General features: G+C 42.7%; 4 protein-coding genes across 5 annotated transcripts in view; all 4 read right to left on the reverse strand.

Annotated features, from left to right (window-relative positions):
• Nucleotides 1–3,699: 3,699 nt before the first annotated feature.
• Nucleotides 3,700–9,689, reverse strand: LOC145400374 (luciferin 4-monooxygenase-like). Its single transcript, XM_080272879.1, has 4 exons — nt 9,576–9,689; nt 8,200–8,427; nt 5,348–5,513; nt 3,700–3,830 (listed from the first exon to the last, which is right to left on the reverse strand). The coding sequence occupies exons 1-4, from the start codon at nt 9,672–9,674 to the stop codon at nt 3,700–3,702; spliced, it is 624 nt and encodes a 207-aa protein (XP_080129005.1). The 5' UTR covers nt 9,675–9,689.
• Nucleotides 9,690–12,833: 3,144 nt separating this feature from the next.
• Nucleotides 12,834–31,054, reverse strand: LOC145400438 (uncharacterized). The gene is made up of 8 exons (XM_080272952.1): nt 30,967–31,054; nt 25,935–26,092; nt 22,180–22,276; nt 20,444–20,554; nt 18,323–18,537; nt 17,872–17,996; nt 14,775–14,976; nt 12,834–12,986 (listed from the first exon to the last, which is right to left on the reverse strand). Exons 1-8 carry the CDS (start codon nt 31,052–31,054, stop codon nt 12,834–12,836), a joined length of 1,149 nt encoding a protein of 382 aa, XP_080129078.1.
• Nucleotides 31,055–34,002: 2,948 nt separating this feature from the next.
• On the reverse strand, nt 34,003–51,164 carry LOC145400375 (luciferin sulfotransferase-like). The gene is made up of 9 exons (XM_080272881.1): nt 51,089–51,164; nt 43,703–43,881; nt 42,795–42,891; nt 41,324–41,435; nt 40,146–40,217; nt 38,139–38,259; nt 37,069–37,163; nt 35,149–35,334; nt 34,003–34,186 (listed from the first exon to the last, which is right to left on the reverse strand). Exons 1-9 carry the CDS (start codon nt 51,112–51,114, stop codon nt 34,079–34,081), a joined length of 996 nt encoding a protein of 331 aa, XP_080129007.1. The 5' UTR covers nt 51,115–51,164; the 3' UTR covers nt 34,003–34,078.
• Nucleotides 51,165–63,392: 12,228 nt separating this feature from the next.
• The window catches only part of Ing5 (inhibitor of growth protein 5), a 13,033-nt gene continuing 4,336 nt past the window's right edge, over nt 63,393–72,089 (reverse strand). For both annotated transcript variants that reach the window (XM_080272883.1, XM_080272882.1), the window contains exons 4-6: nt 71,826–71,937; nt 68,851–69,110; nt 63,393–64,766 (exon numbers count right to left, since the gene is read on the reverse strand). In XM_080272883.1, the coding sequence (XP_080129009.1) occupies nt 64,665–64,766; nt 68,851–69,110; nt 71,826–71,937 (474 nt within the window). In that variant the 3' untranslated portion in view covers nt 63,393–64,664. The remainder of the gene's footprint in view (nt 64,767–68,850; nt 69,111–71,825; nt 71,938–72,089) is intronic.

The following is a 72,089-nucleotide window of genomic DNA, read 5'->3' on the forward strand; positions in this document are numbered from 1 at the left end:
TAAAGGGATTTTTGCTCTTTAATCTTAAGTTACAAGTTACTGCTTTAGTTTTCATGGGTTACCTTCTCTGAGATAGTTTGATGACGGGGAAGCGAATGTTCTTTGAGTTTATTTGCAATTTAACAGTCGTGTAATCTCATTTCAGATTTGCATTAAAATGGGTGAAACAAACTAGAACCTTCGTTTTTACTTTTTATTGCTTACTGTATTTGGTTTGATAGCCATGATCACAGACCAGATTTGGCGGTAATAAAGGTGATTTTCTGTAGGGACTGTTCTCGGCTACATCCTAGTGTCTTCTGTACCTTACACTCCCCTTTATATTACTCTGGCATTCCTGCGACCCATGCAGTAATTGTTCTGTTCTCCTTGACTTTACTCTCACCAGCTTAGGCTATGACGCTCTCTAGTACAGTCTCTAAAGTATCCAAACGCTGTAAACACCATGCATTTTGAAATATATGATCGAAAAATCTTAAAACAGCTCTCCTCGTGTATACCTCTGTCAGTAATAGTTACTACATCATACCCTAGTGCATCATACACCAGTGCAGTGGCTTCAGGGTAGGTCATTCCAAAATCAGGCATGTCAATAAAATCTTAAAACAGCTCTCCTCGTGTGTACCTCTCTCAGTAATAGTTACTACATCATACCCTAGTGCATTATACACCAGTGCAGTGGCTTCAGGGTAGGTCATTCCAAAATCAGGCATGTCAACCATTCAGAGATGACACGCTAAGTTCTGCTCATTTTCACATCCATCCGGCCCAGGTATTCGGACACATTTTGGTGAGACTGTACCTCTTCCATGACGATCTGATTTATCACTTTAACCTCAGTATTCTCTTGCCCATTTCTTATATATTTTTGTCAGTTGTGATTGTACTCATTACATGCGAGAAAATATTAACGTAGGTACCAGATACAGATATAAAAAGGTGCAGTCAGGAACGAAAGTTGGCCAATAATTCTCTAACAGAATAGTGTCCTCCTTTCTTATTTCTCATTCCTCCCCGAACGTCAGAGAGTTGTTCTTCCTTCTCATACTCTTCTGCCGCGCACTTCATATTGTTGTCACATATTATTTTACCTAAAACTTTTCATCGCCACAGCCGGTAGGGAAGTGTTAGCAAACTTTTAAAACGTGAATATATTTTGAAGTCCCCTTAAGCCCTTGAATGAGGTGATGCCCCTTTTAAGGTTTATTTTTGCCGTCTCAAGACGATTTTATACAGTTTAGGGAGAGACATCAGGATGTGAAGGGTTCTAACCCCGTCACTACAAATGGTCTCTCCATAACTTCACAGTATCGTCTGCAATCACCAACAGTATATATAGCCTACATAAATATATATATATATATATATATATATATATATATATATATATATATATTTATATATATATATACATATATATATATATATATAGAGAGAGAGAGAGAGAGAGAGAGAGAGAGAGAGAGAGAGAGAGCCTATGTCACTTGGGTCAAGGGGTTACGGTAACTGGCAAGAATACTGGCCAAGCTTATCTACCTGCCCTGTTCTCTTGTTCATCTACCTGCCCTGTTCCCTTGTTCATCTACCTGCCCTGTTCCCTTGTTCATCTACCTGCCAGGTTCTCTTGTTCATCCACCTGCCCTGTTCTCTTGTTCATCTACCTGCCCTGTTCTCTTGTTCATCTACATGCCATGTTCTCTTGTTCATCTACCTGCCAGGCTCTCTTGTTCATCCACCTGCCCGGTTCTCTTGTTTATCCACCTGCCCTGTTCTCATGTTCATCTACCTGCCCTGTTCTCCTGTTCATCTACCTGTCTTGTTCTCTTGTTCATCTGCCTGTCTTGTTCTGTTCTTCATCTACCTGTCTTGTTCTCTTCTTCATCTGCCTGTCTTGTTCTTTTGTTCATCTACCTGCCCTGTTCTCTTGTTCCAACTGCCCTGTTCTCTTGTTCTACCTGCCCTGTTTTCATGTCCATCTATCTGCCCTGTTCCCTTGTACTTCTTATTTCTAACTGTCCCGTTCTCTTGTCCTAACTGCCTTGTTCTCTTGTCCTAACTGCCTTGTTCTCTTGTCCTAACTGCCTTGTTCTCTTGTCCTAACTGCCTTGTTCTCTTGTCCTAACTGCCTTGTTCTCTTGTCCTAACTGCCTTGTTCTCTTGTCCTAACTGCCTTGTTCTCTTGTCCTAACTGCCTTGTTCTCTTGTCCTAACTGCCTTGTTCTCTTGTCCTAACTGCCTTGTTCCTTGTCCTAACTGCCTTGTTCTCTTGCCCTAACTGCCTTGTTCTCTTGTCCTAACTGCCTTGTTCTCTTGTCCTAACTGCCTTGTTCTATTGTCCTAACTGCCTTGTTCCTTGTCCTAACTGCCTTGTTCCTTGTCCTAACTGCCTTGTTCTCTTGTCCTAACTGCCTTGTTCTCTTGTCCTAACTGCCTTGTTCCTTGTCCTAACTGCCTTGTTCCTTGTCCTAACTGCCTTGTTCTCTTGTCCTAACTGCCTTGTTCTCTTGTCCTAACTGCCTTGTTCCTTGTCCTAACTGCCTTGTTCTCTTGTCCTAACTGCCTTGTTCTCTTGCCCTAACTGCCTTGTGCTGTTGTCCTAACTGCCTTGTTCTCTTGTCCTAACTGCCTTGTTCTCTTGTCCTAACTGCCTTGTTCTCTTGTCCTAACTGCCTTGTTCTCTTGTCCTAACTGCCTTGTTCCATGTCCTAACTGCCTTGTTCTCTTGCCCTAACTGCCTTGTTCTCTTGTCCTAACTGCCTTGTTCTATTGTCCTAACTGCCTTGTTCTCTTGTCCTAACTGCCTTGTTCTCTTGTCCTAACTGCCTTGTTCTCTTGTCCTAACTGCCTTGTTCTCTTGTCCTAACTGCCTTGTTCTCTTGTCCTAACTGCCTTGTGCTATTGTCCTAACTGCCTTGTTCTCTTGTCCTAACTGCCTTGTTCTCTTGCCCTAACTGCCTTGTTCTCTTGCCCTAACTGCCTTGTTCTCTTGCCCTAACTGCCTTGTTCTCTTGTCCTAACTGCCTTGTTCTCTTGCCCTAACTGCCTTGTTCTCTTGTCCTAACTGCCTTGTTCTCTTGTCCTAACTGCCTTGTTCTCTTGTCCTAACTGCCTTGTTCTCTTGTCCTAACTGCCTTGTTCTCTTGTCCTAACTGCCTTGTTCTCTTGCCCTAACTGCCTTGTTCTCTTGCCCTAACTGCCTTGTTCTCTTGCCCTAACTGCCTTGTTCTCTTGTCCTAACTGCCTTGTTCTCTTGTCCTAACTGCCTTGTTCTCTTGTCCTAACTGCCTTGTTCTCTTGCCCTAACTGCCTTGTTCTCTTGTCCTAACTGCCTTGTTCTCTTGTCCTAACTGCCTTGTTCTCTTGTCCTAACTGCCTTGTTCTCTTGTCCTAACTGCCTTGTTCTCTTGCCCTAACTGCCTTGTTCTCTTGTCCTAACTGCCTTGTTCTCTTGTCCTAACTGCCTTGTTCTCTTGCCCTAACTGCCTTGTTCTCTTGTCCTAACTGCCTTGTTCTATTGTCCTAACTGCCTTGTTCTCTTGTTCTAACTGCCTTGTTCTCTTGTTCTAACTGCCTTGTTCTCTTGTTCTAACTGCCTGATTCTCTCGTTATAACTGCCTTGTTCTCTTGTTTTCCTGTTCTACCTGCCCTATTCTCATGCTCATCTATCTGGCCTGTTCTCCTGTTCTGCCGCAGCAGTGTTCACAGCCTGGCCGCGGGTGTTGTGTGGTCGGTCAGCAGTTTCTTCCTCAGCACCTTGCCCGTCGCATTTCTCGGGATGGCCGCCACCACCACCACCCCGCCCGTCAGTCGCTTGAACTCCACCGTGCGATCTGCGGGGGATAGGAGGACAGCGTTAGTCAAATGATAACGCTTTTATTTTGGCAACGTAAAGGTTTAAATATTTTACTATGGACACATACCGATGACAGTGACCCCTTCAGTCCGGTGAGGTACTTTGTCGTTTTAATCGCTAACTAAGATTATTCTATTTACCTTGGACTTTTCGAGCTGGGGAGTCAGGTCTACTCGTATGGTCAGTGCCGATTCTTTCAAAGAGGGTTCTCCCAAACTGAATCAGATTATCTGGAGTCAGCGGAAGTAAAGATAACTAGAACACCAGAAAATTGTCGTGGACAATTTATATGAGGAAAAATTTCTCACAGCCACTGCCTACTGAAAGCCGAGTTATAAAGAGACCTCGAGGTCAAGGTCTCTGACCTTGTGCATGTCACTTTACGTTATCACAGTCTATAAGAGCACCAAGTTTGGTGGCTCTAGCTTTAATCTTTTATGAAAATTAGGTGGCATCCGGAATATCCGGAAAAGTCCCAAGTTTTTATCCCAGGCGGTCTCAGAGAACAATTAACTGGAATCATACTCCTTTGTGCAATGCCGCCGTCTTAAGGCTGTATTCCAGTCAGTTTCAGATGGCTGGCTTAAAGGGTTTCTGAGACTGTTCCGGAATCATTTTTTTTTTTTTTTTTTTTTTTTTTTTTTTTTTTAATACAATATAAATAATATCTGATGATCCAGTTGATGGATTGCCATCGTATTTGGCCAGAAGAAGTCACCAGTTGGCTAATCAGCCTCACAGTGTTTGAAGGCTCTATCTTTATTCGTTCATGGAAAATCAGGTGACGTCAAGAAAATCTGGGAGAGTCTCAATTTCTTACCCAGGGCGATCTCAGAGAACAATTAACCGATTAGAACCATACATTTTTCCTCATTGCGTCCGCCTTAAGGCTATATTGTTGTAAAATTTCAGTTTCCTAGCTTAAATGGTTCTTGAGATAGTGTGGCTGACCCATATTACTGTATTCCGTATAATATCCGAAGATGTGGGTGACGGATTGCCACCATTTTTGGCTAAAAGAAGCGAACAGCTGTCTAACTAAGTTGACCAAGTTTGTAGGCTCAAGGTCTAATATTCTTCAAAATATCGCAGTTTTAAAATAAGTCAGAAAAATAATATTGACAAGAATAATAAAATTCCCTACAGGGATGTGGGAAGTTATGTTCTCTGGTTAAGGCGTTCAGAAATCTACATGATGAGTCTGGGTTCACTTCCTCTAATTTTTTATGGGGACAGTCCCTAGAGCTAATGACGTGAAAACAGAGTGAAGCTAGGGAAGGAGGATTAGAGTTTTGCCTGTAGACTGTACGGGGTCATGAGGTTAGAGGAGGGATGGGCGTGAGAGGACCAGAGTGGGGGTGAAACTGAGGATTAGAGAGAGAGAGAGAGAGAGAGAGACGGATGGACGGAAGGGCGGGCGGACGGACGGACGGACAGACAGGCACACAGACACACAGAAGAGACACAGAGGGAGATTTTCAACTAAGGCCTCACCAGCAACAAATTCTTGCAGAGTTTGGGGGTTGATATTTACTCCTGGGCGAGGCACCACGTACGCTCTGGGGACCTCATTTGTCCTCTGGTGCGGCACCCCGATCACGGCCGCGTCTTCCACGTCGGGGTGTTGCTTCAGTATGTTCTCCAGTTCCGCTGGCGCCACCTGGAGGAGTTTAGAAGACAGGCAGTTCTCGTTTTTATATTCCTTTGACTCTGACTTGGCCTATCCTTGTTATTATATTCCCTTCACTTTACCTTTGCCTAGATTTTTATTCTTTTCCAGCTTATTTCTCGTAGCTTAATGGCAGAATAAGACAATACTATGGCTTTACATCCTTTCCATAGCACTTATTTGTGATTAGCACCGTTTTCCAGCATATATCTATTGTTACAACTCAGCATTCAAGATGGAGAGATGACAGTCCTTGGCCAAGTTAGAGTAAAGGGCGTTTAAACAGGGATGTGTGCCAGAATATCACCCAGCCTTCGTTATTAAGCCGAGATGTGTCCTGAAATATTACAGTCAGCCATTATGTGACCAAGGCCGACGCATGCAAGCCTGGTGGATCCTTTATAAACGATACGAACGATACGATACGATTATAGGCAGTGCTCGTTATTAGTCAGGGATGTCCTCTGAAATATTACAAGCAATACTCATTGGAAGTGACGATGTGTTGCAGAATATCACCAAGTTTTCGTTATCAATCAGAGATGGTTTCTAAAATATTGCAGGGTGTCTTTGTTATTAGTCAGAATTGTGCACCAAAAAAGGCACAACTATTTCCATATAATTGGTGATATAAATTGGGTTACCGGGAATTCATCTCTAGAACTTCTGCAGGCATAATAGTACTGTTCACAGACCAGAATTTAATCAAAATTCACCCCATGTAATTTTTCCTAATCCTAGCTTATGCAGACACCGATGTTAATGAAATCACAACCAAGTAGCAAAGATTGCCCTTTGCACCTCAACTTTGCCCTGATTTTCGTCCCTTTATGGCTTATTTCTCGTAGCTTTGCGATAGCATGGAATACCGTGGCTCTACGTCCTTTTCGTAGCACTTCTTCGTGACTGACACAATTTTCTCTTCTTGATTTATTGTTACAACGCAGCATTCAAGGTGGAGAGAGAGCAATTTTAGACCAGGTTAAAGTAAAAAATAATACAGGCGAATCGTTTCGGTGATCTTTGGGGCTTATGACAGGTGGAAAGACAGGTTATTCGTCCTTCTAGCTCCCCATTAATATGAGGACGTCACCTTTTATATTTTTTCTCGCTGCCACCAAAGGATGTTATTCATTTTACGAAACTACCCTTTTAGTGAACGGATTAATGGACGCTATATGTTATGCCACTTCAAAAAATCTGAATAAAACAGTCCGGAGACAACAGTAGATTATAAACAGGCTTTTATATCCGCCCTGTATTGCGTCAGTCGCAGATTTTTTGTGTGGATCCCTCTGTACATTAAGAGTCTGAATCTTCATCGGGCATCTCCCTGCCTATTCTTTCAGCCTCGAAATTGTAGACGAACAAATTTCCACATAATATTGATTTACTCTGGTGACAGGCCACACTGTTTAGTATGTCCTTAATAAGGGGATCAGTTGTGAACCGTTTGCTGAAGTTTGCGGGTCTCGCGTATTGAGGAGTTAACTACATATCCTTATACTACATACTGATCTTTTCTCTTACCGACAGATGGATGTCATACTATACAACATATTGTAAGCAATTGGATGAACTAAGGGAGATTGTGCTGAATGTACCCTATCCACCTGATGCTCCTTGACTTTGATGAGATTCTTCATCTTGTCTCTGAGGCTCTGAAGTAGCCTAATCCCAGTTCAGTACAATAACGTCTTTTTTTGTAATTCCATGTCCCCAGATGATGTGATTCATCTTAAGGGAGCCTTTACACACTGGATGGGTTAGCGAGAGCCTTCATTAACTTGTTGAAAATGAGATACTCTTTCTGAGCTGAAAAAAACAGCCTAAGAAGAGAAACAACAAACTATACCAAGAGGCCCCTCCCAAGGGTGAATCACACCAGCCGCGAGCCGATACATATCTAGCGCCGCTCGGAATATGACCTTGACCTAGGCTACTTTCACCAATTTCGAGCCCGTAGATTTTCATCCCTACTACATACTTGTAAAATTTTGTTATGATGTCTTGAGTAGTTGCGAGGTTATCGTGCAGACACACAGACAGACAAACAAACTGAAAACAATACTTGTAGGAGAATTCCATGCCTGCTACACACCTGTAAAATTTGATGATGATATCGTGAGGAGTTGCTAAGTTATCGTGGTAACAGACAGACAAACCTTGGCCTACTTTCACCCATTTCTAACTCGTGATCGCTTTTTTCTCCCTGCTACACATCTGTAAAATTTTGTGATGATATCTTGAGCGGTTGCGAAGTTATCGTCCTAACACACACACACACACACACACACACACACACACACACACACACACACACACACACACACACACACACACACACACACACACACACACACACACAAGAAAACTGAAAACAATACCAGCTTCGCCATCGAGGCTGCTAAAGACCTCACGATATTGAAGGGTGTCAGAGAGGGACGCCTTCATGTGGTGACACCGATATAGCTAAGTCGTTCCACTGCCTGGTTATACAATCGTCCGTCAACTGCTTCGCCATACCCCGTAAGGAGGATGGTGATTTGCAGATCATCTTAAACCAGCAGTCCACCGGGTTCACTTTTCAGATGAACCTGGACCACAGCAGCAGCAACGACTACCACTACTACTCCTACTAACGTAAAGAAGGATTTAAGTAGCCTGTCCCACGCACCTGATGCCCTTTGACTTTGATGATGTCCTTGATCCTGCCTGTGACGTAGAGGAGGCCCTGGCTGTCGTAGTAGCCGACGTCACCCGTGTGTAGCCACCCCTCGGAGTCGATAGTGGCGGCGGTGGCGGCGGGATCGTTAGCGTAACCCAGCATATTGGAGGGGCTCTTGACGCATATCTCACCCTCCCGTCCCTCTCCCAGTGTCACACCGCTCCCCACATCCACCACCTATACAAAGCAACTCCTGATTATTTCTAAAGTACCTATACGAGTACACACACCACCCTCCAATTCCTCTCCCAACATCACAACACACTCAGCATCCACCACCCACATAAAGTCACATCTGATTATTTACAAAGCAACCTTAATGCAGTTCCCACCCTCCCGTCAAGCTCCCAACATTACACAGCTCTCAGCATTGACCTCCGTCCGTACACACACCAACTTCTGATTATTTGTAATCTTGATAAGCACTGCACCCTCGCGTCCCTCACTCAATATCACACCATTCCACTTCCACCACCTACTGTACACATAATAACTGATTAATTATAAAGTACCCTTGATACCTCACCCTCGCGTCCATCTCTCAGCATTACACTACTGTCAGTGTCCACTGCCTGTACAATGCTGTTCCTAATTAACTGCCAAGTACACAACTCACCCTCATGTTCCTCTCCCACACAACACCATTCTCCACGTCCATCACCTACTGCCAACGCAAATTAAAATGACGCTTACACAACTGACTGCGATCCACACCTTTCCACATCTTCCCATGCTCTCTCACTCTACCTTTGTCATCTGTATCTATAATCTACTTCAAATATGAATTATACTTGGCAACGATTCGTCCTTCCACACCGTCCCACACTCCTCTACTCTATCCCCATCAGTCCAGTAAAGAATAACTCTCACCCACGCGCCACACCTTCCCATCGCTAAGAAGGAGGCGCCAGCGAGAATATGACTCAAAGATCGACATGTAGATGGAGTTGGTACTCGACAGGCTATCTGGATGAGCTCTGTTTATTCCCTACTAAAACTTCTCTTGGCCTTGATTTACGGCCTTCCATATTTGCTTATTCTTTTTCATTCAGGTTCCACCGGTTGTTAGTATGGTCTCTCTCTCTCTCTCTCTCTCTCTCTCTCTCTCTCTCTCTCTCTCTCACACACACACACACACACACACACACACACACACACACACACACACACACACACACACACACACACACACACACACACACACACACACACACACACACACACACACACACACACACACACACACACACACACACACACACACACACACACACACACACACACACACACACACACACACACACACACACACACACACTACTCACCTTGATCTTCATGTATGGTAAGATGTAGCCCACGGAGGTAGGGTGTTGCAGCTGAGACTCGAGGGTATGACTAGTGACCGCGGAAAATACTTCAGTCATACCATACCTGCTGACTACACTATGACGTGTCTGAAGAAGAAGGAAAAGAAAATGATGATGATGATAATGATGATGATGATGATGACGATGATGAAAGAGGAGGAGGGGGAGGACGAGGAGGAGGACATGGAGGAGGAAGAGGAGGAGGAGGAATAAAGGCAAGAACCAAGAAGAAAAAGAACAAGGACAAGAGCAAGAATTAACTTATACTTGTCTCATGGCATAATCAAGAGGACTTAGATTTTTACCTGTCTCTGCACGGCGGCCATTAATCACTTCACTGCGATGACTTCTTACGTATTCTGGACGCAAATGAAAAGTGTTGCAGGCTCCACAAACCCCTTCACTTTATGGTCATCCTTTAATCCATTTCTTGCAGGAAGGGAGATTTATCCAGCTTAGACACCCTGAATAGTGGAAGCGTCATAGTCGGTTTGTTTTCATCTGACGGAACTGAGTCTCATAATTTGGCTGCATGGAATTTATTGAGCTTTAGTTAAGATTTAGTGTCTGTGGGAAATATTTCCCCCCAGAGCGGTTGCGCTATTTACCTTTTAAAATCGTTGTCCTGTTAAAGGCAGAGGAAAACCTGGAGAGCGTTAGTAATTAATTCAAGCGGATTTATAACCCAGAGATTACGTTCTCTTTAATGATTCCTATTATTAATAAATTAAATGCTACTGCGTTTAACTCTTGTGGACAAGTATACTGTAAATATATGTAAATACTTAGGAATTTCCGATTGACCTGACGGAGCCTGCGTGATGAGTACGAAATGCCCTCACGTGAAAATTCTGATGAGGATTTGATACATATTTACTATGATACGGGGAATATTTGGCTTTAGTTTAATGAAAACCAATATTGAATTAAGTTAGATTTACGTTGTATATATCATGAAGTAATTTAACTGTATTTAGTCTTGTAATTAATTAATAGTTGGCACTTCTACAATCCTATAAGGAAGTAGGGATTCGCCATGTTCAGCACTCTGCTGCTAAAGCCGGTTCAAGATGCACGCTGTAAAATACGCACCTAAGGACGCTTGGATGCCCAGGCAACCGACTGAAACATCAGGCTCGTCGTCATCTGTTGTCCGACTCTTTCTAGCTAAGTAACCTTTATGATGTGGCCAAATCATAGGGAATTAGGCTAGCTAGGAGATAGGAGAATAATTAGCCTACTGGTGAGTTGAAATATCAGTTACACCTAACACCTCCTAAGAGACTTAAGTGAATTTATGTAAGATCTTGTTAGACTAACACTCGTCAGATAAAAGAGTGTATAAAAATTTCTGACAGTGTCCCTGGTTACTAGTCAAATCCACTCCCCAGTGTGACTGCACGATGTAAATGAGCTGTGAGGAATTGAGGATGACGGTATTTTAAATTTTTACTATAGCGTGTTTGTTCAGGACGGCAGCATTTTTTTTTCGTCATTGCCAAATTTATTTTATTCAGCTTAGAGTCCCATGGTAGTGAAGGGCTTACAATATGAAAGGCTGTATGAGGCTTGAGCAGTGAAAAGATGGCTGAGCAAGACAAGTATGAAACAGTCTGAGGTGACAGGAAGGCAGCGTAACCTGGGATGTACAGTAGAAGTGTGGCTTAATCACAAAGCCTCTTCAACGCCAAGCCTCCTCTGCGTCAAGTTACTTCATTGCCAAACTGCTTCATTGCCAAGCTGCTTCAGTGCCAAGCCTCTTCAACGCCAAGCCGCTTTAACGTCAAACTGTTTCATTGCCAAGCTGCTTCAGTGCCAAGCCTCTTCAACGCCAAACTGTTTCATTGTCAAGCTGCTTCAATGCCAAACCTCTTCAACGCCAAACTGCTTCAGCGCCAAGCCACTTCAACTCTCTTGCGTCAGCGCCAAGCCTCTTCAACGCCAAGCCACTTCAATGCCAAGCTGCTTCAGCGCCAAGCCACTTCAACGCCAAGCTGCTTCAGCGCCAAGCCACTTCAACGCCATGCCACTTCAATGCCAAGCCGCTCCAACACCAAGACCAGTTCAACGTCAGGACTGCTTCGTCACCAAGGCTACTTCCTCATCTTCCCTGTTTCTGCTGCATTGCTTATCAGATACCTTATATTACCTTATATACCTCTATATTAGTGTCATATGGTCTCTGATACCTGGCACGAGGGAACCACAATTCAGTTCAGATAGAAGTGGGAAATGCACAGGAAGGGTGGAGCATGACTGATGAGGACGGGCTGTTGTGGTGGTGGGTGGTGGATCAAGAGAGGAACAGTATACCCTTTGAAGTTGCCGCTGTGTGTGGGTGTTGTGAGTTGGCTTAATAAACAGTGTTGGTTTATACCGGAGATTTCACGAAGATCATTATCATCATCATCATCATCATCATCATCATCATCATCATCATCATCACAGCATGCACAGTAAAATGACACTCTATCAGTCACTCACCATTCAAGGTTTGGGGATCCGAGAGAGAGAGAGAGAGAGAGGTTGTCATAGTGAAGAGGTGACAGCGAAGTTTCATCCAAAAACAGTAGTTTGAATTTTAAAATAGTTAAGAGAAAAGCGACAATCTGATATTGCATTCTTGAACTGTGATGGTGATGGAATGGAGTTGACCCAGTTATAAGAATAAAAAGAAAGAAAGAAACGTCGTCGCGAGATGAAGAAGGAGAAGGAGGAGGAGGAGGAGGAGGAGGAGCAGAAGCAGGAGGATCAGAAGCAGGAGCAGGAGGATCAGAAGCAGGAGCAGGAGGATCAGAAGCAGGAGCAGGAGGATCAGAAGCAGGAGCAGGAGGAGCAGAAGCAGGAGCAGGGGGAGCAGAAGCAGGAGCAGGAGGAGCAGAAGCAGAAGCAGGAGCAGGAGGAGCAGAAGCAGGAGCAGGAGGAGCAGAAGCAGGAGGAGGAGGAGCAGGAGTAGCAGGAGAAGAAGAAGAAGAAAAAAAAAAGCTTAGATTTTTCTCTATTAACTCCACGAGGTCATTATGATAGTTTAAAGACAAGAATTTGAGACTTTTTTTTGTAGCTAATGGTTATGGCGGTGGTGGGAGAGAGTCATACTAAGAATAACTTTTAAAAATAAGGAAAGAAATATAATTAGATAACTCATCGTAGAGGTTAAGTCAGAGCATTCTTTACGAACAAGGATAAACCGATAAAATGAGAGGAAAGACAAGGATGTCAGACCTTCTTCTTGAAGCGCGTGGGTATGGCTGGTGGTAGGATATCGCCTCCTGAGCAAAAGACCATGAGGGAGGATGTGTCATACTGGTTCCATAGCGGCGTCTCACTCAAGAACTTGACCAGGTGCGGTACGAGGGCCGATAGTGTCACCTGCAGAAGGAGGACTTGTTTCACTTACAGGTAACAATTGGGGTGGAATTATAAACACTCACAGTTATAAGTTTTATTTGTAATATTGCTTGTTTATGCATTTGTCTTCACTCATGCAGTTATCTAACGCTTCACTACCAAACGATTGTGACTATCAACGTGAAAATTTATGTAAAACAAACTATGGACACTTGTTTATCCTTTAAATTGGTTAAAATCCTGTGTTAAAACCTCATCAAATTGTCTGGCCGTTTTTATAATTTGGTAAACTTAGTTTATGAAAGCTTCCAGCCCACTTATGGCAGTGCAGTCGTGAGTACTATATAGTAATCTGACAAATACAGGGCCTCCTAAAAAGCTCATACCTAATTCAGGAAACTAAAATACCTTATCTGCAGAAAGTATTGAAATAAATCAGTTTTTGTTAATACCGGTAGTGTTAACAGCGTCTGCGGTGACCCGTAAAAAGCGCTCCATTAGCAACTCGTGCAACTGCATCTTAATGTGTTGAGGGGATGGTTCAGTCGGTTAGTGTGGGCTCGGTCGTGGCCGTGGGGGGTAGGAGATGAATGAATGGTGCAGGGTAGATACAGATACCACTGACTGAGCTGTCGCTACAACAAACGGGAACTCGCCCAGCGGAGTGGAAATGGACGTTTATATATATATGGGCCACCCTGTATATATGTGCTCTGTGCATCAGGGGGCGAGTGCTTGGCTGACACTGATATACTGCCCCAGACGACACGGAGTCCGATGCCCGTGTGGGTTGACGTGCCAAAAGAATGAAGGAGCCACCGGTGAAAACGTTGTTCTGTGGCTTGCTGGGCTTGAGTCGTCTGTTGCTTAAATTTAACTCTTTCGAGAGCTGGGATTTCCCTTGACTGAACAGTTTCCTTTGATGCTAACCAGAATGCACTACCTGAATCTGGCCTCGTCCATTTTAGGGTTAACAGCGGATTTGCATGTGCAGTAATGGTAATACCTTTTACTTCATGTTCCACCTTTACTCAGAATATCCACTGAATTTTGCTTATTCAGCTCTGTCTGCTAAATCAGCCCAGGTTACACAGTTATAATTATATTACTACTACCATCTTTTCCAGTCCGCCTCGCCCAGTTACTCTCATCACCACCTTCATCACTTCATCCCTCAGTCTTCATTTTCACCTTCGAACATTTCTGCAATTGCCTTGTACCTTTTTTGCAACCCATATCTTATGAGCCTCAAGCTTAATACACAATATATCACTAAACTTACTGGAACAACAACAGTAACGTAATAGCTTGTAGACTATCAATATATAAACATTTTGGATAGTTTCTCTCTCTCTCTCTCTCTCTCTCTCTCTCTCTCTCTCTCTCTCTCTCTCTCTCTCTCTCTTTGTGTGTGTGTGTTTGTGTGTGTGTGTGTTAGCTAAATGCCTTTTCACAAGAATGAGTCAGGCTGCTAAAATCACGTCTTCTGTTGCTACTGCTTCCTTGAATTTATAAATATTGTTGGCACACATTTCATTGGGTACAGTCATCTGAAAAAAAAAACTCGCTATTGCACTCCATCTGCTGCAGAATTATGGCATATCCTCCCTGACACATCATATCAAAGTAAGTACTCCATGGGCAGGGAAACATGGCAGGCCTCTCTCAGCTTAAGAATCTTCGACATCGGAGGAAAGTGAAATGCAAAGGAGGTGAAATATTAGGCGAATTTTGTCCCCAGCCATCCTTAGTTCCATGCTTCAAGTGTCTGTCTGTCTCTCTGTCGCTCTGGATCTGTCTCTGTCTCACCTTGTACTTGTCTATGGCGTGGAAGTATGCCCTGGGCGAGAACTTAGCCAGGAAGTAGACGGTCCCTCCCCACATCAGCGCTGCAATGGTCATACCGTGTCCGAACAAATGGGCCACCGGTAGCACAAGCAGCTGGGAGCGGTTAATATCCTGGGCCCTGGCTCCTCCTTGCCCACTCTCCACACGCAGCTTCTCCATGTACCTGCCAAGACATTCACACCTCTAGACTCTGTTTCCTTGGCCTAGATTTTCGCCCTTCTTCATGCTTGTTTCACACAGCCTCACCATAAACCTGTCTTACTCTAAATTTAAATTTTTACACTTTTTTTTTTAATGTGGTTAATATTACTGTATCGTTTATAAGGATATGTATAAATTTAAATCAATGAGACACTGACTAGAAGAGTGTACGAGAGCGAGGTGAAAGGGAGAGGGGGAGGGGGAGACCAAGGATTAGATAGAATGATGGAGTGGATAAATATACGAGGGAGAGGGTGTGAGTTGGGGTAAAGGTAGCCAAATGGCAGAAGAAAGGGAGACATAGAGGCGATTTGTTTGTGGCCACCCTATGCTGAATTAAGGCATCTTATTATAGGTACATAGATAGATAGATTTAATAATAATTGTCGTCTTAGTTTCCGCTAGTAGTTGGAGTGGGTATGATTCAGTAATAGGAAAGGAAGCCATGAAACCAAGATATATCACGTCATACCTTGCACCTTTCATATACTGACCTTTCCGATCGTCAGTATGGGTTACGCTAGGGACGCTCCAATGGCGATCTCCTCACCTTCCTTTCAGACTCCTGGTCATGCACCTTTCGGGACTTTAGCGTAAGCTTTGCCATTTCACTTGATATGTCAAAGGCTTTCTATCGAGTCTGGCATAAATCCTTAATTTCCAAACTCCCGTCTTACTGTTTGTATCCCTCTGTATGTGCCTTCATCTCTAGCTTCTTTTCTGGTCGTTCTATAGCCGCTGTTGTAGACGGCCACTGTTCTTCTACCAGGGCTATCAATAGTAGTGTTCTTCTTGGCTCTGTTCTATCACCAGCTCTCTTCCTTCTATTCAGCAATGACCTTCTAAGCTGTACATCTAACCCTATTCACTCATACGCTGATGATTCCACTCTTCACTTTTCCATCTGCTTCCCACAGTGCCCATCACAGCAGTTACTTCAGACAAACAAGGGATGAGGCTATGGCACACTTAATGTCTGACTTCATTCCTATCTGTGATTGGAGTAAAAGTAATCATGTTGTTTTTAATGCATCAGAAGCTCAGTTCTTATATCTTTCGACCCATCAAATATCTACCAAAGGAGTATCCTCTAATTTTAAACAACATCCCACTCAGTCCTTCATCATCTTTGAACATGAGATTTCATTTTCTCGGGATTTATTTTGGAAAGATCATATTCTCTCTTGTAAATCCGCTTCCAAGAGATTAGGTGTGCTAAGCCTGCTCTGTGCCTCTTTTACCTCTGCACAGTTGTTGACTTTATACGCGGGTTTTATTCTCCCCAGTGTAGAGTTCAACTCGCATGTGTGGGGAGGCTTCCCACATACAGCTCATCTTAACAAGGTGGGGTCAAAGGCTTGTTGTATCATTATCTCTTTTCTGTCGCTACTGCAATGGTTACTGCTCTGAACTTTCTGCTTCATCCCTCCACCACTGCAGCGAGTGCGTAGCACCCGTCTAGCAACAACCCCACATCACTTTTCTGTCCAACTCTCTGATATAAGAGTTAATCATTGCTCAAAGTCCGTCATGTAGGCAACAGGTCAACTCTGGAGTTGTCTTCTGTCTGTATTTCCTACTGTCTGTGACCTCCAGTCTTTGAAACGCAGTGTGGCCAGGCATCTCGAAATGAACTGGTGTTGAATTTGTCTCTCTGTTATCTTGTTTTTATTTTTTCTCAGGGGAAACACATCAGGGGCTTCTAGCCATTGGTCTCTTCTTCCTTGCGTCTATACTTACTACTAAAAATCTCGGTCATTGTATGTTGTATAAGCTTTATAGCCAGCCATACTTGAACACCCAGGAGGTTAAAAGTCAGGGTACTGGGGTAACTCAGCATGGGGAAGAACATAGGCAAGATGACGTTGGCCTCCGGGGCCGTTTGAGGCGGTTACTTTAATGGGCTCGAGGCCGCGATGGCCAAAACTGCCCTTAGGATGCCAAGTTTGTGGATAACCACTGAGGCCATTTTCAGATTTATCTCTCGATCCTTCTATTTTCCATTTTTTTTTTTTTTCTGACGCAGTAGCTTGAGCAAGTGTTTCCGTGTTCACGTGGTGGCAACGATTCCCGCGATTGACCAATACCAGTTATTATGCACCCCAGTTATACACCCCCACACTGGCAATTATACACCCCCACACTAGCAATTAAACATCCCCGTACGAGCAGCTATACACCCAGTTATACACCCCAACAAGCAATTATACACCCCCACACTGGCAATTATACACCCCCACACTAGCAATTACACATCCTAATACTAGCATTTATACACCCCAACACTAGCATTTATACACCCCAACACTAGCAGTTATACACCCCAGCTTTACCGATTATACACCCCAACACTGTTAATTATACACCTCAGCACTGTCAGTTATACACCACAACACTGTCAGTTATACATCACAACACTACTAATTATACACACCAACACTACCAATTACACACACACACACACACACACACACACACACACACACACACACACACACACACACACACACACACCACTACACCCTGAAGCTGTGTAGTATTGTCTTATGGTAACGTGAGTAGGATCTGCATTGCCGTCATCACAGTAGAGAAATTTGGCTAGTGGGGCTATTTTTTTTTTTTTTTTCCCCAAGCTCCGTCGTTTCTAGATTTTTCCCCTCGGCTGAATTTTTTGGTCTGGAAATTCTGAAGGGGAAATAAAAAACTTAAAAGACGTCATCCTACAGAAAGGGTGTAAGTTTTATCAAAAGGAAAGTCAATTCTAGTTTCAGTTTTGATTTTGAAATATAACATCATCATCATCATCATCATCTTCACTACCTCTTTTGGATTCATGAAGAAACACACATGAACTCACAGCCTGTTTATGATCCCCAGCAGCAGGGCCTGATGGGGGATTAGTACGCCCTTGGGCAGCCCTGTGGTGCCGGAGGAGAACAGCATCATCCCCACCCAGCGACTCACGTGAGGGGCCCACTCTACCTGCGCGCACCCGAGGAAAGAAAAGTTCAGGGGGCATATTTATAAAGGATCTCGGCCAGTTCTTAGTAATTCTCCATACAGTGAATTAGGATGAGGAATAAATAGCTTTGTCATATTTTTCACGTTATTATTCACTCTATTTGGGGCTGATTGGTTGTAAATCTTATACTTAACATTACCTTAAGGAGAAGAAAGAAGAATAAGGGAGGAGGATAAGGAAGGAGAGGATGAAGATGAAGATGGAGAAAAGGAAGAGGAGGAGGGAAAAGGAGAGGAAACTGAATAATAACAAAAAAGGATGATGGTAAACACTTTAATATAGGAACCTTGGTGACGGGAGGGACAGGATGGTGAGAGGCGAGGGTGGCGAGGGAGGGCGTGGGTTGTGGGCGTGGGCGTGTGCTATCTGCCTCCACCACCCACACGCCCCTCACACCTCCTTCAGGTAGCTTGTCTCGTGCCCCTTCCAAGATATCGGTGGAGGCCTCATGCACCAGCGCCCACTTTGCTTCGCTCACCTTCAGGGCGTGGATCAGCTCATCTAGAGAGAGAGAGAGATGCATTCGTTATCGTGAACAGACAAGACGGGTTACGTATTTTAAGTTCTTGAATCCCACGTATTTTCTGATTTGTTCTTGATATATTCATACAAATTCATTCAGCTTAGGAGAAACTTTCCGAACTGGAGGGGGATTGGATATAACCCCGGTTAATCCCTTCAGTACGAGAGGCCTTTCTGGAATTCAATAAAATCGTCTAGATATAGCAAGAATTCAGTAGAAAATACTTCATCAGAACTCGCAGCCCAGCTCCCGTCCCGTCGACACCTCCACTCCAGTCCGTGGCGGGACCAGCCCCGCTAGCATCACCGAGGAGAGTTGGCTTGTCCTTTCCACCTGGAGGGCGACGGCTTAGGACCTGCCCGTCAGGAGGTCGAGAGCAGTTTCCTCCCTTCGCCCACCTGGACCAGGGCCTGCCCTCCTTGCGACCGTGTCCGGGCCTCCCTCCTTGGTCTCCATTTGCTGCTGGGCTTGGCGAGTCCTTACGGCCTTTTTCCACCAAGGGCAAGGGATTTGAGGGCAGCGGCGGTGCGTTTCCCACCTGCAGTTCTTCGTCGGCGCCTTCCACTCGGCGCCGCGCCTCTGCCTTCCTCTGCACGTCCCGCCCTGCCCTCCATGACCATCAGCTGTGCTTGCCTGCCCTTCTCACAGCCCTTCCCTGCCTTTGCTGCCTTTCCCTGCCTGCCATCGTCGGCCCAGCTATGCTCTCACTTGGAGGGCTTTTCCTGCCTTTTTCCCTGACGGTCTCTCTTGTTTGCCCGTTCCCCACCAGAGCTGTGGGGAAAATATTCCAACAACAACAACAACAACTTCATCAGCATAAAGAGGTTAAGGAACTTTAAGCGAGAACTGGCACAGTACCGTAACAAGCGCCACTGGTTATCATTATTACTACATAGGGGCTGTAAAAAAGTTAACGACAAACACAATGATTCAACGTTAACATTCAGTACTTATTAATATCCCAGGTTCAGGACAAACACTGTCAGCATGCATAGTTTTGTATTCCTCTCCTCTTCAAAAAATCCTTTACTTTAGCAAAAACGCAACGAATTTTTACCAAGATACCACAGCAGCTGTTCTGTTTTGGTCATCAGAAACAATACAGTCACCTTGATCTCATTAGCGTGATTCATCAGTAAGTCACTCATAATAACTGATGCCCTAAGCCCTTCGAGGAGTAAGCGAACCTTACAGTTGTGACTAACATTATGAGCCCTTGTATATGACCAAGTTGCTTCTTGGATTCTATGGACCTTTACGTGTGGCTGTGCCTTTTAGTGGATCATTTCGGCACCAAACCAGTCTGAGTCTAAACTTTGGGTGAGGCGTTTTATGACTGGAGAAGGACTGGAACGATCAAGAATTTTAGCCTTTGAAAACCGACTGCAAAATGACTGAAATATCAAGAACGTGAAAACTTTTGAACACAGACTGGATAAGGACTGGAGTGATCAAGAACTTTAGCCTTTGAAAACAGGCTGGAAAAGCACTGGAACGATCAAGGTAGGCTAGCATTTAATTATGATGCCTCTCTACGAATGATTATCCGTAGTAGGTGTTATCAGGCAAAATCTACCACCGGCAAAGACATGGATAAACCGGAGTGATTCCCTCGTCTATTACCTACCCATGTTTACCTGTTCAATTCGATGCTGTGTTTTTCCATTTTCCTCTCACTTTATTGAATATATCTGGTTGTTAAAGTGCTAATGAAGGCTACACCCAACCCCTCCTGTCTGAAACGCCTCTCCTATGCTGAATGAAATCGTCTGTTAGTAGCAAGGATACAGTAGAAAGAATGCGTCACCGGATTGAAGGGGGTTAGGTAATTGTCGCAAAAATAGGTCAGTGAGAATACGGGCGTGTGTGAGAGGCGTGGAGTACCTTGAGTTAGGGTCGGGTTGACGGGGACGCAGACGGCGCCGCAGTAGATGATGGACAGCATGAGGAGCGGGTAGTCCATGTGCGTTGGTAGCAAGAGAAGCACGTGGTCACCTGAAAAAACAATCCTGAAGCATAATAACCAGATTTATTTATTTAGTTAGCTACTTCTGTCAGCGGAGATAGAGGGGGTTATATATTCACCCCTATCTTCCTTTCTGTTTCTATTTTTGTCCACAGGATGTCTTAAAAAAAAAAAAAAGTTGCTGATAGTTTTCAATGACATTTTTTGGATATGTGGGTCATGGGCCAAGAAAGAGTAGATTAAATTTTGGTGATGATTTGAGCTCTAGTCCCGGTTCAGGACTTTTTTTTTTCTTCTTCACAATATATCTCAAAAAATTTATTGATGGATTTAAATGAAATTATGTACATATGTGGTTCATGGGCCAAAGAAGATTTGATTAAATTTTGGCGGTGATCTGAGTTTTATGATGTAGGCGTTGGCGGAGGTATGCGTTCTGTGAGTACTGGATTTTTTATTTTTATTATTTATTTTCAGATAACAATAGCAAGGAAATAAATCATTAGTTTTGTTCATCGGATTTTTTTTATAATAATATTCAGAAGGGAAGTATTATCAGTCTTATCGTATTTTCTTAGTCTAATATTCAGCCTGAAAATGCTGTCAGTTTTATTAATTGTATTTTTTTTCTAATAGTCAAAAGGAAAATATTGCCAGTGTTACTAATCGTATTCTTTTTATATTTTTATTCTATTATTAAGCAGGGTATACCTATCACTCATTAGTCGTAATTTTCCACTAATATCTAGCAGAGAATTATTAACAGTCCTATTCATCGTATTTTTTCCATTCTAATATTCAGCAGGGAATTACTCTTAGTATTATTGATGGTATTTTTCCAGTGTAATATTCATAAGAGCATAGAAAAGTGAAGATAATAGTGCTGGCTGTCCCATCTAAGCCTTTATATATGGCAAAGTCTGTATAATAATAATATAATATAGACTTTGGTATAAGGGCTCGTATCCCCAACACCTATTCCTAAGCGATTTATTCAGCTTATTACACCTTACTGTCCCCATGTAAATTATATAAATCCTTCTAACATCGTCTTACTCAGCATAAATAACGTACAAAAGGATATTAGCTAGCAATACTCAAAAGTAAATCGCTAAGGAAGACGTGCTAGGGAACTGGGTCGGCGTCACGATTTTTATGTAAAGTTACGGTTGCATGAAATTTGATGAGCCTTATTCGCGAGGCAGGGATGAGTCTCCTTGGTTACAAGTCAAATTTATCTTTCTAGTCTGACTACACCTGGCCATCAACTGACCTGAAAGGGGTTTGGAATCTTTGTCAAATTAAAGCAAACGGACTAGAGCGTTTGGTATCTGTTCCGTATGAGTATTATATGAGAGTGTTAGCAAGCAATCATATACACAAAATGAGCTTAGTAAAGTGATAACATAAGTACAGTAAAGTGACAACATAAGCTCAGTAAAGTGACAACATGAACCCAGTAAAGTCAAAATGTGAGCTCAGTAAAGTGACAACACAGGCTCAGTCAAGTCACAACATGAGCCCAGTAAAGTCAAAACGTGAGCTTAATAAAGTCACAACATGAGCTCAGCAAAGTCACAACATGAGCTCAGTAAAGTCACAACATGAGCTCAGTAAAGTCACAACATGAGCTCAGTAAAGACAGTAATGTTACCTGGCTTCACCCCACCGGCCACGAGACCCCCGGCCACCCTAGGCACCAGGTCACATATCTCTCTGTAGGTCCGACCCCTCCCGGTCTCAGCATCGGCCTGTGCACATACGAAAGAGAGGAGGAAGGGTTAGAATTGTGCCTATCGACAACACGTGTGCCATGAAGGTAGTCAGTCAGTATTTTCCAAGTCTCACTGAGCAAAAAAACACTGGCTGGATTAAAGGTAACGCGACTGTCTTTATATCCGCCCCGTCTCTCTCCCATCAACATGCCCGCGCACGGAACTATATTCCTTTTAATCTAACTTGGCCTAAAACTGCCGTCCCTCCGTCTTAATTGCCTAGTTGTAATGCCTGGTTAATACTAGAATATGATCCTGGTCATGAAGAAGTGCTGTGGAAAGAATGTAGATGCTTTAGCACTGTCTGTATCTGCCAGTTGCCTGCGTGATACGAGCTCCAAAGAGACGAAAATCCTGGCCAAGTTAATGTAAAAGACTTGTAGTAGATAACTGTTTGACTTCTGAGTTTCTTGATGGTGAATAAACTTATTTGACGTCAGCTGGAATAAAGGTGATACAGCTCCCTTTATGTCCGCCCCACCCCTTGTTTGGACGTCTCAACCTGCACACGTAATCAAGGGAAAAGATCAATGTTGGCGACTTTGCTGCAGCTATAGACAAACCCTTTAAGATGGTTATAGAGAATCGTATGCAAATCTTTTTTTTTTTTTAAATCCTAAAGGGCAGAGGCTCTATCATCAAGTGGCGTATCAAAAAACTAGAAAACTGGTGTCGGTGTCAAGATGGTCTCATGACTTTCAAAAGGTTAACTGGTCTTTTATGCAGGGTTTAAGAATAAAGAATTTTGGCTCTGTTATTTTCTTTTTCTTTGAACAATTTTTGCGCATTTCTAGGCATTGATTCCTTCTTCCTTACATAAAATAAAGTTACGTGACTGATTCCACTTACCGCTTTAAGGATGTAATAACGTGCAGCTATCTTATCACTAGTCATGATGAGTCTAAGCTGATTACAATATTACTGATAATCACAGTTGACTGCTGAGACGAAGGTAAAAATGTGCTTCGTTGCTACCAGAGAAAGTGAGGGGGGAGAGAAAGATAAAACCATGACAGGAATGTTTTAACTGAAGCAGAGAAAGTGAAAGGGATTCGTGTTTATGTCAGTCAGAGCATGTCTTGAACCTGAGCAGAATATATTATAACGTTCACAGTCAGCCCTGGCTCATTATACAACTTTCATTCCAAACCTCAGAACAGGAATTCGTGAAAATTATCAGGAATTTGTAACTCACTTCACGATGCTCATAACAGAAAATACACTTGATATCAGACACAGAAACAAGCGCCAGATGTTCATGAGACAGTAGTGTTCTTTGATATTTCACATCTAGTACAAAAAACATATTTCTAGTTTATGAGATTTTTAGTGGCCAGATACTCCCCACCCATTGATGCAAATAATAAAGTCTGTTCTCCAATCCTGTCAGTAGTATCGCTGGCTTCATAAAGCTTGAATGTAAAGCAGTGGATTGTGTGTTTACTATCATTTATCTGTAAGTGACAACATGCACCTTTGTCCTCTACCTACCTCTCAGTCATAGTGTGTGTGTGTGTGTGTGTGTGTGTGTGTGTGTGTGTGTGTGTGTGTGTGTGTGTGTGTGTTGGAAAAAACACTTAACCTCCTTCCACACAAACTATACGTAGGTACCTATCAACCAAGCAATTCAGTTTATCATATATCCCTTTGCTTCTGTTTCATCATTTCTGTTTGGTGACGGATTTTAATTATTTGCTACGTTCAGACGGTTTTATTCAGCCAAGGGGGAGAAATCAGCTATGAGGGGATTAATGGAGACAGTTCCTAAGGCAGTATCTGTCAAATATTTGTCAAAAGTTTAATAAAATCGTCCGTCTGTAACAAAACTAAAATGCAAAAGGTGCCATCGTACTGAAGGGCTTAAACTGTTGTGAATGGGGCGTATCGGAAGGTAGTAGTAGTAGTAGTAGTTCCTGTTGTTCTTGTTCTTGTAACCTGAGACTCATCTGGACGCGAACCCAGTGGACTGTAGGACTGAACTGCCTCTCTTTTGCACTCCACCATCCCCCTGTAAAGGGATGGGAAGTGGACTGTGGTATGTTTATATATCCCGGCAACTCCACTGCCTGGTTATAATTGTTCCACCACTTGAAGGCGGCCCTCTCTTGCACCGAATGGATGAGTATAAAGAAACAATGCGTCTTAGGGGTGGAGTGATTAGTACCATACAGTATTCTCAGGGACAGGTAGAGTATGGTTATGATGCTTTTACACACACACACACACACACACACACACACACACACACACACACACACACACACACACACACACACACACACACACACACACACACACACACACACACACACACACACAAACACACACACACACACACACACACACACACACACACACACACACACACACACACACACACACACACACACACACACACACACACACACACACACACACACACACACACACACACACACACACACACACACACACACACACACACACACACACACACACACACACACACACACACACACACACACACACACACACACACACACACACACACACACACACACACACACACACACACTCACACACACACACACACACACACACACACACACACACACACACACACACACACACACACACACACACACACACACACACACACACACACACACACACACACACACACACACACACCATGTACCCAATCCTCTACTTATTCTCAAACCAATAAAAACGATACGAGGAGATAAAACACGTATTAGAGGCGAGCGATTAGATTTTACTTTATCTCTGTGAGTTATCTCTCTCAGCAGTAAGATCTCCCAGTGTAAATAAAATCCTCAATGATATCCAGCTTGTTATGGGAAAAACTTTATCATACACACACTCCAAAAACCTAGCTTAAACGAGGTGGTCTATGAATGCATAATGAATGAGGTTGCTCTGCGTATATATATATATATTTTTTCTCTCCCTCTCTTAATATTAATATTTCTGATTGGATAGTTCATGTCATATGTTGCATAAAGTTCCTCCCAGTGATTTAATTAATAAAAAAATATGTAGGCTTAAAAATTCATTCATGTCATCTGTTTTAAAAGGTAGGGATGGAAAAGTTTCAGATAATTTTTGGAGGCAGTGTACGTATCAAAGCAAGGCCATCAGCCGCACTTCAGCCCCTACAAGGCTGGGACGTATTTTTGCATGTGTCACAATATGTTGGGTAATAATGGGTAACGAAGGTTTATCTTGTTCACGTTCGTGTTGTTGGAGAAAACTTTGAAATGTACCTTCACTACATTCGGCAATTAATTGTATAGCACCCATTTTCACACGGTATATTCTCACAGGCCTTCCTCACCCTCCACCGCCATTCCTCTTCATTCCACCCATTTCTCTTGTCCCCCACACCCATTTCTTTATCCCCTTCGACATTTTCATCTCAAAATGCTAATCCTGCAACACCCATAATCACAGGATATACTTTCTTGCCTCTGGTCCAGCGCCCACAAAATTCCCAGCCCGTCCCACCCTCTGCTTTGCTCATGGCGTGATGTCAGTAATGCACGTTGTTAATCGTACATATGGGACAAGGACATCTCCACACCTAGCTAGCCTGTTTTGGTCGGGAATGTCACTATGATGCACTACTACTCACCACAGCCAGGGTATCTCCATAGGGCTTCATCAGGTCCAGCATGTACAGGGCGTAGTTGATGTTGGGGATGGGAGGGAGTGGGCCGGGTCCTTTCCACTCCAGCACTTGGGTCTCTCCATCGTCCCCTCTTCCCTGCTTTCTCTCACTCATCCCCGCTGCTGAGGGAAAAAGAAGCCTTAGATAAATGCGTATCAATTACACGAGGATCATTAAGCAGACACTTTTTTTTTTTTTCTAAGTCGCACTCTTCCCTTAGTATTCCACCCACTACAACTGATGTTATGCCCAGGTCCCCGTTGGTGCTTTTAGGTGAACAAAGTCAGGGGGGAAACGAGCAGATTCAGAGTATGATCGGTCCGAAAATCGATCTCTGGTTCTTCTACTTGCGAACTGAACCTGCTAACCAATGCACCACCGGCAAGGGAAGATGGGATGGAGAGAGAAGGGAAAGTTTTAAAAAGGAGTGACCTCTTTCGAAAGCTGAGCGATATCGTCCAGAGTAAAATACAAGGTGGTCTGTAAATTGCACCTTCCTGTCTCGTGTGTTGCAGGGACGGCTCAGTCTGCTGGTGTGGGGAGTGCCAATATGTAAGCTGCTTCGTGAAATAGCTAATTAGCCATGCACTAGCTGAGGACGACGTAAGGAAGCGGAGACCATAAAGAAAGAAAGAGGTTGTGAGAAGCAGAAAATGATGCAAGGTAGACAGTGGTAACGCTAATAGTAGTGATGATGGTGATGGGAGTGATGATTGTCAGTAATGGTGACGGTGGTGGTTAACAACGTGATGATTTTGGCAGTGAAAGTAATGATGATGGTTGTTATGAGGGTGATAGTGGTAATGATGACAGTGATAATGGCGGTGATTATGGTGGTTGTGGTGGTGGAATTCATGATGGTGGTGGTTATGGTGGTGGTGGTGGTGGTGGTGGTTGTGAGTGTGGTGGTTGTGGTAGTGGCAGTCGTGATGTTGGTGGTTGTGGTGGTGGCAGTCGTGATGGTGGTAGCCATAATCGCAATAGTGATGACGATGGTTGTGATGATAGTGGCTAATGTGGTAATGAAAGTGATGAGCAATGATGACAGTGGCAGTGGTGAAAGTGGTCGTTGTGGTAGTGATAGTGATTACAGTGACTGTAATGATAGTGACAGTGGTGGACAGACAGATGTATTTTCGCTACATTAGATATCATAACTCGTCTTCCTTTGGCAACATTCTCTCTCTCTCTCTCTCTCTCTCTCTCTCTCTCTCTCTCTCTCTCTCTTGAAATTACACACATTCATATCATCTTCTGTGTTATATATACAACCTAATGTGATAATTAAAGACCGCCATCATTTCCAGGAGAATACAAGATGGTCTCCACACAGCTACGGCAAACTAGCATACTTCTGTGCAAATTGGCATGATGGGTAATGAACATACAAGAACACCTGATCCCAAAATTTGTATGGATTGACCTTTAACCCCATCAATCTCTTTAACCCTAGAATGCTTACGTCGGGTTAATTTCCCTGTTCGGCGATTTATTTATTTGCTATTTTGTTATGATAAGAGCTTTGGAGCTGTCCTTCCCTATACCTTCAATCCACCCTACCCCTTACCTACATAGGTAGTGGTGTGGTTTCATCTCGCATTTATCACCAGGATATTTGGGTTTAAAGTGTTTTTTTACCCGACATTGCCCCTTTTTTCGTTTCCCCCATTTCAGGCCAGGGTGATATGTGAGGGGAGCCACCTACCTAGTCTTAAGCTTCAACGTCCCAAGGAGGGGGCCACCAAGCCCAGTGGCAATTGAGCCCATACTTAGTGTTTTTCATTTTAATGTTCATGTTATAAAAAAAAAAAAAATTTTGTTTAGTACCTCCTAAATAAATTCAGGTAAAATTTATTTTCTTACCCTGATAGTTATTACTATGTAAGAAGGAAGTATATGAGTTACTTTTGATATCTGCATTGTCAAATTTTATAAAAATTTTGTCTAAGTATTTTTTATTAATTTTCCAAAATTGGGTAAAATTCTCCCGGCGAAAGCAGTGCTGTGAGGATAATAACGTAAGCATTCTAGGGTTAAAGGCCTAAGTAAACAAAAAATTAGAAGGTTATGTTCAGCTATTTACCCAATGAAATAATTGTATCAAGTCTGAAACGAATTGGTGTGAAGGGAATGAACGGCACAGTATTTAGATTGATTAGGAAGAAAGAAAGAAGACAGACAAGAGAGAAACTGGACGATTACGCTACGGTCTCCATCACAATAAGAAATCATCGCATGCAGGAGAACAGTAATGTGTAATATGTAGTGTAAATTGTAAAAGATCAGATACTTATCCCAACGAGAAAGAGACACAAGTATTTAATGAAAGATATAAACCTCTTTTGTTGTAGTTAATAAAGCTGTAAACCTATTTTTGCTGTATTTAATGTAAGTTTTAAACCAATTTTTCTATTTACCCGGCTACCCTGCGGTGTCGGTACCTCTGCTGATGTCGTTATGAAGTGAATAACCAGTGGGCGATAACAAACTTACTGTACAGGTTAGTTATTCTGTTTTAAGATGACCTACGAGCAGAGATGTTAATGTAGTCATAAAGTGATAAATGAATGAGCTATGACAAACTCGCTGTAAAAGGTCAGTTAGTTATGCTCTTCTAAGGTGAGTTTATGTAGCGGTTGAGATGATGTCTGGGTACCGCAATGAGCAGCTGTAAAAATAAATTCTTCCCTTTAACTTGGCCTAAAATCGCCATCTCCTCATCTTGAATGCCGAGTTCTAACAATAAATGAACAGTAAAATATAATGCTAGTCACGAAGAAGTGCTTTGTGTAGGATGCAGAGCCATAGCGTTGTTCTTTTCTGCCAATACTCCTTTTACACTAAACTGGTCCAGATTTTCGTCCACTTAGTTTATTTATTTATCCTACGATTTTGCGTTTTTTCCATAGCACTTCTTCGTGACTAGTGCCCTGTTCGAGTGTAAGTCTATGGCTGTAAGTCGGCATTCAAGACGGAATGAGGGTAATTTTAAGCCAAGTTAGAGTAAATGAGTGTAGTAGAATTTAATAAACTTACTGTGGAAAAGAAAAGGTTAATTGGTTTTCAGAGACGCTACGTAGAGGTGGAGAGGATATGTGGACTGCTTGGTGGAGCAGCGGTAATCTGTTCCACTCAGTCTTCCACGCTGATCTGAGGGGCTCAAGTGACAGGAACGTCTCACCTCCCCCCACTCTCTCTCTCTCTCTCTCTCTCTCTCTCTCTCTCATCAACACGGAAAGTTCTTAGGCGTTGAAAAAAAAAAAATAGTTAGAGCATTTTTCACATAGATAATAATTTCTTGGCTGTTTGTGCCCCTCTAGTGCACTCCTTGGGGTTTATTATATATTTGTTTGTAGGCTCTTGATTGGGGCTTACTCTTAAATGAAATAGTGATGGTAATAATAAAAACTGTGGTGTGAGAGGGTGGTGTGGTGTGGTGTGGTGTGAGCGGATGATGTGGTGTGGTGTGCGAGGGTGGTGTGGTGGTGTGTGAGAGGGTGGTGTGGTGATGTGGAAGGGCGGTGTGGTGGTGTGAGAGGGTGGTGTGGTGTGAGAGGGTGGTGTGGTGCGGTGTGGTGTGAGAGGGTGGTGTGGTGTGGTGTGGTATGAGAGGATGGTGTGGTGTGGTGTGAGAGAGTGGTGTGGTGTGATGTGAGAGGGTGGTGTGGTGTGGTATGAGAGGATGGTGTGGTGTGGTGTGAGAGAGTGGTGTGGTGTGGTGTGGTATAAGAGGATGGTGTGGTGTGGTGTGAGAGGGTGATGTGGTGTGGTAAGGACGGTGTGGTGTGGTGTGAGAGAGGGTGGTGTGTGAAGGGGCGGTGTGGTGGTGTGAGAGGATGGTGTGGTGTGGTGTGAGAGGGTGATGTGGTGTGATGTGAGAGGGTGGTGTGGTGTGAGAGGGCGGTGTGGTGTGATGTGAGAGGGTGGTGTGGTGTGAGAGAGTGGTGTGGTGTGGTGTGGTATGAGAGGATGGTGTGGTGTGGTGTGAGAGGGTGATGTGGTGTGGTAAGGACGGTGTGGTGTGGTGTGAGAGAGGGTGGTGTGTGAGGGGGTGCTGTGGTGGTGTGAGAGGGTGGTGTGGTGTGGTGTGAGAGGGTGATGTGGTGTGATGTGAGAGGGTGGTGTGGTGTGGTGTGAGAGGGTGGTGTGGTGGTGTAAGAGGATAGCCTAGTGTGGTGTGGTGTTATGTGACTTCACGGACGCTAAAATCACTGGTGAGAGACAGACGGACAAGGCCAGTCTTAGATGTGCTCCAGCATCTAAATATACGTCATTAGGTTAAAAGAACTGTCACTCTCACACTCGGGATAACTCTAGCATTTTGTTCCAGCCAGCGCCAGACGGTTTTATTCAGCTGAGAGTTGAGTATACGAGACTTAGGGTGTTAGTATACCGTATCCATTAACCCTCTCATGGTAGGGACAACTCTAGTACTCTGTACCAGCAAAGCCAGACGATTTTCTTGACCTGAGAGTGAGTCATGGGAGGCTGGGAGAGTTAAGCAGTTTGCGTAGATTTTTTTTTTTTTTTTATTCGGCGATTTCGGGTTAGATACAGCATTCATTGGCCCACTGAGAGAGAGAGAGAGAGAGAAAGAGAGCACTGTGGCAGTGACCATGGTGATTACTGCAGCATCTGACGGGAAGTTCACACACACACACACACACACACACACACACACACACACACACACACACACACACACACACACACACACACACACACACACACACACACACACACACACACACACACTGTTTTAACCCCTTCTGTACGATGACTCTTCGTTGTACAATAGTGTATTGTTGATGCTGCCAGATAAATTTATTCGGTGTAGGAAAGCTCTCTGGTAGGAGTTTTCGAAGGCCACCTTTAACACTTCCAGTTCGAAAATGTTCTAAGATGAGTCAAGCGGTCTAGTGTGACAACGGGATAATACAAATGGCCGCCTGAGACTGAAGGGGTTCCCACCTCAGAAACATTTTTTTTTTTTTACGTCCACTAACGAGGAGCCTATACGTGGTGGCGCTGTGCACCTTGGGTGTGGCAGCTGCAGTGTCCACCTGCGAGCCAAAACTCCGCATATTTCCCTGCGCTTCGCCGTGGGAAGGACCTTGGTCCGAACCTAATGAGGCGCTGTCCACCAAAAAGGGGCACCGGAATAGTACATGGGGTATATACTGTACAGTACTTACACTACAGCCCTACAGAAACAGTTGCCTACCTGTGTTTGATGGGTTTACACAGCCAAACAGACCGGAGTTAAGCAACAGCAACAGTAATAGTAACAGGTGTGACAATGACTACCTCATCACAGTCCTTCTTTATCACTCAGGCACAAACCAACATGAGGATTTCTGACTCTATCAAGTAAGCTTCCGTGACATTGTGAATCAGCTCTGATATACCAGAAAATTTCAGTCCACATTCGTCATTATTAATTGTACTGCTGGATAAGCGTATCATTACGTCTGCCCTGTCTTTGTTGTTGTTGTTGTTGTAGCAGTAGCTCAGTATATTCCTTGTATACAAGTTATTAATTATTTATGACGTGGCAGTAATATCAGATCTCGGACCTTATAACATTGCCATTATCAAAGCTAAGAAAACATATATATTCTCAGAACTGAACAAGTCTACCCAGCTCCCGTTCACTCTTAGCAAGCAACACAGCATCATCTCTGTACACCACATTAAGAATAATCCTTCTCTCAGCATTCAACATCAGCTGTATTTTATGTGTCTGCATATATCTGTTACCATATTGAATATCCAGCTGCTATATCAAAACATGTATTAGAGAGAGAGAGAGAGAGAGAGAGAGAGAGAGAGAGAAACATCTCACACTTTTTTTTTGTTTAGTTTATTCAACAAGTATTAGCATCCAGTTAAGTCATTTTGATTATTTTGGTCAGTGTCACAGTTTTGATATCAAGATATTTGCAGATTACTCCTGTCTAACTTGGCAACAGCTAAAGTAGTGGAAAGCTAATGATGGTGTAACAGTGAAGGACTTTGTCTGCTGCTCTTCACATGTACAGTATATTTTATTCATTTAAACTAGGCGGAGATCTTCGTCCTTCTGCAGCTTATTTCTCGTAGCTCGATTTCAGAATATGACAATGCCATGGCTCTAAATCCTTTCCATAGCACCATCTTCGTGAATAGCACCGTATTTTAGTGTTACTCTCTTATAACACTGTATTCTCGTGTTAATCTCTTGTTATAACTCCCGACTGAGGCTGGAGCAATGCAATGTTTACTCCTAGTTACAGGAAGTATTATGGGAGCGAACCATGAAACCTTTATGTGTGGTTGCCCCAGTTTGTTCGGACTTACAACTAAAATAAGGACCTAGATTTGTAAGGAGACTGTTGCATTTCAAAATCTGGGGGAATGTTTGTCAGGTGCTTTCCGTAACAGACGAACTTGTGGTTATGGAGCGGAGTGGGGGTAGGGGGAGGGAGAGGGTGGAAGGGGTGTATTTTGAAGCATAATCGGCCCGCAGCCAACCACGGAATTTTTTAGTAGAGTTTTATTTACCCAGGTCTGTTTGTGGCTGGAACTGAAATGGTGACGTGGCCTGTAAATCGATGGTTGTCATAGTTTCTGGTAATGTTTAGGTGTTATTCTTGGTCTTTCATTAACGCATGGCTCTCGCAGAACGAATGGATCAGAGACTGTATTGTTACCTATGACCATCCTACATACTTGAAGGGTCTCTTTCTCTTCTCCGCAGTGTTGCTTTGTCTTTCTTTTGTGTTGAAGTAATATCAGGTTTATTAGTGTCCCTCGGTGTATATCTCCTCATCTCACTGTATTTCTCCTCCCAGCACTGTTCATATCTCACTGTATTCTTCTTCATGTCACTGTTGTCTTGCTCAACTGACTGTGTCCCTCCTTTTGTTACTGTATTCCTTCTCTGTCAGTCTATCTATCTGTCTATAGCCAGACGCCATAATCCCGAAAGGAGTGGCCGTTTGACTCTGAGTTGGTTGTTTTACGGGGGGGGGGGAGAAGAAACCCTCCGCCAACCCACTTGCTGACACGTAGGGAACACGTATGGTTTGGTTATACGGTTACCACCCAGCGTTGTAAATGGTTTCCTGGCTAACAGGAAACCATTAGGCTTGTCAGTTCTATCTATCTATTGCCAGACGCCTCAATCCCGTTTGGGGTGGCCACAAACAAATCGCCTCCAAGTCGCCCTGTCCCCTGCCATTTCACTGCCCTGCTCCCAACTCACACACCCCTCTCTCATATACCTCTCCACCCCATCCCTCCATCTCATCCTCGGCCTCCCCCTCCCTCTTCCCCCCTCCACCTCCCTCACATATACTCTCTTCGTCAGTCTTTCACCCTCCATCCTCTCCACATGGCCAAACCACCTCAGTGTGTTCCTCATAACGCTTCCTATTACATCCACATCACTTAATGTAAAACCACTTGAAGAGGAAAGAGAGTAATAAAAGATGACAGGAAAGATGGGAGAAATAGGAAGAGAGAAGGGCAGACACAGAAAAAGAATAATAAACGTGAAGGAAGAGGTAGGCAGCACTACATCGAGTGAGTGGAAGATAGTCCCCACCACCTACCACACATCACTGTATTCCTTCTCAGCTTACTGTAGTCTTGACTGTAGGCGTCCTTGTGTTACTGTATTCCTCCTCATCTTACTCTAGTCCTTATTTCACAATACCCTTTCATTAAATTCCTCCTCATCTCACTGTTATCCTTCTCATTTCACCGTACCTCTTGCACTGTATCATTGATCTCAGTTTTACTCCTCCTCATCCCCTCTACTGTCGCTGTAACATTCCTCACGTCACTGTAGTCTTCCCACCCTCATCATAGCCTTCCTCATCTCACTGTATCCCTCCTCACCTCACCGTAGCCCCTCTGGTAGCCCCCAGATAGACCAAGTAGTCCTGGCAGATGACGATGTGTGAGCCTAGAGATGTTTGGCTATCCACTCCTCACCGCTGCACTTCCCCCTCATTGTAGTCTTCCTGGTAACTCTAGTAGCCCCCGATAGCCTAGTAGTGCCCCTGGTAGTCCTAGTAACCCCCGATAGCCCTAGTAGTGCCCCTGGTAGCCCCCTGGTAGTCCTAGTAGTCCTGGTAGTAGGGGAAGTCTGATCCCTTGAGGTTCTTGGCGGTCCACTCCTTAAAGGCCTTCAGGTGGGCTTCACTTAGGTGGTTCTTCCAGTCGCCGACCTGAGGAAGAGGAGATAGATAGATAGGCAAATAGATAGATAGATAGACAAATAGATAAATAGATGCAACAGATATAGATACAGTAGATATTCGATAGATAGATAGATAGATAGATAGATGGTAGAGAGACAAATACACACATAGAATGATTGATAGAGACGCAGTGAACAGACAGATACAGAGAGGGAGTTCTGCGTGTGTGTGTGTGTGTGTGTGTGTGTGTGTGTGTGTGTGTGTGTGTGTGTGTGTGTGTGTGTGTGTGTGTAGAAGGCTTTTATCTCATTCTAGGGCCTTTTTTCCTCATCATTTGTACCTGCCATGCCACACACCTGACGCTGTCTCTGGCAATATGTAAGTTAATATTCTAGCATAGATCTGTACTTCATTGATGACATAGTAGACTCTGGGAAGCACTAACAACCATTACAAGTCGACCTTAATATGTTTCTCTACCGACACCCATTCCGATTCGTACTTGGTCAACATGGGGAAGAATTAACTCTGGTGATCACTCTTCCTCGCTGGAGAGGGTCCGAGTCTGCAATGCACTATAATTGGAAAAAAAATATCAAAGACACTTTTTCAGGTATTTGTTTCGCTCTCATGTCATTTCCTTTCTCTCCCTCACCTGTCTCTTCCTGTCCCTCCCTCACCTCTCCCTTCCTGTCTCTCCTTCACCTGTCCCTTCCTGTCTCTCCCTCACCTGTCCCTTGCTGTCTCTCCATCACCTGTCCCTTCCTGTCTCTCCCTCACCTGTCCCTTCCTGTCTCTCCCTCACCTGTCTTTTCCTCACAACCACCTGTCTGCTACACCTGTCTCTTCCTTGTAACCATCTGTCTCTCCTTCACCCGCATCTTCTTCACAACCATCTCTCTCTCTCTCTCTCTCTCTCTCTCTCTCTCTCTCTCTCTCTCTCTCTCTCTCTCTCTCTCTCTCTCTCTCGCTCACCTGTCCCTACTCACCTCTCCCTTCCTCATGAACCTGATCTTGCTGTCCTCCGTGGGTGCCGTCAGGAAGGTCTCGTTGTTGGCAGCGGGGTTGGCACTCATCTGGCTGAAGGAGCAGTGGTGGACTATCTCCGACACCTTGGCATCGTCCACCTCCTTGCCTAAGAACTTGGCCACCTGTCGTACCGCACTCCCCAGGTCCTGTCGGTGATAGTAGAAGTAGTAGTAGTAGTAGCAGTAGTAGTAACAGTAGTAGTAGTAGTAGTAGTAGCAGTAGTAGTAACAGTAGTAGTGGTAGTAGTAACTGCAGCAGCAGCAGTATTAGTAGTAGTAGTAGTAGAAGTAGTAAATTTCCTTCGATGTTGTTCAATACGTTTAAGAGTAGATGACCAGGCTACTTCCCCTGGTGGCATTACGTGATCGAAATGCCCTCAGTCACCTCTTGGGGACCTAACCTAGGCAAAGCCAACACTCGCACTGGGACTTTTTAACCACTAGACCACCAGGAACTTAATGAGTGCTTATCATCCATTTATGTTATTCTTGCTACTCTAACATCTTGGTGTCATCTGCTGTTCATTAAACCTAGGCAGGAATGGAGAAATTATTGTCTGTCAAATATTATTATGGAGAGCTGAATGTAGTAGCTGTACAGGTCAGAATGAAGGCAATATTGCCAAGAAAAATTAATTAAGCTAGTGATGGAAAAAATTGAGATTCCCTTTTTACCAGGCATCAGGACTCCTACTCTTCAGCATATTCCGTTCCTGCCGTTTTTTATTTATTCAGAAACATACACTAGAGAAGTCTAACATACTTTCCTAACCACTGTACTCCTTACTCTCTGCACCAAACTACATCTACAGTATGTTGCATAATACACTGTCTTTTCCTGAATATTCAGTGATTCCTTCTAACATTTGTGCCCCGGGGTTCCAGTTGTAGTGGACGTCTTGCATTCCCATCGTTGACTCCTTTTTCAGTGTTGGCTATAAGAGATGTCTTGGACCATAATTTCGCTTTTATGCTACAAGTTTCTGCAAAACCCGACGTCTGTCTCCTAACTTCCTCCCCTTAGAAAACTATCTCTCCTCCACTGTTCTGTGCCTTAATTTTCTATAAGCACTTCCAAACTAAAGATGGTTGTTGTGTATATGTAAGAGGCATTTCTTCTTACGTTTCCGAGCTTAAATGCTTTCAGTTTTTTGCCGTGTAGGATACAGGTTATCATGCAAGTCTCATATGAAGTACATCTGCACTTTGTAACTCGCCCTAATGCTACAGATTTTATGCATAAGTCTTTGACTGTCAGTTGTAAAATGAAATGCATTTTCTCCATATTTCCTCTTTTTTAAAGTTGTCCGTTTCAAGAGCTTTAAGTGTCCATCACCACCTTAAGCTTTCCTCTCTTTTCATTGATCTACCAGATAAAGAAGGTTGCAATTTATCTATCCATAAGGTAAAAGCAAAATGCTGTGAGGGAGACCGGTTCATATTCTCTTCACTGCAAGAGGGATCTCTGGTAACCTACGTTTCCCCTATCAGTCACTCGCACATGGCATTTTAGTATTCTTTTCGCATGCTGTTCATACAAGCTATGTTGTAGTTAGAATGGTACAAATAAACTATAAAAAAATATCAAACTGTAACGCAATAACAAATCGCTGAGGATGGGATGTTACACTCATTTCACCCCAACTTGGCCCAGATTTTCCTGGTGCTACAAGTATTTCACATAACTCAGCGATAGAATAAGATAATACTTCTGCTCTACATCCTTTCCACAGCGCATCTTCTAGCGTCATATTCTAGTGTTAATTTATTGCCACAGCTCAACATGCAAGATGGAGATAGGGCAAGTTTTAGGCCAAGTAGAAGTGGAATGAGTACATTAAGCCTCCCAACCCCACGAGGATATCATTTTCAGTGCCTTACCTGTTTCATGTCTTCGAAACGCAGGAAAAGGATGTTGGGTTGGTCTCTTATCTTCCAGAAGTCTAGGTAGTGCTTCCATAGTGGGCAAAATATCACTGAGGGGGAGAGAGAGACATGGGGTTAGGACATGTGCTGGGGAGAGAGAGAGAGAGAGAGAGAGAGAGAGAGAGAGAGAGGGGGGGTGCCCTACCTGTTATCAGTTTTCATTTTATCCTTACGTATCATTTTGCCCTCTTTCTCCCTACGTAATTTTTTTTTTTCAATAGAGATCCGTAACCCCTTTTCAGCCTAGTTTTTTGGCCAGGTGTAGTCAGATTGGAGGATAAATTTGACCAGTAACCAAGGAGACTCGTTTCTGCCTCACAACTAAATATCACTAAACTGAACAGAGGCACGACTTTGTAATGAAGATGTGAGTGTGGCCGAGCTCAGTCAAATGTAAACAATCCGAGTACGTGTTTCCTTTCTTTTTTTTTTCCCCCCTATTATTTTCCCTTTCCCGATCCTTGCCCGTCATTTTCCCGGCTCTGTCCTTACATATTAATTTTCCTTTTCTTTTTTACCGCTCAGTTTTCCCCTCCTCTGTCCCTATGAATTAATTTCCTACGTATCATTTTCCCTCCCTTCTTCCATCCCTGTGCGTAAGTTTTTGCATATAAGCCTTAACGTATCAGGCCCCCTTCTTTGTCAGTACTTGCTATTTTTCTCCTCTTAACATATTATTTTTCCTGCTCTCCCCCATCTCTGTCCTTACGTCTTAATTTTCCTGATATCATTTTCCTGCTCCTTCCCCTTCCTCTCCTAACCTTTCCCTCCTCTTTCTCTACATAATAAACCCTTTTGCAGTTTATATTAGTTTCTTTCTCCTCTGTTCGCATGTCATTTTCCCTCCTTTCTCCCATCTCTGCCCCTACGTCTTAATTTTCCTTCTGTCATTTTCTATGCTCCTTGTCTTACCTCTCCTTACCTTTCCCTCCTCTGTCACTACATAATGGACACTTCCCATTCTCTTTTGCCCCTCTCTGCATGCCCTTTCCCCCCCCATCCCCCTTCACCTCGCCCATTCTTACGTTTCTCGTCGAGGAAGAGGTCCACAAAACTGTCAAAGGTTCCCTTGTAGCCCAGAATCTTGCGGTTGTGGAAGTAGTATGACACGCACACATCCCGGGGGTCGCGAATTACATAGATGATCTGTAGGGAGAGAAAAAGTTAAAGAGGGTGGACGTGACGGAGAGAGAGAGAGAGAGAGAGGAGCAATTTAGCTGTTAGCCTCTTAAGGGTGCAGTTGTAAGCTTTATTTTTTTCAGCGTCTTAATCTTCGAAACATTAAAGCAAGATAAAAAAAAAATCTGCTGTTAGTTAGCTAGTTTATTTATGTATTTATTTTGTATCAGGAAGTAGTATTGGCAGTCCATTCCCTCAGCAGTCCTCCAGCGGGCAACATACCTTCACATTTCACCACCTGGGCGCTAACATCCATGACACTTATCTAACACAATGCTAGGGCTGTCTTATTCACGACTCATGTAAGGGAATTAGTGATGCTATTTTTACATGTCAGTGGGTATTGTGAATAATTAGTTAAGTCATTCATAATCATCAAACTCTCCCTTCCTCCAGTGTGTGATGAAGACCACGTCATTTCGGAAAACAAGGCGCTTCTTTAACAACTATTCTCTGTTCACATGATCTCGGCGTAAAATTCCCATCCCTCCATCTTGAATGCTGAGTTATAACAATAGATTAAAACCAGAATATGGTGCTAGTCACGAAAAAGTACTTCAGAAAGGGGGTACAGCCACTGTATTGTCCTTTTTTGACACTGAACTATGTGAAAGCTGCAAAAGGATGAAAATCTGGGCCAAGTTAAAGTGAATTAACTATATGAATGAGCAAAGTAAGGTTAATAAATCAATAAACACTATATCTAAATCCTGTAAATACTGTAGCTTCAAATTTCAAAAGGCTATCAGTCTGTAATTAATGGAAAATGCTAAGAGTTATCATTTTATCCCTTCAATTCGGTGACGCGTTTCATTTGTTTAGTGTGTGTGTGTGTGTGTGTGTGTGTGTGTGTGAGAGAGAGAGAGAGAGAGAGAGAGAGAGAGAGAGAGAGTTTTCATCTGATGGAACTGGGTCACTCACAACTTGAATTCTAAGTCATAGTTTGAGTGAAATTCGATGTACTTTATTATAAGATGGGAATGAGTCTCCTTGGTTGCTAATAAAGTTAAGTCCCCAGTCTGACTACACCTGGCCATCGATTGAGCTGAAAAGGCTGAGGGATGTTGCGTCAGGTGAAGGCAGACTGATTATAGCTCCAGATTTTACTCAGCCTTAGATATCCTCCTTGTGTGAAGCTGATGGTAGCAGTAGTAGTAGTAGTAGTGGTAGTAGCAGTGGTGGTGGTGGTAGTAGTACCCTAATAGTAGTAGTAGTAGTAATTTCAATCCCTGAACGTGAACCCAGTGGCCTGCAGGCTGAAGTTGCTCTTTATTGTAGACTACCTCCCTTTTTTTTTTTTTTTTTTTTTTTTTTGCGTGGGGAGGGGGCGATAGGAAGGGAGTTTATCAAATCTGTTTCTTACTCCTCCAAATCAAAAACTCTTCCCCTCGCCTGACTAAAATCGTCCGGAGGTAGGATGAACGTAATAAAAAGTACGACACCATAGAGAAGAAGTTACAATGTCTGTCTGTCATCAAATCTTCTTCTGACCCCATCTAAAACCCTTGTGGCCGGAACTAGACTGCTCACTTTCGACAGTGAAGGCGAGGGTGGCCAGCCTTACCCATCCCGAAGTGACATTATTTGAACAGTAAACCTTAATAACCTCTCGAATGTAAACCCTTATGGGCTCCATCCGGCAGCAGCATCTTTACCCACTAGATCACCAAACGTCATTTGATTATGTGGTTACCACCCAGCGCAGTAAATTATTTCTAGGATATCTGGAAACCAATTGGGTTGTCACTCTGGGTCGAGTCACATGAAGACACCATTGCATCTAGTGAGTGGATGGTGGGCGCTCCTACCAACCAGTCTATCATATGTATTACTGTATGTGCGTTAAGACTTACCTTTGGGTTGACCTTCCAAAGCTGCTCGGGAAGAAGGTCCTTGACGAGGTGTGACTTTATGAACCGGGGCGACTGCAGGGGAAGGGTTAAGAAAGGATTAGAACTATTGTTTGTTGTTTCACCTGACGGAACAAGGCATTCAAAGTAATGGCTGTAGGAAATTTGCTGAGTCTTAGATATGAGGTAAATAATGAATCTCCTTGGTTACTGTAGTCTCTGTGTTCACCTGACAAAACTGAACCACTCTCAGAACTCAAAAACTAAGTCGTGGTTGCATCAACTTCGATGAATCTTTGTTATGTGCGGTAGGATCTCTTTGGTTATTAGTCAGATCGTCCCTCCAGTCTGACTTCTCTTGGCCATCAACTGAACTGAATGGGGTAGGGGTCTCCTTTGGTTTAGAACAAATGGGCTGTTTTTACGGTAAACAAATATAGTAGTGAAGATGAAAACAGAAACAGACAAACTTATACCAAACCATGCTAAAGACAATTATTGTTTACAAGGACCTGATGCATAATGGATATCAGCTATACCCTTTTCAGTTCAACTTGGCCCAAACTTTCATACTTAATTCCTTATTTCACGTGTCACATTGGCAGAAAAAGACAGTGCAACATCTCCAACATTTTTTCCATACCACTTCTGCGTGACTAGCATCATAAGCTGGTGTTAGTTTATTGCTACAGCTCAACATTCGAGATAGAGAGATGACAAATTCTGACCCAGTTATAGTGAACAGACTGTGTAGAAGTTTTTTATTAGCAGAAGTGCCTGTAATATTTTTTGGTCGTATTACTTCACCTGAATATTAACTTTAGGTGGTTATGTAAGTGACTGGGGTTGCTTTGTCAGTAAAGATGAAATAACTCGAGGAAGCTTAGTTGTGAAGATTTTAGTAGGTGAATGAAGACAAAATATAAACAAGCCATCTTAGTGCGCATCCACACCAAATGCGTGCTGGTGCGGGCGACGAGGGGGGGACCTCCGTATCACTGTAACCCATTGACGTTCTCTCCATCACCAGCCCGCTTCCAGTAAGGCTTTCATTGATGCATAACGCTTTCACTTATACAGAACTCCCGGCCGCACCCGCCTGTACCTTCCCGCACCAGCAACTTTTTGGTATGGACGCGACTTTATATATATACAACTAAAACTCCATTTGATCACTTTACCTTAAGATTCTGCACGATCTTCCACGTATTACCGGGAAGCATAGGGTCATCGCTGGCCACGCTACCGGGGGGCAGCATATCGGGCAGTCTGGGGTCTAAGAGGGAGTCAAACCTGTCAAAGAGGAGAGATATTCGTGGCTTTGGAGGATTCGTAACACCTCTTCCTTAGCGACTTATTCCGCGCAGTACACCTCAGTACCCTGTCATCGTGGATAGCCTACTGATTAAAGAAAAAAAGTGATAAGAAAAAGAAGAAACCCAAGAATTAGTCGGTGAAGCGGCATAGGCTTCGTAGCACCTCTTCTCCTGCGATTTATTTTGCATATTACACCTAAGCACTATTTTATTTTAGTTATATCGTTTGAAGTTCGCCATATTTTCATCAGTAACATACATACATACGTACATACATACATTCATCATCATCATCATCATCACCATCATCATCATCATCATCATCATCATGGTAAGGCAATGTTCCTACAGATAAAATACAGTGAATCTGGAGGTGCATATGCGAAGTAAATCGCTAAGGCACAGGTGTTGCGGAATCCCCAAAGCCACTTAAAAAAGTTCGAGATGCTTCCGAACTAAAAAAAAAAAAAAAAAAAGAAAAAAAAGTCTAAGATAGAAAATGGTATAAAAGACGTCATTGGACTGAAAGGATTAAATGAGACTGTTTCCTGTAACTCCGCTGAGAGGCCCTTCCTAGTGTGGATAAAATCGTCTGTGATAAAAAGAATAAAATAAATAATGGCGGGTCTTTGGGAATCGGTTAACCACTTTTCCTGTTGGCGTCAATTTTTGCTTTATTTAGCCACTTGTCTATGTTGGCGCCTAATTTTGCTTTATTTCTTGCTATTTCCAGACGATTTTATTCAGCTTCACTTGGCACCGTAACCACTTTACTATTTTGGTGCATTTTTTTTCTTGATTTCTTGCTACCTTTAGACGAGTTTATTCAGCCTGACCTAGCACCGTATTCTAATTTTCATCGCTTGTTATAGTTCTGCATTCAAGATGAAGAGATGGTAATTTTATGCCTAGTTAAAGTGAACAGAGTATACAGAGAATGAAACCATTAAGACGTTACCAGACTGATGGGGTAAAGAAAAATAAAGACGTCAGTGAAGTCAAGGGGTTACTGATGTCACTGTGGCCTGAGGATCATCTGAAACGTGAACCCGGTGGACTTCAGGCTTAAGTTGCCCTATTGCTGCAGTCCACCATCCTTTTTTTGGGGGGAAACGGAAGTAAATGAGGTCCGTTTGTATAGCCAGGCAGTGGACCCGCCTGGTTATATCGGTGCCACCACTTGCAGGCATCCCTCTCCACCGCCAGCGAGGGAAGTAAATGAGGGACGTTTGTATAGCCAGTCAGTGAAGCCGCCTGGTTATATCGGTGCCCCCACAGGAAGGCGTCCCTCTCCACCACACCGAAGGGGACGAGAAAGAGCTGAGAAGTGACGTACTCGAGGAAGGGGAACCTCCTCGTGAGCGGCTGTTTAGACTCAGGAGCATCGGGATCGTTGTACAGGCACCAGACCAGCTCCTGCGTCCACGTCGTCCCTGCAACACCATATATTGCACAGTTGTCAGCATCACATTTTGCACAGTAGTGAGCTGTGTGTATTGAGCAGTAGTTAGGACCATATGTGGCACAGTATTCAGCAGTAGTATTATGTGGTGAAGCTCATTGCACAGTAGTTAGAATCACAATTGCACGGTACTTAGCATCACGTATTGCACAACATTCAGCACTACTTATTAGACAGGAAGTAACACATGTTGTACAGTAGATCACATATTGCTCAGTAGTTAGCACATTTTTACAGTACACATGCTGCACGGTAATCAACACTACCATATTGCACAACAGTTAGCACCCTATAACTACTCTGCAGGCCTCAGTCTTTAGGGTGATTAACGTGTAAAGGAACTACTGACCGCTACCTTACACCTGTCCCTCTCACTCACTTGCAATCAGGTTGCTAATGTGTAAAGGAACTAAGGATCATAAATTTTCGCCTATCCCACCAGCCTATTTTCAGACGGATGGTGTATAAAAGACTAAGGAACTAGTGACCGTAAAGGAACAAGAAATTAGTGACCGTAAAGGAACAAGGAACTAGTGACCGTAAAGGAACAAGGAACTAGTGACCGTAAAGGAACAAGGAACTAGTGACCGTAAAGGAACAAGAAATTAGTGACCGTAAAGGAACAAGGAACTAGGGACCGTAAAGGAACAAGGAACTAGGGACCGTAAAGGAACAAGGAACTAGGGACCGTAAAGGAACAAGGAACTACTGACCGTAAAGATATTACTGACCGTACAAGACTAAGGAACAGTTAATCGCAGCCATACACTGAACCGACTCACCTGCTTTCGGATAGGTAACGACCCACACATCATCGCTAAGGACGGGGAAGGTGGCGTATTTGGGGTACCAGTCCTCAAAGAAGCGGACCATTACCTGCTTACCAGGGCCCACGTCCAGGTACTCGTCCGCAAAAAAGGCCTTGTCCTGTAGTGGCATCCCTATCGACTCCATCCTGACACTGGGACGACAGAAAGAAAGATTATATAACTATGATGTTTTGGCTGTAAAATTTTAGATATCATGGGTGTAAGTGGTTTGACTGCTTTAAAATAGGGGAATGCGGGTGCTCTTGTGCATGAATGGAAAGATTCTGTGGTGGGTACCGTTTTAATTCTGTGGCGGCAGCTAGAAGGAATGATATAATTGTGATGTTTAGGTTGTAAAAATTGATTTAGATATGATAACTTTATAAATTTTATGAAAAGAAACAGCCAATGGCTGGAAACATGCAGAGTCGCTTTCCAAGATGCAGTAAACAAAAGCGAGCCAAATTCAAAATCTGTTTATACTGAGATGCCTGGACGCATTACGTTTAAAAGGCTCGAGATCATACGAGTACAGGACAATACAGACTGGGGAAGACATGTTCAAAGTTGACCTGCTGCATACATGAATGGCAGAGAGGGACGTTTGCATGACCAGGCAGTGAGTCGTCCAGTCATATCGGTGCCACCACTTGAACCCACCCATCTCTGACGATAGGACAAGATAAGATACAAAGAATACATCACCAAAGCTTCGTTCGGATGGAAATTTGTAGATATAAAAATATCAGATATGGACGATATTAACTAAGCTTTTGCAGTGTAGATTATAATTATTGTTTCCTACGAATATTATATGGAAGATTAATACCCACAACTTGATACTGTGAATGAGTTTTTCTAACATACAATAGATAACGCATGATTTTGGCTGCACCTCGATTTACAAACTTACAGTCCATGGGAAAAATTAAGTTGGAGAGAGAGACAGGTTAGAGTTCTTTATTTTCACTAACATTCCGGGTTCTGTGTAGCCCGAAACGGTAGAGAAAGTAAAGAATTCAACCTCTTAACCTGTGTCCCTCTCCCACTCATCATTTCCACTTGACGCAGCGGATCATCCACATACGGTCCATTCCCGATAAAGTGTTGTGGATGTGGATTTGGATGTGGTGTTGTGGATGTGGATTTGGATGTGGTGTTGTGGATGTGGATTTGGATGTGGTGTTGTGGATGTGGATTTGGATGTGGATGTGGTGGAATGTATTGGTGTACCCTGAGATGGTTTGGCTATGTTGAGAGAATGGAGAGTGAGTGATTGACCAGGAATGTGTACGTGAATGAGGTGGAAGGAGAGAGGGAGGCCGAGGAAGAGGTAGGGAGATGGAGTGGAATGGTATTAATGTGAGAGTGGTACCAGAGGGAGGAAGGGCAGTCTGATGGGAGAGGGCAGGGTGACGTGGAAGCGATCTGTATGTGGCCAACCCCTCCGCGAGTAAGCCATCTGACTATAGATAGATAGACAGACAGATAGATAGAGAGATGGACAGACAGGCAGATGGATAGGTACAGATAGGTAGATAGCCATAACTACCATTTTTGCAGAAAAACAAAAAGAAAAGTATGCAGTATTTACCCATGCCTTTTAGCTTTCCTGCAAAGACAAATCCTGTTGCATCATCATCATCATCATCATCATCCGTACCTCGTTTCCTTAGTGACGGCAGGGAATTGGTTGCATGTTTGTTTGGAATCGTAATGCTTACTTTCAACTTTGCCAGATAGGACAGTGGCAATTACCTTGTAATCAGTTGCTTGTCTGACTCTCTATCTCTCTCTCTCTCTCTCTCTCTCTCTCTCTCTCACACCGTTGCCGGGAGGGGTAGCTCCCTCCTGGAACCCCAGCGGGGCTATATGGCCTTAGTTGCCTAGCTCGGGGAATTCATTTCTCCATTTCTCTCTCTCTCTCTCTCTCTCTCTCTCTCTCTCTCTCTCTCTCTCTCTCTCTCTCTCTCTTGGGTTGTAGATATTGTTTTTGTTGTTCTTGCTCTTTTTCTTGCTGTTCTTGTTTTTGTGGTCATTGTCATTATTGCTTTGTTATTTTAGTGTTGTTGGTTTCGTTGGTATTGTTTATTGATATTATTGTTTTTATTGTGACTGATACTGTTATTGTAGTTGTTATTGTTATTGTTTTAATGTTTATTCTTATCATTGTTATTATTTTTGTTATTGATCTTAATGCCTTATTATCGTTATCATTTCGTGTTATCGTTATTTTTTTTATTACTGGTGTCATTGCTGTTGCTTCTTTATTATTATTTTTGTTTTTATTTTTGGTATTATTGTTGTTTTTGTTAATGTTGGCTTGTCTTTGTTATTGGCGTTATTAGTCTCTACTTACGTAGAGACTATTATTTTTACTGGTATTATTATTATTCCTGCCGCAGAGACTCGCGACATTTCCATGTGAACCAGAGCCTGCGTGAGGAATCTGAAAGGTCCAGGTTATGTGTCCTGGCATGGGCCATTGCTGATAGGAATAAAAATCCAAACCCTTTACGCGCAGTTGAAGGGCATGTCAGAAAGTGTCATATCAGTGTTATGTTGTTAACGAGATAAGGTGGTTGTGTCTACAGTACTGGGAATTTCAATGGGACCTGTACAAGGATTCTGAATTGCCCAGGTTTTGTGTCTTGCTATGGGCCATTGCTGATGAGAAAAAAATCCAAGTTTCCCCAGTGGGGTCAATGTCATTTTAAGAAACAGTAGGTGGAGAGTTCCAGTCATTGTTGTTTTTCCTAACGTTGGTGTTATCTTTGTTAATCCAGACTCATGCTGGGCGTGAACATGATAAACTGAAGGTCAGTGTGGTGAGAGAGAGGCCCATGAGGTGAGTATGCATTCTTGCGGTGGGATGTTAGCGTGTATTTAATATATCTGTTCAACCTCTTCCTTCTTTCTCCCAGACGCTTATCAGATTGGTGCCATTGCTTAATTTTCCCACCAGTTCATCTCAAATTTTGTGTTCTTCCATGGCCAGATGCCTCTAATGATTTTTTTTTTTCTCCTGTTTTATTTTATGTCCCATTATCGGATTTTATGGAGTCAAGGGTCAAGCCATAGAGACATGTATTTTGAGCTCCTGCGTTCTTGTTTGTTTACTAATCATTATGGAAATTTGCAGAAGTTTTGTCCCTTCCATATATCACTGAACTGTAACAATGTGGAGACCATACTGTGTTCCCTTGAGAATGTTGGCAATCTTTAATTTGTGAGTTTATTTTGATGGTGGCACTGAGGTAGAGAAGACTGATGGTAATAAATAGTTAGGTAGATAGATGGATAGACAGATAGAAAGGCAGATAAAAGTTCAGCTGTATAAGGGGAGTGACGTGTTGTGATGTGAGGGACTGCAATACACTGAGAAGCAGAGTGAATTGTGTGTGACTTGTATTACAGCATTACGAAAATACGAAAGGGCAGTAGCATTACATACATACATAAAGAGAGAGAGAGAGAGAGAGAGAGAGAGAGAGAGAGAGAGAGAGAGAGAGAGAGAGAGAGAGAGAGAGAGAGAGAGAGAGAGAGAGAGAGGGAGAGAGAGAGTGTGTTTTGTGATGGAGGACGAAAGAGCACCGTAAACATGCAAAATGTTGCTCTTATCATAATCACTCAGCTTGTGTTTATCTCTCTCTTTCTCTCTCTCTCTTGTTTCGTCATCTTTACGTCAGCAATTTGTTTTTTTTTAAGTGGAAGCAGCTCCTTCAATCCCGTGACCATATCACTAACTTTTTTTAGTTATTTTTTTTGCTATCTTTAGACGGTTTTCCTCAGCTCAGGAGACTCATTGTAGTGAACAAACTGATGAACGCTGTACCGAATCCCACCCATGCCGAAAATGTCATCCCTGAGTGAGTAAAATCATGTGAGGATAGCAAGAAATAAATAAATAAATGATAATAATAATAATAATAATAATAATAATAATAATAAAAATAAGAAGAAGAAGAGAGAGAAGAAAAACAAAGAAAGAAAAAACGAACACAATAATCGTACTGAAGGGGTTATCTAAGCTTGCGTCTGCCCCTCCCCCCCATTCGCATAATGCCCTAAGCTGAATAAAATCGTCTGAAGCAAGCAAGAATAAAGCAAATAAAACACGTCCTTGGTCTGAAATGGTTGGATACACTCGAGTCATCTGGGTCATGGGTGACTCTCCCTGGAGATGACACAGCGCCTTCTCCTTTGCGATTTATTTTGCTTGTCAGACCTTCACATCCCCTCATACATTATTTATACATTTTCAGCAGCGATTTAGTTTGCCTTAGTAAGGTATAAGGGAATAAAAGTGTATAATGTGGAAAATGAGTCGCTATAGAGAGGGTGTTACTGGATCTCAAAAGCCAGTTAGATTCGACGTGGTAGTGTAGGATCCTTCGCTCCCTTCTCCGAGCGACTTATTTTGTCTCTTATACATTCTCTTTTGCGTCATTTATATATATTTTAGTACCGACTTAGTTTGCCTTAGTACCATATAACAGGATGAACAGGTGTAATATCCAGAATAAATCGCAATGGTTTAGGTGTTACGAAGCTTATTATGCCACCTGGGCCCGTATTCTCGTCGGTTGAGAAAGCTCCCTGACACCTCCTCCTAAGCGATTTATATTGTTTATTACTTCTTACTGCCCTCTTGTGTGTTCTATAAATCCTTCCAATATCGCCTGTTCTGCATAAATAACGTACAAAAGGATATTAACAAAAATAATTAGGCACAGGATATCTCTCTCTCTCTCTCTCTCTCTCTCTCTCTCTCTCTCTCTCTCTCTCCAGACGATTTTATTCAGCTGGGGGGGTGACTTTTTAGATATTCATTTACCCCTTCACAACAAGAGATCTCCCAGGCGCTAAATCAGATCGTCTGGAGGCAGCAAGAATAAATCAATTAATGACAGGATTGCAGGGAAAAATTCTCCTGGTCAGAGCAAGAATAAGATAGAATGACGTCCTCTGGCTGAAGGGGCCTTGAGACCAGAGACAGACAGAAGAAAAGATGGAAAGAAAGAAAAAAAGAGCGACGCCCTTGATTGTGCAGTGGCAGTCAAAAGTTCATTTACACTGTCTAGAGCTTTTTACGAACCCCATTGAGAGCTTTGCCTGTTCAGTGTGATGGCATTGTTTTTTTTCCCATCTTCTTCCAAGCATTTTTTTTTTTTTCTTTTCATATGAGAGAGACTTTGAACTGTGAAAGGTAGATGCAGGTAGACTCTTCCTTCACCACGACAGTCCATTCATAAGTTGCATAAAATCGTCTTAAGATACCAAGAATAAGCTCAAAAGGCGACGTAATTAGAGTGAAGGCGTTAAATTAATCAACCATTGCCAGGTTAAGGCACGGACCCTAGGGGCTGCAAATTAGGGGTCTCTGCCAGCTAGGGGGCTTTAGAGACGTGTGTGTGTGTGTGTGTGTGTGTGTGTGTGTGTGTGTGTGTGTGTGTGTGTGTGTGTGTGTGTGTGTGTGTGTGTGTGTGTGTGTGTGTGTGTGTGTGTGTGTGTGTGTGTGTGTGTGTGTGGTGTGTGTGTGTGTGGTGTGTGTGTGTGTGTTTTATTTCACAGCGCCGACATCCACTCAGAATCGCAGGTCCTAGACACAAAATGCAAACAGAAATAGGCATGCACAAGTAGGGACGTCACCAACTCAGAATGCAGGGCCAAAACCAGAGAAAAAGCAAATGCCTGATCTACTGTATATATGGTGAAAAACACAACACTAACAATGCCTCACTGAGTAACCGAATCAAAGAAAAATAATAATAATAATAAAGCCGTGGAGTAACATAAATTATCATGAAAACCAAATCGTCTAAGGGTAGTATGATGACAAGAGGTGATCCTAGAGCTGTGTGGGAAGTGGACGTGAAAAATGACAGGATCTAATGTGTGGAGGAATCTTACTGACGCAGCGAAGAAGAAAAACGAGATAAGGCTGCTTCATGAATTTCGTGAGGCACATACAGATGCAAGTGAAGAGTTATTCCATTTCCGAATGCCGAATGAAAGTTTAAGCACTCTTAAATCGCTAAGCTTAAAATAGGGATCAATTCATATATATTAAACAGGTTGTAAATTTGCCAGCCACGTAAATAACTCTTTTAATATAATTGTTTCAGCAAAGAATGTTTGGTTGCTGGGCCTACAATTTACTGGCGTACGGGATAAATTTGTTTCCAAGAAATTACGCAAAGCTAATGTTGGAATTATAGCTGTGGTTAGAACTGTAAACCGAGATGTGTAGTATTCTTACCTTTATAAACAATAATGCATATTCTAACCTGCGACGTGCATACCTTCCTCTTTCCCCTGTTTCTGGCCGTTTTTTATTTGAGGAGGGGCTGAGCCTCCTGAAATCATAAAGGCCATGCCACCAAAATATCCATATACGGATGAAATCCCATTCTACAGCGTACACAAAGATGTCAAAGCCATATCTGCCCTCCGATATCAGAAATTTATTTTTAAATATTGGGAGGGGCTGACCCCCTAAACATTACGGGGGTCACTTTCCAAAAATGTCATATTACGGATAACAGCCCCTTATACCAAGCGTAATTGGATGGGAAAAGCTCTATTTTGGATCGTTTCAATTTGGGGGAGGGGAACCTGACCTCCCTGAAAATCAGTGGGGTAAAATGTTATATAGTGGAAAAGCTTTCCATGTCCCAGAAAAACTCATTTGAAAAGTATTGTTCAAATCAACCTGCCGTGCTTCCCCCCCCCCCCCCACTTTTTTTTTTTTTTTTTTTTTTTTTTTTTTCAGAAAGGGACTGACCCCGGAAAACATCTTTGGGGTTACTCTCCGTCAATGCTGCAAAACAAGTGAAAGCCCATTCTGCAACATACCGGTATATTGCTATGATAAAGCAATATCTGCCTTTTTTTATTATTATTATTTGGGAGAGGAGGCCTTGACCCCTAAAAATCATGGTGGTAAAATGGTATATTGTAGAAAACCTTCGTAGAAACCAGACAGACTCACATAAAAGTTTCATCTAAATCCATCAGATAGCATGCAACACGACCAGCTGAAATTTATTCAGTCCTGCGTTCGCAGAATTCATTTTTTATTTTATTTTTTCCCCTGGTGGACCTCACAGTATCTGAAGCTCTCGGGTCCACAAAATCTTAATCTGGCACTGCATCCGACGGGTGATTGGGATTTATTGCCCATATAAATGCTGATCAGGAGAGAACAACAGGTCGCACCAGAAGTGTTTCGACAGAGTAGCTTTGCCCTGAATTCCTAATGAGGTAGTAGAGGATTCTATGGTAAGCTGAGACACAAAGATAGATAGATATTTAGATAGATAGACAGACAGTAGGCGTATAGTTTAGATAACATACCCATGGACGATCTTGGATTTCTCCATGTCGGCGAAGTGGATCGTAGCGTTGATGCTTTTTCCTTCTTAAACTGGATGTACACACAGTACACTGGATGTAAACTTTACTTGGAAGTAGGCTGTATGAGGAGCTGGCCAATGTTTTACTTCGATAGACTATTTTATATACCTCTGACATAAATTCTTCCCGGGATATTAGGCAGCATGAAGAGGTTAGCTGATTTCTTGTTTTGAATTATTATTATTATATGGACATTTCTTCGCAAGAGAGGAGAGCGCCCTTGTTATGATGAGTTTTGAGTGTAAATTAAAATCTTCGCGATGACGATGCTTTGTTTTGCTGTGATAAAATTTGTTGAATGGATATATAAACTTCGAGATAAATTGTCACAGAGAAATATAAACTGCTCGGGGGAGACTAGACAACTCAAGGACGAAGCTGCAGCTGCGACGGCGGAGGCAAGAGTGGGGAAGATAACTGATGGGAAGGTCAACTAAAGTACGCATGTAGGCGGGGTTTGGTTTGAGAAAGCCGTGACGTAGTGGGTAGGACTCGAGTGGCCAGATGTCACCGCCTCTCTCCCTCTCTCTCTCTCTCTCTATCTCTCTCTCAGTCACGTTTTTCTTTTACCCATCCCCATTTTTTTAAACCTACAAGCCTATTCCTTTCCACTATTATTTCAAGTCTTTCATTTTCTCAATCACTTCTTTCTTTTACCCGTTCTGTAGCACTCCCAAGTGACGCAGCAGCTTCATCTGTAGCATTTTTTTCCCTCTTCTTTTGGCATTCACTTCATCACCTGTAATGGAGTCTGCAACAATAATTAGTTTCATGGTAAAGTCGGAGAAGTGAATTAAACTTCAGTGTAATACTATTTCATTTGCCGTCTTATGTAGGGAGAGAGAGAGAGAGAGAGAGAGAGAGAGAGAGAGAGAGAGATTTGAGGGGGGGAGAGGAAGAATCACTGCCAACAGTTGCCAGTTAGGTATATTATTTCGTGAGTTTGGTGTGTGTGAAATGCCCAGGTTCTCTTAACACTCTGTTAAGTACTTCATAAGATAAGAAGAAAAGATAACGGCGTATCCGCCAGCTCATTTTAACGTGACAAAATTAACATTTATTATTTGTGTAGAAACATTATGATGGATAAAATTCATTATAGTGCCCCTGAGAACAATCCCACAAGGAGCCCACAGAGGAACAGCGGCAGCGCACCGGGACGTGGTGCGACAACGGCCAAAGTCAGCCCGGTCCGCGCGCCCCTATCACCCGGAGCTCGCCCGCCGTCACCATAGCAGGAATACCACACTACCATCACCAACCAGCTAAGGGGTGGAGCTGCCTATCCAGCTCCTGCCAGCACCCCAGAGACGGCCTGTAGCCGCTCACCCCTCTTTAAGGAGACGGCCTGTAGCCGCTCCCGCCTTCATCAGAAGACGGCCTGTAGCCGCTCCCGCCTTCGTCAGGAGACGGCCTGTAGCCACTCTGAAGGTGTCTTCCTTGAGACGGCCTGTAGCCGCTCGCCCCTCGCTAAGGAGACAGCCTGTAGCTGCTCTGAGGGTAACCAGGAGATAGCCTGTAGCTGCTCCGAAGGTGTTCTTTCTGAGACGGCCTGTAGTCGCTCCGAAGGTGTTCTTTCTGAGACGGCCTGTAGTCGCTCACCCCTCCTGAAGGAGACGGCCTGTAGCCAATCTGAGGGTAACGAGGAGATGGCCTGTAGCCGCTCCCGCCTTCATCAGGAGACGGCCTGTAGCCGCTCCGAAGGTGTTCCCCCTGAGATCACCTGTAGCCGCTCAACACCCCTCCTGAAGGAGACGGCCTGTAGCTGCTCCCACCTTCGTCAGACGGCCAATAGCCGCTCCGAAGGTGCCCCTGGGTTTGCTGGCAGCCACCCGCTCTCTCAGGCCACGGCCAGTAGCCGGGCCTTGGCGACAGCCTGTAGCCACGCCCCCAGGAAGTCACGTTCATTAGCTGGGCCCTACGGCAGAAGACGGCCTGTAGCCACTCCACCGCCTGGAACTGACGCCTGTTCCCCGACCCCAGACACAGAGGGAGTCTCGGGCATAGAGGAGTATTGGAGAGGCCCTGTAGTCTCACCCGGCCTCTGCTCCCTACAACTGGCTCTGGAGGAGACCCACCTGACGGTCCCTGACGCAGACCGGTGCCACAGCCCCTTCCTGTCGGCGCCACCAAGCCCCGGGGACCGCAGCCCTCGGGAACCCAAGACCACCTCCAGAACTCCCGGGAGGGAACTCCCCACACCTCGACGGCGGAGGTCCTCATCCTTCGTCAGGAGCCTGAACTACCGTTTCAGGCAATTGTTCGGCCCCAGTCCTGAGGGCCACATTCCTGGTCCCAGCCCTGAGAGCGCTAGACCTTTCGCCATCCAGAGCCCTGGACGAGAACGGACGCCCCTGCGTGTGGTCCCGTGCCCTCTGAGTACGGAGGCCCCTGGTGGTCCCCAGCCCCGTCAGTAGCGGACCTGTGCCGCCCCTCCGCCCGTGCCCCTGGTGCCAGACGCAGACCAGAGTGACCCTAACTGTGCGCTATCAGTGATCAAACAGTGCCTAGGCAGAACAGTGAATTGACCTTGTCGCAGGAATCAGCGACAATTCGTAGTGTTGGAGAGAATAATAGATACCCTGTACAGTGAACAGTGTACAGAATAATACAGTGACAAGATCCAGGTTGTAGAGATAGTGATAATAATCAGTTAAAAGCAGAATGCGAGTGGAGGGTAATAAAGTAAATACGCTGCCATCAGAAATTATCTCGTACTACCATAATCACAATCAGACCCCAGTGCCTTACAACCCCCTCCCCAGTGTGAAATAACCTTAACAACTCCACACGTATAGAAACCCTGGACTTCCCTAATTGAGAACGCTCTGCCTTAAGTGCTATTGACTGTGACTCCAAAACAGTATCCTGCGAGAAACTACTAACCATATCTAGACATAAGAGTTTACAATCGCCCAGTAGTGTCTGTAACATCTACTTATTCCCCTGTCTAACTAAGCAATACACGTGTAAGGTTGTTGCCTGGAGTTTTTGTGTCCTGCCTCTCTCTTATTTGTCTAAGCCCCGGTCTCGAGAGCCCCGCAGTACGTTAGGCGTTTACTGAACGGGAAGCCGAGCCAAAAACACCTATAAAAAAGAAAATGGAAACATTGGAAGGATTATGCGTGGGGTCAAGGCCATACTTAATCTCTCTCTCTCTCTCTCTCTCTCTCTCTCTCTCTCTCTCTCTCTCTCTCTCTCTCTCAAATTAAAATGAATAGCACGAATACATGTAATAATATATATATATACATGTAATAATATATATTATATATAATTCATATAATAACACACGAAGTGGCAGGATTCGTACCATCTCGTCGTTTGCATACGGTAATCCATTCGTGCCTCAGTTCTTCGTCTTTAGGAAATGTATGAAAAGTAATATTGCCATCCTTTACATATACTGAGTGGCAGCCAAAGACTTCACAAGCATTGGGCATTCTTCATTAACAGATGTCGCGTCAGAAAACAGACTTCCCACTGATAATTACTATGTACCTGACGTACCTGGACTGACCTCTACTGACTCGTACTACCCTCAGTCTTCCCTTCCTGTGACGTCACGCCGTTTTCGACCCGCCTCCTGCGCCAACCATTGAGGTATCCTACCTCCATGGCGCCAACCTGTACCAATTTAGCACGCTGGTGCGCTGACCTCTTGAGTGATGGTACTGAAGCAGGCAAATGCGATGGTAGCTACACACACACACACACACACACACACACACACACACACACACACACACATCTGCGTTGGAATCAGCAAGTCCTTTCCCCTTGTGACCTCTATTTCCTTACCCAACATTCCTTCCCTCTTCCTAAGGACTTCCCACTTCACCTGTCCCTTGTTCCTCTCCGTCCTTGTGCCGTGATCTGTAACCTCTTTCCCCTTGACCTCACCTTCCTTACCCTACCTGCCTCCCCCTCTACCACCTCTGTAGCCAATACCTCACCCCCCCTCACACCCCCTCTGCCTTCTGCTATATATACAGGAAATGTGGTGTATATTCAGCAATTGTATTCTGAGGAAGCGATGAGGCGAAACTTCAGTACAATAAGTCCCACATCGGTGTTTTTTCCCCAATTTGTTAACGAACAGTGAATCAGGTGTTATAGTAAGCTTCCTAACCGCACAAGGATAACGCCTCAAAATCTCCACACTTCCTTTCCCATCTCTATAAGCTTACAGTCATACTTTTCTAGCTCCGTAAGCTTATATTCTTTCTTTTCCATCTCCCTAAGCTTACATTCTTAGTTTCCTATCTCCACAAGCTGACACTCCTACTTTTCTACGCCGCATTCACGTTGGCATCTTCTGAACAGATCATACTACACTACTGAACAAATTTAATGAACAAATTATGTCTACTTGGTTATACCTCACTTTTATTCTTGCTGTTTCCTGACGATTTTATTCACTATAGGATAGACTTTTCAAATCTGAGGGATTAGAGATGTACTGAACTGATTAATATTTTAATAGCAGTAGTAGTTGTTGCCATTTTAGTTTCTCGCCGGATCTGGCTCTTATGTGATATCTAGCGGACAAACTTAGAATCTGGCGACTATTTTGTCAGCTCTTTCAATATAAATGCTGCCACATTAATATCAGTGTTGAAGCAGATATCATTTACTAATTTAAAAATTCCTGTACACAGTAAATCATGAAAACGTGTAATGCTTTATCAACCCTTGGCCTTCCTCGCTCCAGTGCGGAAGCTGGGGGAAAGAAAAAAAAAATCATTCATAGTAAGCAGAGCAGAATAATCTGAGTAATCCCACGTCAGCACAAATGGTCAATGCCATTCTTGCAGTCTGAGTAAAATTAACCCGTTCAGTCCGGTGACGCTTTTTTTTTTTTTTTTTTTTTTTTTTTTCCCTACCCTCAGACGGTTTTATTCAGCCTTTGACATCTCCACAGGCCTAATACTGAAGGGATTAATGAAGACTGTAACCCCTCCAGTTCAAGAATGTCTGTCTAATCTGAATAAAATCGTCTGGAAAGAGCAAGAACAGAAAAAATCGTAGGAGTGAAAGAGTTAAAACGAGGTGGAAAAATGTGTCACATGTACAGACTCCCTGGAGATGCTTTTTGCAAAATTGAAACCTCCCAAACCTTCAGAACTTGTTTTTTAAAGAGGTGAGTGAGTAATTAATGTTCTACAGCCATTACTTTGGTATGTACAGTAGGACTACAGATTTGTTCAAACTAAGCATTTTCTTGCATGAATGTAGTTACAGGAAATACAATAGCGCGATTTTTTCAAAGTATTCTGGATTTCTTTATTGTGTATGTCATTTCGTACTTAAGAATTATCTTGCTTTTTATTCCAGTCTAGCATTTTTTTTTTTTTTTTTTTTAGCTTTTCTAGCGGGATTCAGTTTACTTCGATGGCAGCACTGAGTAGTAGTAGTAGTAGTTGCAGTTGTTGTTGTTGTACTTGCAACCCTAGTGACGGCAGGCTGAATTTGCCCTCTCTTACACTAGACTATCACCCTTTCGGGGAGGATGAGGAGGGAGTTGAAGGACGCTTGTATAACCGGGCATATCCACTGCCTAGTTATATCCATGCCACCTCGTGAGGTAGACCCTATCCAGCACCTAATGGGTTATTGAAGCATACATCTAACTCCTCCAGTCTGAAGTCCCTAAAAAAGAAAGAAAGAAAAGAAAAACTGGAGAGATCAAGTATAATACGAACACAACGCCATTGTGTAGAAACAGTAATTATCTGGGAGCAGCAAAAGTACCTCCTTGGGCTGGAGCTGAATCGACCAAACGCATCATACTACGGCTGATCTACTATCTACTTATCAGCCACTTCCTCATAATTCCACGAGAAACATAGGGGCCTGGGACAAGGCTTCTTAGGGTAGACAAGTGTCCAATTGGAATCCACCGAGGGGCATTATGCTTGGTAAGCAATAAACCCAGACCATCCCTCAGATGCAAACTTCTTATAAGCCACATCTGCTTGGAGCATCTTAGCCCAATAGACCACCAGGTTTCCATCTGGGTATACGATTGCCACCCAACTTTGCATAGTAATTGGGTTTCAGCACAACAGTAGTGAAATCGTCTCCCATGTTCTTTTCCTGATTATTGCCGTCTGGCAAATCTTGTAACTTACAGAATATTACTAACCTACTGGGCTAGTGAATTAGTTTTGTAATGTATGTTATTCACAACCCATACTGCTGTACTGACTACTGGGATTATCCCTTTCAGGATGGAAGAATTCGTAACTATTTTGTTCCTGCTGTTGCCAAGTTATTTTTTTTTTTTTTTTTTTTGATGCAAGGAAGAAGGAACCAAAGGCCAGGAGTCCTCAAACCGTTTCCTCGAAGACAAGAACAAAAACAATACAACAAAGAGCCAAATTCAAGATCCGTTCATTTCGAGATGCCTGGACACAATGCGTTTGAAAGATTGGAGATCATAGGAAGTAGGAAAACAGACAGATGGGGACAGTTTCAGAGCTGACCAGTTGCATAAATGAGGGACTCGGAGTAACGGTTCACTCTTGCATTAGAGAGTTGGACAGAAAAGGGATGAGAGTTTGTTGCCAGACGGGTGCTACTCGCCCGTCGTAGTGGTGGAGAGATGCAAGCAGACAGTTCAGAGGAGCAGTGACCATTGAAGTAGCAATAGAAAAGAGATAACGATGCAACAGTGCGGCGAAGAGACAGAGGTAGAAGGGAGTCAGTAAGAGGAAAGTTAATGAGACAAAACGCCACCTTGTTGAGAAGATCTGCATGTCGGGAGCCTCCCCACGCATGAGAGTTGTACTCTACACAGGAGCATATAAAACCCGTGCATAAAGTCAACAACTGTGCAGGAATAAAGAACAACTCTCATGCATGTCGGGAGCCTCCCCACGCATGAGAGTTGTACTCTACACAGGAGCATATAAAACCTGTGCATAAAGTCAACAACTGTGCAGGAATAAAGAAGGTACGGAGTCGGCTTAGCACACCCGATCTCTTGGAAGCAGGTTTTACAGGAGATTTAATATGATCTTTCCATGATTATCCCGAGAGAGTGAAACCCCAAGTATGTTTTTGGATGATGAAGGATTGAGCCAGATATTATTAAACATTAGTGGTAACTCCTGTGAAAGATTTTGTCGAGCTGATAGGTGTAAGAACTGAGTCTTTGTTGCATTAAAAACAACAAGATTACTTTTCCCTTGGTTAGAGATACGAGCCAAGTCAGACATTAGGTGTGCCATAGCCTCATCCCTTGTTTGTTGAAGTAACTGCTGAGATGGACGTTGCTGGAACCGAATGAAAAGGTGAAGGGTGGGATCATCTGCGTATGAGTGGATAGGGTTAGATGTACAGCTTAGAATGTCATTGATGCATGAAAGGAAGACAATTGGTTATAGGGCAGCCCTGAGGAACACCACTGTTGATAGATCTAGGAGAAGAACGGCCCCGTCTACAACAGCAGCTATAGAACGACCAGAAAGGAAGCTAGAGATGAAGGCACAGATAGAATGATGGAAACCGCAAGAGGACAGTTTATGCCACACTCGATCGAAAGCCATTGAGATGTCCAGTGCAATGGCAAAGCTTACGCCAAAGTCCCAAAAGGAGGATAACCAGGAGTCTGAAAGGTAGGTGAGAAGATCGCCAGTGGAGCGTTCCTTGATGGAACCCATACTGGCGATCAGAAAGAAGGTTGTGATAGGAAAGATGCTTTAATATTTTTCTGATAAGAAACGACTCCAAAACTTTTAAGACACAGGATGTTAAAGCAGTTGGGCGATAGCTAGAGGGTTGGGAATGGTCACTCTTCTTTGGGACAGGCTGAATGAGAGCAAACCTCCAGCAAGAAGGAAAGGTACACGTTGATAGACAAAGGCGAACGAGTTTACCTAGGCAGGGTGAAAGCACAGAAGCACAGTTCTTGAGGACAACAGGAGGGACCGCATCAGGCTCATATACCTTGTTAGTATTGAGGCCAGTGATGGCAGAAAATACATCAGTTGAAGAAATTTTAATGTCAGCCATGAGGAAGTCAGAGGGAGGAAGTGATGGAGGAACAGCACCGGAATCGTCGAATATGAAATTGGAGGAGAAAGCCTGAATGAAGATATCTGCTTTATCAGTAGAAGAAATAGCTACAGAGCCATCAGAGTAGAAAAGAGGAGGGAAGGATGATGAGGTAAAGTTGTTAGAAAGGCTTTTGGTAAGGTGCCAGAAGGAGCGGGAAGAATTCGAGTTGGAGAATTGAGAGCATTTAGTACGGATGAAATTATTTTTAGCACAGCGAAGAACAGACTTAGCACGATTCCGGGCAGAAACATAAAAAGATGTGATTCAGCGGTGGGTTGGCTCCGGTACCTTTTATAGGCCCTCTCCGTGTTGTGGACAGCATTAGAACAAGCGTGATTAAACCAAGGCTTTTTTGTATTAGTCAAAGGATATTAGAGAGGAATGTATGTTTCCATGCCCGAGAGAATAACTTCCGTAATGTGCAAGGCACACTCAGATGGCTCCCGACCACGGAAGCAATAATCATTCCAGGGAAAATCAAAGTGCTGCCTGAGAGTCTCCCAATCAGCAGCTCCAAAGTGCCACAAACGATGTTTCTTTGGAGAGTCCACAGGCCGTACTGGAGCGATAGAACAGGTTAAGGTGATAAGGTTGCGGAGGAACCCAGAGGAGAGGAAAGGTTAACAGTGTAAGCAGAAGGATCAGCTGAAGGGAAGAGGTCAAGTATGTTGAAAATCTCTCCAAGGCGGTCGGGGACGAGGGTAGGATGCTGTACAAGCTCCACTAAGTCATTAAGGATAGAAAAGATGTAGGCTTGTTTTTCACCAGGTGGATCAGTGAAAGGAGAGGAGAGCCACATTAAAATCTCTTAGAATGCAGATTTTTGAGAAAGGAGAAACGGATAGGATGTGTTCCATAGTCGAAGTTTTCATAGTCAGTAGAATTAGCGGATAAGTAAACAGCACAGATATATTCAGTATGAGAATGACAGGAAAGACAAAGCCAGAGAGCACAGAATTAAGAAGAATCAAGTTCAGGAACACAAGAGGAAGGTAAGTCGTTGCGTACATATACACAACAGCCACCTTTGGCTTTGATATGAGTATAGAGGAAGTAGGAGGATACAGAGAAGTGTTTGCTATCAGTTGCCTAAGGTAGCTGAGTCTCTGTCAAGAAGAGAAGGTGAGATTTAGAGGAGGAGAGCTCATCAGAGAGAAAGTTAGAGGAAAGGCCGTGAATGTTGCAGAAGCGAAGAAGTGAGTCGGACAATGGTTCCAGGCAACTCGTTGAGTCGTCACCGGGAGAGGGGCGGATGATGGGGGAATTTATGCCCCCCCCCCTCCCCGGAGTCTCTGAGGCTTAGTTCAATGACATCATTTTTTTTCTTTCTGCAAATAGGAAGTGTCGTGTGTAATGTTCGTGTAGTTTGGTGTTGACAGTTAAAGAAACTTGTACCGGAGAGCATGCTGGCCTTCTCTCTGTGTTACTGAAACACTGACAAAATACAGTAAAGGGGGATGGTCAGGAACTAGTCCCTAGGGCTGATAAAACGAGAGCTCCAGCTCTCCTTGCCATTAGCTTTCCATCTACTGTGGGAATACTGCCCTGCTCGACCGGTGCAACAGTCTACGCTTAGGAGTATCCTCATATCATCTGAAAGTTAGAAAGTCTCCAGTAACTTATTCAGGGTGTGAGAATGTTTAACTATATTCTAATTGTTACTGCCAGATGATTTCCTTCAACTTAAAAGTACTGTACACTTTTGTTGTATAAGATTTAACACATCCAATGAATTAGCTACATACCGTACATACATACGTACATACATTCGTCACTCATGTATACATACCAAAAGACAGTGTTCCGTGCTTGCATAAGTCATACTTTTTAATCTGATGGACTCACCAAACAGCAAAGACTCCCACAGAATTCCAGTCAAGTCCCCTATCCATGCAATTCCTCCTCAGGACCTTATCCCAATTTTTCTTAACATGCCTGACCCATGCAAGCATGTTGGAGCCTTTACAAACTTTATGTCTGCAAGGGCTGCCCCTCCCATTCTGATGTATGTATAGTGTTTTGGTCTGTTACATACATTCTTTCCAAGTGTCCAGACCACCTCAGCATACCCATACACATCACCCTATACACATTAAATGCCCAATCATCCTCTTAAATCTGTACTTACAGTTGTCCCCTAGTGTGGGATTATGCATCCACACCGCACTCATTTCAGTATACTGTACGATTATCTTTCCATTTTACTGCCTATATGCTGGTACAGTGCAGGTGCTGATGAGGAGCCTACACTTAAAGGGATTATTCCCTCAGGCTAGACCTAAACAAATCATATAGCTCTACTAGGGTTACAGAAGTGCACTACCTCTCCCAGCAACGGCAGCTACCCATGCAGGGCGCGAACTCTCAACCACGCGATCTCAAATCCAGCACTCTACCACTGAGCCACCCCACTCCCCAAGAGCCTACATGTAATAACATTGTTTACCCTGCATGGAGCAAAGCCACTGCATCATCCACCCAGGAACCCAGCCTCCTCATATTCTCCAGCATTCACTGTAGGGAATGACCTGGTCTGAAGTGGTGGCTAGTACAAGTGGGCACCAATTCCTTAACATGGTGTATGTACTGTACTGTACCTGTAAGACAGCCCAGTGGAAGCAGGTACTCATCTGTGGTTGATGGGTCTGCTCAGCCAGACAGACTGGGGTTAAGCAGCAACACTACCTGTATAGATCATAGCACTTTGTATACACAAAGCATATACAGTAGCTCCTCCATTCAGATGCATAGTTTTTTTCACTGTCAGTAATTGTAACAGCTTTCTAAATTTCTTCCAGCTGCTTTTCACTCTTGCAGTTGAATTAACCTTCATACAATCTCCAGTGCTATTCATAACCCCGAAGTACCAAAGCCCAACACCCTCATATTAATATAGGTTCACCCAAATCCCCTAAAAGAGGATGACAAGTAATCTGACTCTAACCCATCTCCATGCGGTAGTTAAGGAAACACATTCCCTACCCACAACCCCTCACTCCCCACACTTCCACCTCTTCTAATGCCCCTGTGGCATCTCAATCCCTGAACTGATTATACCATCATCCATACTTCTCTGCTCCAGCACCAGCTCAGCCTTCCTCACAAGAGTCCTCTCTTCTTAAGACTGCCTTCTCAGTGCCCCAGCCTAACAGCACTGAAGAGCAACTTAACACCACAAACAGTCAAGAAAACCTCACAATTCTTCCCAACCTACCTTCTCCTCAAGCTGCGCTCTTACCATGACCACACAACACATTAGGTCAGCATGTCCTGCCCACCACTACATGGAAAGAATCTACAGGGTTGTGATCACCTTCCAGAGCTCTAATAGCCAGCCTGAGTCAACCTCCAGTCATTCATTAGCCACCCATCAATCTGCCTCCCACACTCCACTGCCACCTAATTCTACTACACTGTATTTGTCAAAGTTTCATGAACGCTCTCAGACAACTGCACTTGATGAAAACAGGGATCCACATTTTGACCATATTATGCATACATACATATATCATCTAATCTTGTGTTGCCTCATGAGAAGTGTAGGAGCCCAGGGCTAGGCAAGTCTGTCCTGATATTCAAGATGAGAGTGATCAGCCTCACTCATCCCTGAGTGGCATTATGGGAGCAATAATCCCCAACCACCCCTTTGATATAAACCTATACAGGCTCAATCTGATTGGAACACCCAAATTACCCATTAAACCACAAGGTGCCCTAAGTTAGTTACAGTATATGGTTACCACCCAGCATAGTAAATGGTTTCCTGGTGTAGAGGAAGCCATTTGGCTTGTCACTTACTGTAGTGTAGAGTCAACCGTAGACAGAAGGAAGAGTGACAGAGTATGTCTTTCACTTTCCATACATCCGAAGTGATGCCATGTTGCAAGTGTTGATGAACAAGAAGCTAACATCTTCACATTTATCACTGAAGAGTATTCCACAACATTTTTCTACACTCCATTATCAATTTTCTTGCCTCATGTCACTAGCTGTATCACATATACAGGTACAGTACTGATACCTTAATTCCACTAAAGAACCCACCCCAACTGCATTTACTATTATTCCCACACTTCCTCCTGCTTCTCCGAGTTTCAGTCAAAACAGGTAATACACTGATAGATATATGACACCAGGAACAATCAGTAGGTTATGTGAAGAAAGATGAAATGTATGGCTATTATTTTTATTTAAAAAGAAAAGATAAGACAAGCTTTATTATAAGCTTTGGCCTCCAAGTTTGTATCAGTACACCGAGTTGAAAATAAGAGATCAAGAAAAGACCTAACTCAAGTACAGCAATGGCAAATAATTAAATAATGGTCAACTTCATTTACGAGCAATCTCCAAATTGGGCTTCATAAATACAATGCCAGCAAAATCTAGTAGTAAAATATATAATGTGTGCATCTGTTCATAATTTTTATCATGTAACATATCAATATTCTACTTGTGTAATACATGTAAAGTACATACATTAACCATCTGTTAAGTAATTTCAAACATGCATAAATTTTATCAATAAGCTTAACCATAATGTAACAGTGTACCTTTAAACCACAACCCGCATTAATCTAGCCTATCATTTGATTTTTTCTGATGCAAAAATGCAACTTTCCCTTGTTTCCAAGCATATAACCTTTGTACACTATACAAACAATGTTTCAACTAACTTCTGTACAGCTCTACACTTCATTACACCATCATCCTCCCAAATTCCTCTCTCAGTCTTACATACATACTGTACCCCAATCTCTCACCTTCCAATTTTCACATCCTTTCCAGCACTGCCCTTTCTCTTATCCAAACCTCACATACTTTCCCCACTCACACACCATTCCCATGCAACCACCCATATTCCTGATCAGCACAGTATAAAACTGTACCATAGTATCACAATTGAAAAATTCCTCAATCTAACTAGTTTAAGAATTTTCAAATATATATTATTATCAAACAGCTCTATGACTGCAACACAGTACATGGTATGACACCAATATAAATGCCTCAGATGTAAAAGAAAATCTTTATAAGCACAAGAAACAAGTTATGAAGGAATTACTATTAGAATGTGCAAAAATTTTCTATAATTGTTTTAATTAATGCTGACTCTTACTTAATTTTAATTTTCATACTGTACTACTGTTATTATATACCTGCCACGTTATCTTTAAGACAAGAGCTTCTAGACACTCACTAAAAACACACTACCATTTACACATCATGTTACAATGTTTTGGTCCCCTAATATAATACTGATTTTTATTACTGGTTTCCCAGTTCAACATACTAGTACTGTACACTATTCTTATATTTACACATCTCTATTATGCTGTACTTGGTTAAATATCATTCATACTAAATAACTCCTTGGTAACAAAATATTATAAATACACTAACATCCTCTGAAAAAAAAAAAAAAAAAATCTCTGTATTCCTATAGCATCCTTTACTATTTTTTCTTTCTTTCTGTGGAACATTTTGGACAATACCATTTGCCTTTTGGTTTGGTTGTCAACCCCACACAGGCGAAGTGGAACCATTCAATTGGACACTGAAAAAGAAATCAAGAATATTAATGTAAGTCATTATATCACTTTACTTCTGCCACATTGGCCCAGACATGTTATTTTTTTAAATTTAATTTTGCTGCTACAAGACCATTTACATAGTTTCAGTGATTTCCTTTGTAGTGAAGACATTAATCAAGTCCCTATTTATCCTTCTGGCAATAAATAAAACTATCTAGTGGTAAGAAGAATAATATACAGAAGATGTGGACATCTCAAGGAGTTTAACACTTAAAATAGCCAACACTCAGTACATTTTACACTTGCTAAGAAGCCAGTGTTATTTTTTAATAGAGAGGAGAAGTTTTAACAATGCCACAAGAAACCTCCATTAACACTGCTATTTAGTTACTAACTCCTCCAGTACCGTTCAGCAAAAAAAAAAAAAAAAAAAAAGTTCTAGTGTCTAACCCATTTCACTGGGAGTCCATTGAGAGTTTTCACTTTATCTTGCTTTAAGAACCCTACCCAACCCTGTCCTATTCTGGGAAAAAAGAGGTGATGGTGAAGATGATGATGATGATGATGATGATATGACTATCAACTGCTAGACAACTGTATTCAGTAGAGGAGAGAGATCTTGCAGTATGGAGTCAGAAAATATCTCCACAGGTGACATTACATCTAGATGATATTCCACAACCTCTCCAGGTCCCTACTCTCCTGCGGGAAAAAAATTAACTGCAAGATGATGACTGTAAGATCATCCACACACATGCTAATAATACACTGTAAAGAGACAGAGCACAGTCTCACTCCTAACTAGCTTTAATTCAAAGTTATCAGCCTCCCTCTCATTTTGACACAAGCATTAAATTCTGTACACTTTAACTTTTCCAAAAACTGCCATTCCTCCATTATGAATGCTTAGTTGCAATATGAGATTAATTCTAGAATATGATGTTAGTTATGGAAACATGGTATGGATAGAAATTAAGATCCACAGCAGTGAATCACTTTACCACTCAGCTATGAGAAATAAGCTGCAAAATAATGAAAATCACCATGTCAAAAGGCAAATAACTGCCATGAAAAGTCTCTCATGCCTTCAGCAGCCTTCTTCTAATTCCATTTATTCTTAACACCTGCCTCAAGGAATGTTAAGCAGTCTGTCATATCATCAAATGATGCCATGCTTCCTATTAATACTTTCCAGCAGATGACAACTGACATTTTATTTCTGCTACTATCAAGCAATTTCATGAAGGCTGAGAGATGCCTTTGTAGTGAAGTTAATGATGGGTTTACCAAGCTCTTCAGTTCAACATTCTCACTTTGGTTATATAAAATCATACGTAGACAACAAGAATCAAATGAAAAAGATTCCATATACTCTGGTTGGAGGAATTTTAGATACACAGACTAAAATTGGCCAAGGTACAGCTAAAGGTTTGATTTCTTCATGTCCATGAGGATGGCAAAGTTCCCCCACCCCCCCATAGTGCAATTCAACTACAAGCCTCATTTTTTTTTTTTCTTTTTTAAGCTAATGAACAAAATCATTTCCCTCTCTAAATCCTCCCTGTTCCTCGTATCATACTGTATTTTTCTCAAAATAATTTGGACTAATTTCCTATACAATTTTCCTCGCATACTAATCAAACAAACTCCTTAAATGCTAAAGATTAATAGTCATCTTCAGTACTAATCTTAATAGACAGGGTATTGTGACAAAACTTGGTCAGGTACTGTAGCTACAGTAAGTCCTCAATTAAGACCATTGTGTATTCTTAAAAACTACAATGCATTAGCTGAAAATCACTTAATTGCAAAAGAGCAACTTCCCAAACATTTCACTAAATATCATAATCAAGGATGTTAACTGGTATCTAAACATAACTGAGGTCATCTGGTTTGTCAGTACAGGTCGTCCCCTACCTACAAACAGGTCATGGTCCAAGAAACTTGTCGTAAGTTGAATTTTTCACGTCAAAATTGAATTTTTCATGTCGAAGATGCATTTAATACACCTGATCAACCAAACATCAAAGCCTAGCCAAACCTTCCTTAAATGTGTTTAGAACATTTTCATTAGCCTGCAGTTGGGTAAAATCATTAACACAAAGCCTATTTGATAATATGGTGTTGAATATCTCATGTTATTTATTGAATACTGTACTGAATTGAGATCATCAACTGTGAAAGTCCAAGTTCACATGCGATGGCCATTATGGGCTGGTTCACAATTCCCCATCAGGACGTGTCCCCATCACAACAAAAACAGGACAAGTAGCAGCCTAGAAAATTCGTTGTCAGACAAGTCCCCATCAAAAAATGGACGATTCCCCATCCGTAGGCTGAGATTCTTCTATCTATAGCCTGACGCAACTTACATATTTATATACAACAATACCTTGATATATGATACCCGTAGGTGCAATACCCTAGCTTAATGGTGGGGGTAGAAATACTGCCACACCCTGCCTAACAATGGCCAAACCCTGGTTTAACAATGGATTATGAATTTTCTTTTACCAATTTTGATGATATTTTAGACTAAAATTGTGTCTAGGTTGATTTATAAACAGTTTTTAGACTTACATTAATGTGTTTTAGCCATAGGTGGGGTGAACATTGTCATTTTGGGGTACAGTTTACTAAGTTTGATTTTTTTCAGACATATTTGACGATTTTCAGATTTTATTTGTTGGTTTTAGTGAGTTATTTAACGGTGTTAGGCTTAGGTTAGCTTCTTTTACAGCTGTTAGGCCACATAGATTGGTTTTAAACTTGTTTTCTGGCTCATTTGGGTGGGTTTTGGACTTGGTTAGTGGGGACACCCAAGGCTGAAAAACGCATCCCAATACTTTACGTTAAAACTACCCCGATATATGATACCCCACCTAACGATGGGTTTTTACCTAACCAATTGCACTGTTAAACCGGGGTATACCTGTACACGTAAAATGTGTATTGCATGTTATTCGTACCGGTATAAATTTAATGTATATTGATCATTCACTTAAAAGTATTAGACAATTAAATAAATGCTAATGTCTCATATGTTGCCTTATGTTAAACGATGATGTGAAAGCTGACACAGTTGCACTGCCTCATTCATGTTTCAGTATTAGCTTTATTTTTTGTCAATTAATACCAACCATTTGATGCCACATTTTACATTCATCATAATATAAACCATCATCACTTTCACAACTCATATAACTCAAAAACTAGTATACAGTCCTTGCTATGTACAGTAAATTGATATGTAAATAAATGATAGGGAATCTTCCTGATGGGGAACTGTACCACAACCTAAAGACTTCCCGCCTTTATGCTGGGCAACTGAGCTTCATCTCGGAGTAACTGCCTTCCTCTTCTTCTCACCAGTTGCAGAAGACAGATAGGCATTTCAAAGATATGATGGATGCACAAAACACAACAAAGATCCAGGGGGGTATCCAAAAACGCTGACGACATAAAACACTGTGGAGCATCAGAGCATCAATTGCTCACACTAACGACTGCCCTGGCAGACTGGGACTTGGCTCGCTGCTGTTGCATCGTATTGCATATTAAGATCAAAATTCAAATTTTGAAGTACGGTTTCCACATTCGTAAATCTGAAATTTGTAAGTCGACTTCGTAACATGGGGGCCACCTGTATACAGAAAACAAAATAGAGGAAGTACATGATGAACAAACACAAATGCTAGTGTGAGTTTTATCAACCCTGATACTTCACTGGCTGGACATCTTGCTTAATATTAAATGGTGTGTCTTGTGGAAAGTGATCACAAGTTAATTAACAGCTTTATCATGAAAAATGCATTACTGGTAATGAAAGTTTAATCCCTTCACACTGAAGACACAGTTCTTGCAATATTTTATTCTTACTACTTCCAGAGGCTTTTATTCACCATATTAGTGACTTCATACTGGTAGAGCTAAATACAGTTTTAACTAACCTCTTCACATCCAGAGGTATTTCTTAGGCAAAATAAAATCATCTGGAAGTAACAATACTAAACTAAAACACTACATCACGAGAGTGAAGGAATTGTAAAAGGAATTATTGGATGAGGGAAATATAGCTCAAGATACCATACTGCATACAATACTTACATCCATTTTATCACAGGCAATCATCTCTCCATATGACACCTGGTGGCAAAGGCAGTAAGTAGGTTCATTGGGGTCAACTGGCATATCAAGCACGTCTGAGGGATGAGCAATAGAGAGTCCCGGTAACACTGATGCAATAGCCGAGTCTGTGTCCTTCTTCTTCTGTTTCTTGCGACCGGCCTTCTGGGTAGTCTCCTCCTCATCGGACTGGTTCCCTTTGCGTTTATGTTTCCCTTTCTCCTCCTTTTTCTTTCGACCTTCTGAAATTTGACAACATGAATCAATGTCCTCCTATTATACCAGGGATACCGAGTATGTTTCAAAGTATCATTGCTTTTTCTATACAACTGGTACTGTAAACTAGAGGGAAACTAGTAAATGGGCTTTATAGGTAACACTGAAACTTTAATAGGCACTGATAATTATTGTTACCTGAAACATGCTAATAGTAAAAAAAAAAAAAAAAAAAAAAAAAAAATTGACTTTCTGTATTGGTGTAGTTAAAATCTATCACTCCAGCCAAATACAGTACATCCCCCTAGTACGCGAGTATATGGGCGGCAGAGGACGGCGCATACTAGGAATTCGCGTACTCTGAATACATAAACTTACAGGAAAAATTACATATGGGCAGCACCCCCCCTTCATGGGCAACCCTTGAGACTCCTTTCAGGCCTAAGTATTGTACTGTGCAGGGGAACTATCTAAGACATATTACCTAAGATAAAGTAAACCAACAAGATTATGGCTTTACTAAGTCAACAAGGATATGGCTTAACTAAGCCAACAAGAAAATGGCTGCTCACCTTAACCCAAGAGGACAACAAGCGAATTGTCTCCTGCACCACTTGGTTTTGGGACAATTCAGCATCAATTCGCCATCACAACAAGAACAAGACAATTCGCCGTCATTAATGAAGATAGCTATGGGTGACGCTAGAATAATTCAAAGGCGACTACAGTGAGGAAGAAACAAGTTAATTAAACCGCCAGTGATGGAAAGTGGAGACTTGTCTATGAGCCATTTCCTGGGGAGGATCAAGAGGATGATGCAATGTCTGAGGTGTCAGAAATAGACTTTGAGGGGTTTATGAACAAAGTGAGTGCATTAGCTAGTGAAAGTGTCAAAAGTGCTGGTGACAAGAATGGTAAGGAAGGTGGTGTGTTGAGTGGTGCAGGAGAGAATTCGCCGTCAGACAATTCCCCGTCAAAACATGAACAATTCCCCGTCAGGACAATTCGCACCCTGGACAATTCCCCGTCATTCTATAAATACAGTATACTTATTATTAATTAATCAATACTTTAATAACCATCAAAGTCTATGTTCAATAGCATAGGCTTTGGATATTATTTATTAGTTGTACCTTTAGTCAATATTCACTAAAGGTGCAACTAATAAATAATATCCAAAGCCTATGCTATTGAACACTGACTTTTATGGATCCCCCTGAAATACAGTTATTAATGTATTGATTAATTAATAATAAGTACACTGATGGGGAATCGTCCATTTTTTGACGGAGAATTGTTTGACGATGAATTGACTTGACAGCAAATTGTCTCAGAACCCTAGCGTGCAACTCCTGCACCACTTGACACACTACCTTCCTCACCACTCTAGTCACCAGCACTTTCGACACTTTCACGAGCTAATGCACTCACTCCATTCATAAACCCTTCAAAGTCTATTTCTGACACCTCAGACATTGCATCATCCTCTTAATCCTCCCCAGGAAATGGCTCACAGACAAGTATCCACTCTCCATCACTAGTGGTTGGCGCATCTTGGGGTGGCAATGTCGCGTGCTTGAGGTAACCCCGGATCTGGGCCACTCCTCACTGCACGTCTCGCTTTGAACGAGTTCAATTCACGTACCGTACTAATAAAAAATACACTAAAATTCGAAAAAATTAGGTCCTTGCGTACAATGTGGATCGCATACTCTGAACACGCGTACTAGGGGAATGTACTGTATGTTTGCTATTGTTTATCATTCCAACTTTATTTGGATGGGACAGTACAGTATGGCACACTCTCTGCCCTTGTGTGTACTTGTTTCTTTCCCAAAATAAAAATTACTAGAGAGTATTCCGTCCCTATTAGAACGGTATTATAACTGCAGCAATCTGAATTTTATAACATTATAATGAACAGTATAAGCTTGTATTACATAATAATGTGATATATGCTCACAAAATTAGAATACTGTGTAATATGTAGGTACCGTACAGTATCAATATAGAAGCAGTAGTAAATTTTACATTGTTACTAGGAAAGGGGATTGATTCTGGTGGTGAAAGATGAAGAAAGAATACTTCAAACTGATGCAAGCAGATGATAATATGCTACTTAGCAATAACTGAGAGAGACCCCTACAGACTGGTTACAGGTTTTGCAAATGTCTGTGAACAGTGGCATCTAAAAGTAAATGAGATGGGGTCTCGGAGTACTGGTGAATAACGAAAGGAGCTGTTTGAAGATTACAAGTATCCAGTACCTCAGTGCAATAAAGGTGTTAGTGGAGTGTACCAAATGACAAACTGGGAATGTGGTTGCAGGGTTGATCCCGACTGCTGCAAGAAACAGTGTGTGGCTATGACCCTAGTATTGCCATCTTCACTGCTTTATCACATGATCCTACTGGCACACCACAAACTGCTCCTACAAACACCAAAACATCAGATTTCAATGTGATATCCCCAGCAAATAACAAGAATGATGGTGGTGGATATTATCATAATACCAAAAACCTGTGTGTTATGTGAAGGCTGCCCTCTACTCATGGAATACTGGGATATAAAGTGAACAAATGAAACTCAGGATTATATAAAAGAAGCAAAGATTAGAGTGGCTGAGGGAAGAAAAAGGGTCCCATGCTAAGAAGGTCCTGATACTCAACAGGGGCTTAGGTGCAAATACTGTAGCTTAAAATGATGATGATAATAATTCAAAGTTAATATTGCAAACTTACTCTTTTTGTTGTTTGTTTCTTCCTCCTTTTTGTTGTTATTGAGAGCTTTCTCCTTGATTTCTGCTTCAAACTTTGCCAGATCAGAGTCTAGTCTGCGAATATGCTTATCAACCTGAAAATAAATGAGTCAGTCTTTCTGTACCATGCAATATACAAACCCAATGCAACCCTCAGACTTTACTGATACTAAATAATTTGGTGTTTGCCTACATAAAATTCTTATGTGTGCCAATAACAGAAACAATTATACATGATACCTTCTTA

The sequence above is a fragment of the Coenobita brevimanus genome, chromosome 52 (genome assembly GCF_032717465.1).
Source record: "Coenobita brevimanus isolate Jiangsu-jjx chromosome 52, ASM3271746v2, whole genome shotgun sequence".
In the NCBI taxonomy this organism is placed as follows: Eukaryota; Metazoa; Arthropoda; class Malacostraca; order Decapoda; family Coenobitidae; genus Coenobita; species Coenobita brevimanus.

Coding starts and splice junctions, on each gene's coding strand:
- LOC145400374 (XM_080272879.1), bottom strand. CDS start 9,674: ATGACTGAAGTATTTTCCGCGGTCACTAGTCATACCCTCGAGTCTCAG. Junction 5,514..8,199: donor TCAAAGTCAAAGGGCATCAG/GTGCGTGGGACA, acceptor AAACTCCTCCAG/GTGGCGCCAGCGGAACTGGA. Junction 3,831..5,347: donor TCTGCAAGAATTTGTTGCTG/GTGAGGCCTTAG, acceptor TATCCCCCGCAG/ATCGCACGGTGGAGTTCAAG.
- LOC145400438 (XM_080272952.1), bottom strand. CDS start 31,054: ATGCGGAGTTTTGGCTCGCAGGTGGACACTGCAGCTGCCACACCCAAG. Junction 22,277..25,934: donor ATGGAGATACCCTGGCTGTG/GTGAGTAGTAGT, acceptor GTATGTGCACAG/GCCGATGCTGAGACCGGGAG. Junction 12,987..14,774: donor ACGCCATAGACAAGTACAAG/GTGAGACAGAGA, acceptor CTCCTTCTGCAG/GTGACACTATCGGCCCTCGT.
- LOC145400375 (XM_080272881.1), bottom strand. CDS start 51,114: ATGGAGAAATCCAAGATCGTCCATGG. Junction 42,892..43,702: donor CGTTACCTATCCGAAAGCAG/GTGAGTCGGTTC, acceptor ATGGTGTTGCAG/GGACGACGTGGACGCAGGAG. Junction 41,436..42,794: donor AGGAGGTTCCCCTTCCTCGA/GTACGTCACTTC, acceptor CCTCTTTGACAG/GTTTGACTCCCTCTTAGACC.